This window comes from Vigna unguiculata, chromosome 9, assembly GCF_037176805.1.
Source record: "Vigna unguiculata cultivar grain cowpea cultivar isolate G323 ecotype 2 chromosome 9, ASM3717680v1, whole genome shotgun sequence".
NCBI classification, from domain to species: Eukaryota; Viridiplantae; Streptophyta; class Magnoliopsida; order Fabales; family Fabaceae; genus Vigna; species Vigna unguiculata.
The window spans coordinates 6,434,538-6,506,626 of record NC_140800.1 but is presented as its reverse complement, the minus strand read 5'-3'; the positions used below and the strand labels follow the sequence as shown (position 1 = coordinate 6,506,626).

The 72,089-nt window shown below is 33.3% G+C and overlaps 4 protein-coding genes and 2 pseudogenes across 5 annotated transcripts in view; 3 read left to right on the top strand and 3 right to left on the bottom strand.

The window, feature by feature from the left end:
- Positions 1-12,166, bottom strand: part of LOC114163083 (uncharacterized) — a 19,538-nt gene extending 7,372 nt beyond the window's left edge. For both annotated transcript variants that reach the window (XR_003599360.2, XM_028047160.2), the window contains exons 1-2: positions 10,123-12,166; positions 9,765-9,957 (exon numbers count right to left, since the gene is read on the bottom strand). Coding sequence is in view for 1 of the 2 variants with exons in the window: in XM_028047160.2 (XP_027902961.1) it covers positions 9,765-9,957; positions 10,123-11,657 (1,728 nt within the window). In the remaining variant the exon portion in view is untranslated. The remainder of the gene's footprint in view (positions 1-9,764; positions 9,958-10,122) is intronic.
- Positions 5,526-6,323, top strand: LOC146883481 (secreted RxLR effector protein 161 pseudogene; annotated as a pseudogene).
- Positions 12,167-18,853: 6,687 nt separating the features above from the next.
- LOC146883480 (uncharacterized) lies at positions 18,854-20,112 on the bottom strand (annotated as a pseudogene).
- Positions 20,113-27,028: 6,916 nt separating this feature from the next.
- Positions 27,029-29,448, top strand: LOC114195865 (uncharacterized). The gene is made up of 2 exons (XM_028086284.2): positions 27,029-28,578; positions 29,019-29,448. The coding sequence occupies exons 1-2, from the start codon at positions 27,550-27,552 to the stop codon at positions 29,064-29,066; spliced, it is 1,077 nt and encodes a 358-aa protein (XP_027942085.1). The 5' UTR covers positions 27,029-27,549; the 3' UTR covers positions 29,067-29,448.
- Positions 29,449-44,310: 14,862 nt separating this feature from the next.
- On the bottom strand, positions 44,311-54,980 carry LOC114164026 (uncharacterized). The gene is made up of 11 exons (XM_028048487.2): positions 54,820-54,980; positions 54,577-54,699; positions 54,169-54,289; positions 51,005-51,133; positions 50,719-50,828; positions 50,446-50,629; positions 47,922-48,116; positions 46,399-46,638; positions 46,065-46,266; positions 44,706-44,835; positions 44,311-44,620 (listed from the first exon to the last, which is right to left on the bottom strand). Exons 1-10 carry the CDS (start codon positions 54,837-54,839, stop codon positions 44,732-44,734), a joined length of 1,428 nt encoding a protein of 475 aa, XP_027904288.1. The 5' UTR covers positions 54,840-54,980; the 3' UTR covers positions 44,311-44,620; positions 44,706-44,731.
- Positions 54,981-71,101: 16,121 nt separating this feature from the next.
- On the top strand, positions 71,102-71,828 carry LOC114164160 (uncharacterized). Its single transcript, XM_028048708.2, has one exon. The coding sequence runs from the start codon at positions 71,153-71,155 to the stop codon at positions 71,576-71,578; it is 426 nt and encodes a 141-aa protein (XP_027904509.1). The 5' UTR covers positions 71,102-71,152; the 3' UTR covers positions 71,579-71,828.
- The last annotated feature ends 261 nt before the right edge of the window (positions 71,829-72,089 follow it).

Here is a 72,089-nt window from a genome sequence, read left to right as displayed (position 1 = left end):
TATTCAGATGCTGATTGGGCAGGAACTCCTTCTGATAGAAGATCTACATCTGGGTATTGTGTCTCCATTGGTGGTAACTTGATCTCGTGGAAAAGTAAGAAACAGAGTGTTGTAGCAAGATCTAGTGCAGAAGTAGAATATAGAGCTATGGCCTCAGCTGCCTGTGAACTTGTTTGGCTCAAGCAATTGCTTCAAGAGTTACAATTTGGAGATATTACTCAAATGACACTTGTATGTGACAATCAGGCTGCCCTTCATATTAGCTCTAATCCTGTCTTTCATGAGAGGACTAAACACATTGAGATTGATTGTCATTTCGTTCGGGAAAAGGTTATGTCTGGAGACATCAAGACTGAGTTTGTTAACTCAAGTGATCAGTTAACAGATATTTTTACGAAGTCTTTACGGGGGCCTAGAATTGATTATATTTGTAACAAGCTTGGCACATACGATTTGTATGCTCCAGCTTGAGGGGGAGTGTTAGATATAGTTTGATATTATTAAGATATTGTTAGATATTGATAACCACAATATCAAACAATATCTTCTATTTAATCTTTTTATTTTCAGTTACTCTTTTTACTTGTACCTCTCTCTATTATAAATAGATTACCCTATGTGTGGTTTATACACAAGGGAGATTAATCTCAATCCCTATCTTCTTTATTCTCAACAAAAAAGCTTCTAGCAATACATTTGTCAAACATGAAGACGTTCTTCATCAAACATAATCTTTTAAAGACTACTTGATAGGTCATCCATCAAGTATCAACTTCGTCTGTTTGCATTCACCAAACAAAGCTTTGCCAAAACTTTTTCAAAATTCCCAAAACACAATTCAACCCTCTCTTTTTGTGCTTTAACCTATTTTCCTCATAGGTAAAACTTCAAAGTCTACAAATACTACTTTGTATTCTTTTAGGATTTGAATTTTTTTCATTCTCAATTGCAACAACCAAATCTGCATACACTTCCCCTTCATGCTTCTCCGAATTTTCCATGGCTTGTGCTTCCATTATCAGAAGCTAGACAACTTTTGTTTCTATTAACTTCAACAATATTCTGGATGAAATCATATGCTTATATAAATTGAGATCTCCTTTGATTGTAAACTTTTGATCATAGTGAGAAAAAAGTCATAGCAAGGGTCTTCCAATTAAACTTGATCTCCTCTAAAGTGGCTAACCAAGTCATGCCAAAATAACATCTACTCCTCCTAATTCAAACAGAACAAACTCCTCTAAAAAATTATAATCACCTATTTTCGCATTCAAGTCCTTAGGTCGGCCATGAGTTTATTTTTATACCCATCTTCTAATCTCACCTTACAAGAATTTGATGGATCAATCTTTAACCCCAAATTGTGTAGCAAATCTGATGAAATTGTAGGAGTAATTAATATATCTAGGCAATCATGATGTGTAGGCTAGGAGGTTGAGTGTTGGATAACCTCTAACCTAGCACCTAGCTGCAGCCTTTAGTTTTTCACCTTTTTTGTATCTCCTTCATCATATATATAAATATCAGGAATAGTAGAGGGAATTCAAATCAAGCCCTCAAACATATTTTGTCTGTTTTAATCTCAACTTGGTATCAGAGCGGGTCGATCCCGCTCTGGTTTCCGTCTGGTATGTCCATTGGCACTTGTTGCCATCGTCCGCGGCTGTCCGCCGCTATTCGTCACTGTTAATCACCGTCTGTAGCTGTTCACTGCCATAAAACACTATCCAAAGCTACTCACTGTCACTGTTCACAAAACCGTCGCTGTCTGCCACTGTTCCGCCGCAGTCCGCCACTGTTCGCCGCCGGCCGCCGTCTCCGACCACCTCAGTTTTCGCCGGCGACCACTGGATCTGGAGCGCCTCTCCGAGCGACAGCCAACCCCACCGGTGCCGGAACCAGCCTCCCGTCGACGCGCCGCCACGCGCCGCTTCTCTCTCCGCTGCGAACAGGCGCGTGCAGCCCACGCGCCGCCTTCTGCTGCTCGGAACCTCACGGCGCCACCTCCGTAGCTCTCGCCGGAGTCTTCTGCTGCTGTTCCAACCCTCAAAACTCCGATTCAATGAGGTCCAGACGTCACCCTTGCGGACATCTCCCTCGGTCGTTTAAAAATCTCCACTGGTTTTTGCGTTTCTGCGTTTCTGCTCTCTGTTTTTTGTTCCCTTGATCAGAAATGGCCTCTGGAAGTGTTATTTCATTCTCTGGAAGTCCTTCCATTACTTCCGAGAAGCTAGATGGACAAAATTACCTCTCTTGGTCCGCTGCTGTCGAGATGTGGTTCCTTGGTCAAGGACATCATGACCACCTTGAGAAAGACGGAAGCCATGTGCCTCAAGAAAAAGCCGAACAGTGGAAGCAAGCAGATTTTCAATTGTGTGCCTTGTTGTGGCAATCCGTGGAGCCGAGACTGTTAATGTCTCTTAGGGCATTCAAAACATGTCACTCGTTTTGGAAGAGGACTCAGAATATCTATGCCAACAATATCCAACGCCTATATGATTCGGCGGACAAGTTGGCATCTCTGAAAATGACCAATCATGACATGATCTCCTTCATGAATGAAGCACAATCAGTCGTGGAAGACCTGCGGATGTTTCTCGAAGTCGACGCTTCAGATGAAATGAAGAAGAAGCTGGACAAATACTATATGGTGATGATTCTTCGCGCCATTCATCCAGACTTCAATCACATTAGAGATCAACTGTTGACCTCTCATGAGGTCCCTTCCATGGACACCCTGATCCAGCGTATGATTCGTGTCCCAAAAGTCCCAACACTTGAAATTCAAGAATCTCATGCTCGAGTAGATTCATCTGTTATGGCCGCTACTCGAGGAAGAGGAGGACGTGGACCTAGAGGAGGTGGACGTGGAGGCCGTGGACGTCCTCAATGCACGTATTGCAAGAGGATGGGTCACACTCAAGAAAACTGTTACTCCTTACATGGTTTTCCTTCTAAGACTGCTAATGTCTCTCAGGCTGACACTACTGAGTCCAAATTCACTGAGGACGAGTATCAAGAGTACCTATGTCTCAAGTCCAGCAGCCTGACACAATCATCTCAAGCCCCGAGTACTTCAACAGCTTGCATTTCTCAATCCATTGACAGTCACCATGCATGGGTAATTGATTCCGGTGCTTCTGACCACATCTCTGGTAATACCTCTTTGTTCTCAACCATTTCATTTCAAGACAAACCTCATTTTATAACCCTTGCCAATGGCTCTAAAACTTCCTCAAAGGGAGTCGGTCGAGTCATCCTGTCTCCCTCCCTCACTCTAAAATCTGTCCTTTTTGTCCCTAATTGTCCCTTTAATTTAATTTCCTTAAGCCAGTTAACCAAATTGTTCAACTGTTCAGTAACCTTTGATCACAAATCTTTTGTTATACAGGAGCGTGGTTCGGGGAGACAGATTGGAGAAGGATATGAAGCCGGCGGTTTATATCATTTTGGATCTCGTCCACGAGTGTCATGTGTTACAGCTCCTAGTCCTAAAGTGTTACATGATCGACTTGGTCACCCTCATTTGTCTAAATTAAAAAAAAATGTGTCCTGAACTTAGTGGTCTCCACACCTTAGAATGTGAATCATGTCAACTAGGCAAACATGTTAGATCTGCTTTTCCTAAAAAGTCTCTCTCACAATGTAATTCTAGTTTTTCCATCATTCATTCCGATATTTGGGGACCTAGTCGTATTTCGTCTTTTGGTTTTAAGTATTTTGTTACTTTCATTGATGAATTTTCACGATGTACTTGGGTTTATCTTATGAAAGATCGTTCTGAATTGTTATCCATCTTCACATCTTTTTTACACGAAATCAAGAACCAATTTGGTCGAGTAATCAAAATCTTAAGAAGTGACAATGCCAAAGAGTACTTCTCATCTGCTTTGTCTGCAGTTTTAAGTTCACATGGTATCTTGCATCAGTCCACTTGTCCACACACACCACAGCAAAACGGTATAGCAGAAAGAAAAAATCGACACTTGGTTGAAACTGCTCGCACACTTTTGCTTGGTGCTCATATCCCTGTCCATCATTGGGGAGATGCCCTCTTAACTGCATGTTTTCTTATTAATCGGATGCCTTCCTCCTCTCTCAATCATAAAGTCCCTGTCTCCATCTTGTTTCCAGATAACCCTCTTTTTCACATTCCTCCTCGGGTTTTTGGTTGTGTATGTTTTGTTCACGACCTGTCTCCAGGTCTAGATAAGCTTTCTGCTCGTGCTCTCAAATGTGTCTTCTTGGGCTATTCTCGTCTTCAAAAAGGGTATCGGTGTTACTCTCCTGAAACCAAGAAATACTACATGTCTGCCAATGTCACATTCTTTGAACAAACCCCTTATTTCTCTTCCTCTGTTCAAGACACTCATGTCATACAACAAGTCCTCCCTCTTCTTGTGGTTGAGTCCCCTATCTCAGATGTCTCTGTCAACCCAAGTCCTACTCCACCTACTCCCGAGCCCCTATCCCCACCTACTGATACCTTCCCGAGTCCCGACCTCCCACACAGGACTCTGACGGATAGCCCAATTATCCAAGAATTTGGTGACTGCTCGACTTCAGATCCTTCTCCTTCGTCTCTTGCTCCCACGCCTCCTGATGAAGGTAATTCTGGTTGGCCCATTGCTCTCCGAAAAGGTATTCGTTCCACTCGGAACCCCCATCCTATTTATAATTTTCTTAGTTATCACAGATTGTCGCCTTTCTATTGTTCTTTTTTATCTTCAGTGTCTTCTGTTCCTATTCCCAAAAATGTGAAGGAAGCCCTTGATCATCCTGGATGGCGACAAGCCATGATTGCAGAAATGCAAGCTCTTGAACACAACCACACTTGGGAGCTCATGCCCCTCCCACCGGGCAAGAAGGCAGTTGGTTGTCGATGGGTATATGCAGTTAAGGTTGGCTCTGACGGTCAGGTTGATAGGCTCAAAGCCCGATTAGTTGCCAAAGGGTACACTCAGATTTATGGCCTTGACTATTGTGACACTTTCTCTCCTGTGGCGAAAATGACTGCTATTCGACTCTTCTTTGCAATGGCCGCCATTCGTCATTGGCCACTTCATCAATTGGATATCAAGAATGCTTTCCTTCATGGTGATCTTGAGGAGGAAGTCTACATGGAGCAACCCCCTGGATTTATTGCTCAGGGGGAGTCTGGTATGGTGTGCAAATTGCATCGCTCTTTATACGGCCTCAAACAATCACCACGTGCCTGGTTTGGAAAATTCAGCTCCATTATTCAAAGTTTTGGGTTGAGACGCAGTGAGGCAGATCACTCCGTCTTTTACTCGCATACTTCTCCTGGGAAATGTATCTACCTAATAGTATATGTTGATGATATAGTCATTACAGGAAATGATATTGTTGGCATATCTCAATTAAAGGAGCACTTGTGTAGGCATTTTCAAACCAAGGATTTGGGAAGCCTCAAATACTTCTTGGGCATTGAAGTGGCACAGTCTAAACATGGCATTGTAATCTCTCAAAGGAAGTATGCTCTTGATATCCTGCAAGAAACTGGTATGATTGATTGTAAACCAGTAGAGAGTCCTATGGACCCAAATCAAAAGTTAACAACTGAAGAAGGTGAATTATTCTCTGACCCTGAAAGATACAGGAGGCTGGTTGGAAAACTAATTTACCTCACCATTACAAGGCCAGATCTATCCTTTGCAGTTGGAGTGGTTAGTCAGTTTATGCAGTCTCCATGTGTTGGCCATTGGAATTCTATCATCCGCATTCTAAGGTACCTAAAAAAGGCTCCCGGGCAAGGGTTGTTATATGAAGATCGAGGAAGCTTTCATGTCTCTGGATATTGTGATGCGGATTGGGCAGGATCTCCTATGGACAGACGATCTACTACTGGATACTGTGTATTCCTTGGAGGTAATATTATTTCATGGAAAAGTAAGAAGCAGAGTGTAGTAGCTAGATCGACAGCTGAAGCTGAATATAGAGCCATGGCATCACTAACATGTGAACTTATATGGGTGAAGCAATTTCTTCAAGAACTTAAGTTTTGTGACATCAAGACTATGAAGATGTATTGCGATAATCAAGCTGCTCTCCACATTGCTTCAAATCCAGTGTTTCACGAGAGAACAAAACATATAGAAATAGACTGTCATTTTGTTCGTGAAAAGTTATTGGCAAAGGAAATATGTACTGAGTTTGTGGGATCGAATGACCAACTCGCAGACATGTTGACCAAGTCATTAAGAGGACCTCGAATTGAGTTTATTTGTTCCAAGCTGGGTACATACAATTTGTATGCTCCAGCTTGAGGGGGAGTGTAGGAGTAATTAATATATCTAGGCAATCATGATGTGTAGGCTAGGAGGTTGAGTGTTGGATAACCTCTAACCTAGCACCTAGCTGCAGCCTTTAGTTTTTCACCTTTTTTGTATCTCCTTCATCATATATATAAATATCAGGAATAGTAGAGGGAATTCAAATCAAGCCCTCAAACATATTTTGTCTGTTTTAATCTCAACTGAAATAAAGCTGAGTAGCATATTAAAGATATTAAAGATTCATGGATTCTCTAATTCCTAGTCTTGTATGTCCTGTACTAGGTTTGGCCACTATTAACCCAGAGAAAGATTTCCACTCCCCTGCTATGTTCTTTCACACCCATTGGACGAGTGTGCACTAGGTTTGTTTTACTGATTGTGTGTTCGAGATAAAATTCCTCTTTGACCTTGATAATGGAAACTTGAATTGGATTCTCGAAATGAAGGACCATTGTTGTGTTGTCCTTCATAGCCTCCTCCACATCATAGGCTATTTCCATAGCTCCAATTAAGTTCCCTAGGTCATGTGGTCAAACCTAATTTTGTATATTGTGTCGTAGACCTGTGAAGAAATACACCATCAACCGATATCTCAATGTTTGGTTTAGTTGTGGCACATTGGGATGAAATCTTTCACACTCCTCGTTTGTTTGCCAATCTCTCAAATAATGTCCCACTCTGGCTGTGTTAATGCAAGATCTTCCCAAGAAGGGTTCTGGGATTTTTGTTGCTAGAATTTGAACCAATGGCCAACATTTCCTTAATGTTAATAAAGGCTGGGCATAATTTCTCTGATTCTGTGACGTTTTAAACTTTAAAAAAATTGTCATCCTCACTATCCAACCTTGTGGATCATTCCCTTCAAATGTGGGCAACTCCACCAGTTTAACCCAAGGGCATAGTGGTTCTTCCTCATCCTCATTAAATCCATTCCTGTCAATGTGTCCTCTTCCTTTTTCTCATCACCATTGACAGAATTTTCTCTTCCATCTGATAATTCTTTCTTTTCTAAATTTCAAGAAGCATATACTTAATTTCTCTCCTGTTAGGTATTCTTTCTTTTACCAAAGTCATGTTTGTTCTCAACCCTACAATCTGCTTCCTCTGTTCGTTGGCCCATTTTTTCAAAGCACTCACTCTAGTTTCTATTATGCCACTGAGACCCAGCAGGTCGGACCAAAATTGTTAAGAATCAACTATTTTAAGAGAAAACAAAGAAAAGTAATTACTAGCAGACATTAAGCCGTAAAAAGTACCTTACAACTGTATTCTTAGTCATTGTTTTTAAACCTCCTCTTATAATAAACCTGCAATCCTGTCTTATTATCAACAGACTGTATTTGCTTCTGTCTATGAGCCTCCTAAAAACTATTCTTAGTCAAGTATTCAACTCTCAAAGCTACCTCATACAGATCGTTCTCGAACCAGCAGACTAAATAAATATGCCAAGGGTACTAAACTTTTGCTTTTATCCTAGCACATTACTAACCAGCTCTTTGTCTTTTCAATAAGTTCATGCCCATCATCTTAGAGCCTGAATACCTTTATAATAGTTTAATTAGTACATGCATGTGCAAGTATGCATCATATGCAGATTACTAATCATAAATGCTAAGGCTCATTAAGCTTGAGCACAAATTTTTAGTTTAAATCAAACCTGGTTCCATTCGTAGATTCTAACTGAACAAGCTTGAGCATGTTAGCATTCATCTGAGGTTGCTCTCCTACCTCTAATCAAGCCAAATTGACAGTAAAACTAACCAAATTTGATTCTTAAATTTAAGGGGAACCTACCCTAAAAAGCTAAATGTTAAGGGAAAAATCAAACACTTGAAGACTCCACTAATCGTCTTATTCTACTCATGTGGGAAAGTAGTCCAATTTGTATGGTGCATTTTTCCATGGGAACACATTAACATCAAATCTGAGAAATTACCATGTTAAGCTCCAAACAGACAAATAGGATGGGGCAAATCATCTACTTATTATAATGGTTCCATAGATACCATAGTGTTACAATTTCTCACAGCAGAAGGAACAATCAGTGAAAAATATGTAATGTCAACAGAAAAATTCTAGAGTATTTTCTTTTAACATGATGCCTATGTATCAATAAAGTTCTAGACAATATTTAGCTATTACAAGCTACATCAAATAATATTTTTTCATAATAAGCGAAATTGTGTATATCTTTTTGATTTCTACACATTTCACTAAATATGAACGTTTGAACTTTCGTATCATAGCTTTATGATAATCAAAACTAATGAAAACCTTACATAATTCCATTGTGGTCAATTGGATGAGATGAAAGAAGACAGAGAAGAAAACACATGAATAATAACGCGTTTTCTTCTGTTTGTTAGAAGAGGAAACATTAACTTATAGAAACAAAAGTTCAAAATTTATATTCCATTTTCTCAACAACTCAAATTTCAATGTATCCTCACTTTTATTTCCTCTAAACCAAACAAAGAGGTAATTAATGGTAAGTTTTGTTGACAGAATCTAGGTAGACACCTCCATCATAGAAAGGAGAAGATTTCAATGTCAAGAAATGAGGGATATTAAAAACCTTAGTCTATGTCAAAGATTGCTCTTGGAAAATTCATAATTCATATAATGTCTAAAGCTTACAAACAAAAATACTACAGTAATCAACCGAAACAGATCCTTGGAATACTAAGAAACCTGCACATTCACACAAACAAATACCAATAAAAAATTAAATTCTCTGCTCTTAGTGGTAGGTAAACATTTGATGACATCATGAAATCTAAATAAAAACAAAAAGGGGAGAGCAGCAGAGATAACATACCTATCATGTCCTTCTATCTGAATTTGAATATCAGTTTTACACTATTAGTTACAGTAATGGCAGGGAAGTGAAGTGACACGCATTAGGCAGAAGTGCAGAGGAGTGGAATATGTAAGTGTGCTTTAAGGAGAGAGAAAAAACAACAGAAAATAAGAGGTAGCAAGCAAGCAAAGAGAGATAAGGATTATATACTGGGTGCGGTAGCCAAATAAGGAGAGGAGTAGTTGGTATTAATATTGACTAGGCTGAGTGAAAAAGCTGGTTCTTCCCAAGGCAAGGGGTTCTCTAGATGTTTTTCCTATTTTCTTGGATAGCATTTTCTACCACTAAGGGGTTCTCTAGTTCTTTTTATTATTTCTTCAATTGCAGTATTGTAACAGAGATTTACACCTTTGATACACTTCTAATTCAGTAGCTAGCATCAACATTACTCGAGTTTATTTTAAAATTCCTCCCCAGTAAAACAATATTCATTACTCGGCATGTACGATGATGGATATCAATTCCTTTGCAAATGCAAATAATAAAATTGAAAACGATAACAAATCAAACATATACGGAAATAGCAAGTTTTATTCTTGTTGGACAAAGTAAAGGTTTGGTCAATCAACATTATACATTTATTTGAGGTTCCCAAGAAAGCACACTACCTGTATTTCTCTGAGGAGAAGTCTCTCTATAACATTGAATGAATCCACAATTTCCAATTCAGACAGTCTAGAAATAAGCTGTTGGATGTCAGATTTCATTCTGGCTTGCCTCCATAATCTACCTTGCTCATGTTCAGCAATAGCACGCCTCCTCTTAAACCATGGCATAAAGTTGGGTCCATATAGGAATCGCCTGATGAGAGTATGCAAGCAAATCATGAGAAGATTATATAATTTAATAAGAACCGCAAATTCAGTGTAAGGTCATAAATTCATAATGTACAATACTATATATTACGGAGAGGTTTGAAGCAAACGCTAGTACATGATTGATAAATAGTGCAAACATGAGTATTACCTGTACAAGTCAAGCCAATTAGATCTCATTCGCTTTAAGATAAACTTCCCTGGACCTCTTGCTGATAAACTTGCAAGAAATTCATCAGCATTGAATGGAGGTAGAGAAGGAGGGTCTATATAAGGAGAAGATCCTTCTGATGGTATTGATGTCCTAAAATATGGGCTAAAAGGAGCCAAAAAGTTAGTAGTGAGCTCCAAGAAGTGTCTCCGTAATATCTCATTGTTCACAACAGACATTGACTCCTCAACTCTAGGTGACACCCCAGCATCTATAAGCCTATTCAGGATAGAAGTATCTGGCTTCGTTGTGGCAGAATAGGTACTCCAAATGGCCTCCTTATGTTCTGTCATGAGACAAAGAGGACCATCTCTCCGCAGTCTAACTGCACTCAATAAATTCGAAGGAGAGAACTTATTTAAGGAAAGTTGTTGAATCCCAAGACCTTCTGGTCTGCCAGAAATTCTCCCAGTGGACCTACTCATAAGAGTAAGCCTGTTTGAATTAGGAGGAGGACTTCCAACTGAGACAATGTGCGGGATGTTACGCAGAGCTTTGAGGAAGAAAAGGTTTGTCACCCCTAAAATCATTGATGGGAAAGCTTCACCTTCTTGGATTGAGTTTAAGCGTGCAAAGACCGGATCATGAATGGTAAAGTAAGGCCGGAAATCAACACTGCAAAGTAATGGAGCAAGCAAACTCACAAGACTAGCTACGGCCTCACAACACTGGGGAGGTGTGGGGGCAATGATGAGAATAGGCTCACCAATGAGTAACAACTCCCACAGCAACCAAAGCTGCAATAAAATCCCTCGGAACGAACCAAAAAGATCAGAATCATGAAAAAGACCTTGTGGGACAGGCTGATTATTAGGAACAAAGGGTGTCATAGAAGAAGCACCCTCTTCAAAAAAAACTTCACCTTCCAAAGGCAAACTGTGAGCAGGTGGCAAATTCACTTTAAGTGCTGCATTTCCTATAGGAAGATCCATCACCTTACCAGGAACTGGAACAGGCCATTTAGAAACATATGCAGCAATATGCTCCAAAGCTTTCTTGCCAATGTCAAAAAACAAAGGGCCCACAATTTGCAACAAAGGTCTAAACACACTTGAATAAGGATTATAAGACAAAATGACAACAGACTTCTGCTCCCCGCCTCGCTTTAACCGCTCATCCTGTCTCTGCCTATTGAACACATAACCATACAAGAATTTGGAAGCATTGCTACTATCAGCAACACTCTTTTCATCTAATGACTTCTTAAGAATCCTGCGAATTCGGAAAAAGAAGATACAATCGTGAATGCTGGATCGGTTCTGGTGCTGTGAAACGGAATCAGGAAAGGAACTATAAGCAATTTCAAGCTCCTCATCGTGTGAAAGACAACCCTGTGGATAACACTCTTCCACAAGCTGACCTTGTTCAAGATCAAACCTTATAGCACAAAAGGCAACAACCCATCGTTGCAATGATTCTGAATCAACACTCGGGCTCACTTCTGTTCTCACTAAAAACGAAGGAGACCTACTCATATCTTCCAAAAGATAACACAAAAATTTTACAAACCAACCTCAGTTTTCCGCTACAAAACCAGCATTATCACATTCATTGGTCAACGGGCTTAATTTCTAAGAGAAACCCAAATGAAAAGGTGGAAATCTGAGAATTGGGTTTTATTCTCTAACGCCAAAAGCGCAAGAATTATGCTACACCAAAAACAACCTTGCTTAACTACTTGTTCGTGTTACTCTGGGTAGCAGATTAGGAACCGAAAAGGGCTTCCACAAGATCCAGGATTTAGAAAACGAAACGAAAATGAGATTAATTGATTGATTGATGAAGATCTGGAAAATGGGTACCTGAAAATGTAAAGGGGTGGCTCAAATCCAAATTGAGAAGTTGTATGACAGGTGTAGGAAAAAGGGAAGGGTATTGCAAATGGTTGAAGAAGGGTAATATCACACTTTAGGAATTTAAGAGAAATAGAATTAGTGCGATATTTTGGGAATTTAAGAGAAATAGAATTAGTTGGATTTGCAGTGTGATTCAAACTTTCAATTCCAAATCCAAGGTGCCTAGCTAAAATTTTGCAAAACACTTTTTCCTTACGGGACAAAGTTTAAAATCTAATCATATACTAAGTTTTTAGTCAACAATTTTTTCATAAAATTAATTTGTATTAAACGTATTCCTGAATTGTAATTATAAAATTTTATATTGATTTTAAAATATCAGTTACATTGCGCAATTTGAGGTGAAAAATAGATTCTTCAGAATAAAAATAATATTTTTAAACTTTTATAACATAAAGCGCTTTTCACTTTACATCAAAAATAAATTTCATGATAATATAATTCATAAAAACAAGTAGTAATAAATATAAAATGCTAAGAAACATTAAAAGGAAAGGAAGAATCTTAAGTTAAAAGAAAGAAAAATAGAAAATTCAACGCATACATTGTAAGATCGTAGGAAACAAATAAATATATGAGAAATGAAATTATGTATTATTGAGTTTGTATAAAATGATATATATGAGGAAGGAAATTATGTATCATTCGGTTTGTATTAAATGATATAAGATGTGTGTTATATATACACATAAAATTAATTTCAGAAGTCACAGGTAAATTGTCCTAAAACATGGGTCTATGCTAACATCTCCTCAAATTTAAAATGTTACGACTAAATGCATTAAGAGTTTGTCAAATACAAAACGAAAGCGTAAAACGGAGTGCGGCTTGGTAAATATATTTGCAATTTGTAGAGTCGAAGGAAAACATGGTAACGATATAATGTCAAGTTGAAGATGGTGGCAAGTAAAATGACAATCTGTTTCAATATGTTTGGTTCACTCATAAAAAACAGAGTTGTGAGCAATATGAATAATACTTTTATTGTTAAAATGTAGAGATATAGGATCTTTCAAATAGATACTCATATTTGTAAGTAAGCAATGCAGCCAAATAATCTCACAACTAGTCAAAGTCTGGCACAATACTCAGCTCCTTTGGACGATTGAGATGTAACATCTTGTTTCTTACTTCCATGATATAAGTGAATCACTAAGAGAAATACACCACCTAGTAGTGGATTTCTGATCATTAGGATCACCATTCCAATATGTATCACAATAGGCACATAAGTCTAAAGACAACGTAAAAGAAAGCAAAAGAAATTGAAACTAAGTGCCCCGAAGATATATGAAAATATGAAGAACAACACCCCAATGAATTGTTGTTGGAGCTGAAACAAACTAACTAACAACATGTGCAATGTTTGGACGAGTCACAGTAAGATAAACCAGACTCCCAACAATAATTCTATATAAAGTAGAACCAGTCAAAGTAACATCATCTACTGGGAAATATTGTACACTTGTCTCAAGAGGAGTATCAATAATCTTGTTGTTAATAAGCCGAACACGCTTAAATAGATCAATAATATACTTAGACTAAGACAAAAGATAATTTTTGAAAGAAGAAACAATCTCAATATCTCAAAAGTAACGCAATACACCTAAATCTAGTTAACCTCTAGGTACAACTCATCCTGAGACCTAGCTGACCTCCACGCCATTCAACCGAGAAGGTACATGTGTCATTAATGAGTTTTGATGCAAATAATTATTAATGTAGTTCTATTTTTTAGAGGACAAAAATACTCACAAATATTATAATAATAATATATGTGATATATTAAAATAAAATTTAAAACAATTAAATAATAAAGTAAAGTTAATGAAGTTGTAATGTAATGTAATTAATAAAATTATATTGAAAATATGAATATTGTAACACTATTTTGGTTTAATGGAATATAATACAGTAATATATAAATTAAATTTAGAACTCTATATAATGAAAATGACTAATGCAGTATCATATTAAATAACATAAAAATTATTAAATAATTTTATTATGTAATAAAAATAAAATAGAAAGTTAAACTTTTGTTGACATTAAATTTTATAATTTAATAAAATTATTTTATTATTTTTAACTTTTTTTATGTATGAAAAAAAATTATAAATAATAATTTTATAACATTTGTAAGAATTTTTGTTCTTTAAATATAAAATATTATCACATTAATAATTATTAAAGTTAAAATTTATTTAATACTTTAATTTATTATATTTTTTTATAAAATTTAATGCATATTGATTATTTTTAACTAGTATTTAAGAGTTCTGATCAGTACCATAAATATATCACAAAAGTCACTCTCTTGTTAATAAACTTGTGATTGAAGACAACATTAAGAAATTTGTACTTTCGTTCCGAAGTTTTTTTTCTACAAAACATTAAATGTAGTCGACCATGTAACCCTTCAATCAAGATTCGTTACAATTGTGGTTCTAATTGTTGTGATTCTCAAAGCTACTTCTACATAGTGGAATAATTAACTAGACTTATTAAGATCATGACAAAAAACATGCTTCTTTAAATGAACAAATTTGATTCATAAGTAAAAAAATAACAAAATGTATGCTTTTTAATTGGATATCCAAAGTTATTTGGATTAAAAAAATATTCTTAAAAATATTTTTCTAAGTGGTTCTCAAAATTGTATATAAGAAGCAGTGTGAGGTTGAAGATTTTTACTATTCACTTCTAAAACCTCTTTTTCATTTTGCTCTCTTTTATGTTCTTTTAACCATTCAAGAATTCTTTACCCAAATACTTTCTTTTGATTTCACTGAAACCTTCTTCGATAGATCACATATTCTCCTAACCATTTTTCATTATATTAATAATGCCATTCCTCTTATTAGACTTGAACAGGTTAACTTGGATGTTCATCTTACCTATTCAAATCTTGTTTGATCGTTTTTCCAAAGATTCTAGGTAAAACACCATTAAGAATCTCACAATCCCATATCTTTGCCCTTCCATTTGATTCTAAAATATTAGTCTTTAATAGTCTGTAACAGTACTAGAAAGCCAGAAATAGAGTTCTGCAATAAAATACTGATAAAAACCAACAAATTTGTAATGACTCTGATTTATGGGACAAAAAGTTCAATGCCGATACATTCAAGAAAAAAGGAAACTGTATTCAAAGTGAAATAACAATGTTCAAATTGCAGGGATTGAGCATATAGAGATTGCCCCAACATCCATTCCTACAATTACAAGGCAACAATGAGATTAGGGGAAGTTAATTGTGGCATTCAGAAAGGTACACATAAGGAAGGAGGGCTACAGAGAGAATAATTAGGGTGAGAGAATTTTCCATACCAAATTCGTTATCCTTTCACTATGGAATCACGCCATTTAACATTTTCCTTTCTTGCACGTGTGCTCTTATGTACACCTACCTCTGACACGTAGTCTGTAGGCTCAACAAACTTTTCCTTGCCCTTCGCATTTTGTAATGCGTTTGTTACATTACTCCCCCCTTTGGCATTAACCTTGTCCTCAAGGTTGAACTGAGGATAGGCCTTCTTGAACCCTTCAATCTCTTCTCAAGTGTTATCATCATCACATAATGAATCTATTGAACCAGGACTTCCAAACTGGTTTTGTCGTTTCTTTTAATGACGCGGTTATCCAAAATCCTATATGGCAGCATCACAAGACCACATTCATTTGTCGTGAGTGGCAAGGGAAGGTATGGTTGATAACCCCTTGAAACTTCTTCAACGGGGAGATGTGAAAAATTGGGTATATCTTTGCAGATTCTAGCAATAACAATCTGTAAGCAACTTTCCCAATCTTTTCCAACACCTCAAAAGGGTCAAATATCTGAGACTCAATTTTTGGTTTTTCCTCAAAGCAACAGAACTTTGCCTGTAAGGTTGTAACTTAACCAAAGCTAAATCACCCACCTCCAAATGGGTATCCCTACGTTTCTTATCTGTTTGTAGCTTCATATAGTTTTGAGATTGATTTAATTTCATTTATAGCTTTGTTAACAAAGCATCATGGGCCTTGAGGGACTACTGTAAGTCTGGAGGATCCTTCTCATTATACTCGTACCTGATTAGAGAAGGGGCTAACTTACCATAGACTGCTTGATAAGGAGACATTGAAATGCTGTGATGAAAAGCTGAATTATACCAATATTGGGCCCATGGTAACAAATTAGACCAATCTTTAGGATGGTCAAAAACAAAACACCTCAAGTACATTTCCAGAGTTTTGTTTAAATTTTTGGTTTGACCATCAGATTAGGGGTGATAAGCCGAAGTCATAGCCAAAGAGGTGCCTAACGACTTAAACAATTGTTTCCAAAAGTTGCTGATAAAGACTCTATCTCTATCAGAGACTATGATTTTGGGAAAGCCATATAACTTAACAATATTTTGTATAAAAGTTGTTGCCACGCTTTGACTGTTAAATCCATATTTTAAGGGGATAAAGTGGGCAAATTTAGATAATTTGTCTATTACCATCATGATGTTAGAATATCCGTGAGAGAGGTGTAAGCAAGTGATGAAGTCCATTGCAATATCCTCCCAAATAAGGTTCAAAATTGGCAGTGGCTGTAGAAGGCCAGCAGGTAAAGATTGTGAGACTTTAGCTTATTGGCAAATGACACATTGATGTGATTCTCATTGCACAAGGGCTGACTTAGGATCTTTAGGGTTAGAACCAATTATGACCACGAGATATTTTTGTGGGCAGAATTGGGTATTCTTTTTGAAAATTGGGTGAAGAAGAAAGGAATAAGGGGTGAATCTAAAAGTGGAAGGAAAGAATCACTCTTTCCAAAGGAGGCAACAAACAAAGGAGGCAAAATCCTTTGATACAGCCAAGGGTTCTTGAATCACTCAAGAACTAGGAGAATCACTCTCATTATTAAATAAAAAATTGAATTTCTGAACAAAACTTAACTTGATTTCATTGATAAGAAATGGTTCAGCTTATATAGGACCTTTAACCATTAGGATTACAAAAGACCATTAATTGTCATTATATTCCACTAGTGCTAATAATAAACCAATCAAGCTAATAATTGTCCATTACCTAATGCCTGATTATAACTGAAATTGGGGCAGCCAAAAAGTCATCTAAAAGTATTCAGCAAGGTCCTCTTAGTTTTCTAAAGGTTGGTTCTTAAGATGTCAAATGGCCCTTATTTAAATAAAAGAAATTGCATTAATCTGGCGCATTAGTCCTCTTCCATTTGGGCCATGATGCAATTTACAACTTTTGTCTTTTCTCCTTCAAACTTGGGCTTGTACTCAAATAATATTGACAACACTTGCTGCAGAGCTTCTTTTGCTTTCCTCACTTTAGACCTTGTCATAGGTCCTCCAAGTTCTTCAAGTGGATCCTTGTCCTTGCTCATTGTCACATCTCCATCACACATTCTTGAATAACTTTTCGGATATCCTCTTTCATTTTGGGCCAATAAAACTGAGCACTAATTCTCTTCAAGATTCTTGTAATTCCAGCATGGCCTCCCACTTTTGAAGTATGAAAATCTGTCAGGATCATTTGGAGTAATTTCTCATCCCTTGGCAACATAATTCTCCCTTTCCAAGTAATCATATCGTGTTGGACAACATAGTCCCCACTTTTCCCTGCATTCTTAATACAATCTTGATAAATTTTGCTCAATATTGCATAAGTTTTTGTAGCAGCCGCTACTGATTGAAACCAAGTATGTGAAGGTGCAGACCAAGCCATTGCTAAACTTTGGGACAAGGCATCAACAGGGATGTTTTCCTTTAAAGGAGAATATTGAATTTTGAAGTCATACCCTAAGAATTTGGGTAACCACTGTTGTTGCTTAGGGGTCTGAAGTGTTTGTTCTAAAAGTTCTTTCAAACTTTTTTGGTTCGTTTTAATAAAAAAACTGATGGCCCAACAAGTAATGCCTGAATTTGGACAAGGTCTCCGTGATTGCATAAAATTCTCTAGTATAGATAAATTGTTTTTTGCATTCTTGGAGATAGCTTCTTAGAAAAATAAGCAATGGGGTGCTTATTTTGACTTAAGACAACACCAATACCATACCCTGAAGCATCGATTTCCAAAACAAAAGGTGTAGCAAAATTCGGAATTGTTAACATTGGTGTTGTGGTAAGAGTTATTTTCAATGCCTCAAATGCTTGATCTGCTGTTGAAGACCATTTAAAAGAGTCTTTCTTTAGGAGATTGCTGAGAGGGGCAACTATCTGAGCATAACCCTTTACAAAACGTCGGTAATATCCTATAAGGACCAAAAAGCCACGCAGTTGTTTCAAGGTTTTTGGCTTCAACCAATTAATGACTGCTGTCAGCTTGTTCGTGTCCATTGCCACTCCATCTCCTGATAAAGTGTGACCCAAATAACCAATCTGTTGTACGCCAAATGTACATTTGGAAAATTTGGCAAAGAGTTGGTTCTTTTGAAGAATCTTGAGCACGACTTCAAGATGGTAAAGGTGATCCTTCCAATTAGTGTTATACACTAATATATCATCAACAAACACCAGGACAAACCTCCTTAATATGCCACTGAAAATTTGATTCATTAAGTCTTGGAAAGTTGCATGCGCATTAGATAAACCAAAGGGCATGACCAACCATTTGTATAGCCCTTGATGAGTTCGAAAAGCCATTTTGAAACGATCATCCAGATTTAGCAAAATTTGGTAATAGCCCGAGCATAGATCCAATTTCGAAAAATAGCGAGCTCCATACAATTCATTAATGAGTTCATCGACTATAGGAATAGGAAAGCTATCCTTGATAGTGATGGCATTGAGAGCTCTAAAATCATTACATACACGTCAGGTGCCATCTTTCTTTTTGACCAAAATAATTGGAGAGGAAAATGGACTAGAGCTTGGCTGAATTAGACCCTCCAAAAGCATGCCTTGCACCAATTTTTCAATTTCCTCTTTTTGACTATGAGGGTATCTATAGGGATTCACTTTCACATGATTAGAACCTTCTAGTAGAGGAATGGAATGAACATGGGAACGAGGTGGGGGTAATCCACTAGAAAGAGCAAAAAATGAGTTGTATGTGTGTAATAAAAGAGCAAATTTGGGCTCCATGTCCTCTATCAGCGGTAACAGAGACACTAATTTCATATCCTCATGTATCACTTGCATGCTATAAATTTCAGCAATAGCATTAGTATGCACCATGCACTAGATGTGATGCAGTTGAGCTGAATTTGCCACCATATCTCTATCACCTTGAAATGTGATATATTTCCCGTCATGTAAGAATTTAATTTGGAGTGACTCATAATCTGCAAGATGAGGGCCCATTGTTTTAAGCCAACTTGCACCAAGGATGAGATCAACACATGAAATGGGAAGTAAAATGACTGGTAATGTAAAAACATGCCTTTGTGTCTGGAGAGTGAAATTTTGTATTAACCCTTCTAATTCCATATAATGACCATTTTCGACCATCACCTTGAACATGGGTGCTAGCTCAATTGGAAGTTTCAAACATTTGGCAACTCAAGGTTGTAAGAAATTGTCAGAACTACTGCCATCAATCAACAATGTAATTGGTAGTGTGCCCACATGTGCTATAAATTTAATAATACCCATTCGTAAGCCCCCTTTCAAAGCATTAAGAGACAAATGATGATCCTCGCTCTTTGCTAATTCACTCCTATACCTTGGGCATCAATATTTCCCACCGAATCAGAATCCTCTTCACTCAATTGTAATACATATAACTGTCGGTTGGAGCAATTGTGGCTGAAAGAGAACTTCTCATCACAAAAATAACACAAACCCTTTTCTCAATGCAATTGCATTTCAGTTGGACTTATGCGTCTCACATTGGCACTTTTGTGTGGTGGTCTTGGGGGGTTGGGCAATAATGGAGGTAAGGTGGGTTTTGCCATAGGCACTGTGAGTTTTGGAGTTATTTTGGTTGTTGCAGCATTTGAAGAGCTACTAATAAAAAATGGAGGATATTTGCTTGAATACGAAAGAGGAGCTTTCGAAGGTGGCATATACTTTTCTTCATTTAACCTGGCTAAGGCCACTACTCGAAGTAAACTGGGAGGAGATAAAGCCATGACATCTCTCTTAATATTAACATTTAAACCACTAAGAAAACAGTTCAAGATAGCTTCATCAGAGAGGCCTACAGAACGATTTGCTAATGACATAAATTTTAAGTGGTAATCAGAAACTGACCCATTCTGTTTTAGCTTAAACAGTAGCCATAGGGCTATCAAAGGGAGAAGGATCAAATTGGGATTCTAAGGCGCGAGTGAGAGCTGGCCACGTTTGCACGACATTCATCTTCTGCGGCATTTGGAACCACGACACTACCTCCTTTTCGAAATGCATAGAGACTATTTCAACACGTTCCCCATCAAGTGTATGGTGATAATTAAAGAATTTATCAGCTTTGAAAATCCAATCCAAAATGGATGAAGAACCATCATAATGGGGAAAACCTAGAGAAATATCTCTGCTCGCAACAACCATCGTTAATGGAGACACTTGGACCGGTGAACTTGAGTGCGAAGAACTTCCATGTGTGTTCGAAGAATTCAACAGTAATTGTTGTAAAACCACTTTAATCTCTTCCATAGATTTTTCTTGCGCCTGATTTCTAATGTCCATTGTTTTTTGGAGATTGTCAAGCGTCATGTTCAAACGACAAATGTCTTCAGCGTGATTGTGAATCTCGGTCTGCACATCTTTCATTCGGGTGTTCTCCGCCATGGAAGTCAATGAAAGCACCAATGTAACAGTGCTAGAAAACCAGAAACAGAGTTCTCCGATAAAACAGTGATAAAAACCAACAAATCTGTAATGGCTCTGATTTATGGGGGGGAAATTTCAATGCCAATACATTTTGAAAAAAAGGAAACAGTATTCAAAGTGAAATAACAATGTTCAAATTGCAGGGGTTGAGCATATAGAGATTGCTCCAACATCCATTCCTGCAATTACAGGGCAACAATGAGATTAGGGGAAGTTAATTGTGGCATTCAGAAAGGTACACAGAGGGAAGAAGGGCTACAGAGAGAATAATCAGGGAGAGAGAATTTTCCATACCAAATTCATTATCCTTCCACTATGAAATCACGCCATTAGCATTTTCCTTTCTTTCACGTGTGCTTCTACGTACACCTCCCTCTGACACGTGGTCTGTAGCTCAACAAACTTTTCCTTGCCCTTCACATTTTCTAATGCATAGTCTCTATTCTTTTTCATATTTATTAAGTTCCATGGTGTGTACCTTTATACTACTTTGAAACTTATCATGAAGTGTGTTCTAAGCTTCTTTGGAACTTGTGGCATTCATTATTATTGAAATTATGTATTCATCCGTGCTTGTTGTAAATAGTATAATTTATTATGCTTATTTTCCTTCAATTCATTCTTTTGACCAATTATTAGTGTAAATGTATTTATTGGATGTATAATGTCATATTCAATAATTTCCCTTAAATCTTGGAAGTAAAATGATATCTTCTTTTAATATTTCAATAATCATAATTTTTTCCGATCATGTAATAGAATAAACGAAGGAGAATTCATATTAACAATGATTTAAGAAAATTTGTTAGAAATAGTCTAACAAGAATTTTTTTAGTAGTTTGATATTATATTTATGATTACTAAATGACCGAACATAATTCTAACATATTAGAATTTTAGAAAAAATAGAAAATGTTATTTGTTTTTTCATGTGAGTTTAGAAGATAAGTTTAATAGGGTTTGTGTAATTGTAGTAAATATAGGTTGCTGAACGTAATTTAGGTCAATTTGACCCAACAATTTAATCTGACCCACATGCATTAGGATAGAGAAAAAATCCACATAAAAAAAGTTCATAGAGTGAAAAATAGAAATAAAAGCTCCATGGATAGGTTTGTGTGGGTCAATCTCAGGTCAAGATAAAGAGCGTTAGGTCAGACTCAAGATGAATTAGCCTTGAGCATTTGTCCAAGGTTGCCTTGACTTGACCATTGATCCTTTCGATCCGAGTTGTCTTGGTTTAACCTTTGGTATGAGTCAACTTAGCTTAACTTTTGACTTAAATTGACTCAACTCGACTTTTATCTAACCCTAATTGAGTCAAACCAACTCAATTCATCTTCTAACCTAGCTAAATTCATCTAAACTTTTGACCAAGATCCAAGTCGAGTCCACCTCAAACCGAATAAAGTCAAATTCACCTCATACTAAATAAGTCAAGTCCACCTTTAACCAAGTCATGTTAGGTCTAAAGTAGTCAAGTAAGTAATATAACAATTTTGAAATATTCTTTTTAGAATTTGAAAAAAAAAAACTTTCTAAACACAATCATATAAAAAAAAATCATTTTTTACAAACTACGAAAAGCCTCTATTATGAAATCTAGAATACGAAGACAATTTTATTGCCATTAAAACAAATCCAAATACCAAACTACCCATTCATACTTTCTTTGCATCCATGGCTAGCCAAATTCAAATCACCACCATCCAACTTCGTTGGAATACGCTTTGAACCTCGATCGAGAAAAACAATAGCAAAAAAAAGAAAATGCAACGGAAACTTTCAAATAAATGCCAACTTTCAAATAAATGCCAAATAATAAAATAGGTATTTTAAAACTTATTGGGGGTGTAATTGGAAATTATAGGTGGTCCAGGACGTAAAAGCTAGAGTTTTCAAGAACTCCAAAGCTGTTTCGTGGTAGGTCATTGTTTCTTGCACCCACAATTACTAAATGCACCCCCAGAGAGAGAGAGACTTAAACACTCTTCACAACCACTACCACCATCGTTACTATCGTGATCACTGCTTCCATCGTCACCATTATTGCAAAGGAAGAAGAAGAGAGGAAACTCTGCATAAAAATAAAAAGAGAGAAAATCCGAAGAAAAACTCATTTTGAACAATTCTTTTTTGAAGATATTTCATATATTTCTAGAAGTTTAATGAAAAACTTCCAGAACATATTTTATGTAGCGGTATTTCAGAAAATTTATTCCATAGGACATTATATGTGTTTCAGAAAATTTATTCTGGAAATCTCATTCCTTAACATCAATCCATTTGAAAATTGTATTTCGGAAATCATGTTTCAGATTTTTTTTTTCCAGAAATTCTGTTTCAGAAATCTTATTCTGAAAATTTTGTTTGGGAAAACTTTTTCTAGAAAGTTTCGGAAACATATGTTTCGGAAGTCACTTTTACGGATACTAAAAGTGATTATTTTGAAAATTTGATCGGTGCGCGAAGAAATTGACTGAGTGCAGGAACTAAAAGCCGTAGGCATTGCTATAGAGAACAAACACTAATAAGACTTGAGTCCAATCACATAAGTTATTGACAATATTTTTAATATAAGGATAATGAATTTATAGATCTTTACTTTTATATAATATTTTATTTTTTCATTTCTATTTAATGTGGAACTTAAACTCACACTTATATTCTTAAAATATATATATATATATATATATATATATATATATATATAATTATTCATCGATAATTATATTAATTGTGTTCTGGTTTGAACGGGAAAAAAGAATGAAGATGAGCAAATTCTGATATTGCATGAATGAAAAAATGGAGTTATAGGTGTTGTGGTAAAGCCCTTAGATGTGGAAAGTTTGCAGAATGTGGTGGGTAAGTTGATGTAATGCCCTAAAGAGTAGATGTGTAGTGTCTTTTCTATGGCCCACACTCCATATAGCTTGGTCCTCTGCAGATATATCATAGATGCTTATGCTTTGTTGGGAATCATAATCCAAAGATACTTTGGATGTGGAGAAAAAGGCATTAGCTAGTTACCACCCATCTAATTCAACGAACAATTAATAAAATAAATACCCTAACACAGAATTGTGCAGGAGGTTCAATCACACAACAATTGGTATTCAATTCTATGTCAATCTAACCATAATTATTACAATACCACTAAAAATCTTAGCGAAAGCGTCGTGGTAAAGAAAAAGACCCCATCATCAAGGGCTTGGTCGGCAAAAAGATGGGCAACTACAAAACATGTATATGATGAGGGAATCAATCAACCATGTGTGACACTCTCAATACATACATATACATATCAACTACGTACTTTTCTAGGTCTTATAGTTGGTGCTAATTAAAATCACTTTTAATACGCCACAACATATCAATTTGAAAGTCCCATCAATATTTTTGAACAATTAAATCACTTAAAATTCACCTTTTAAAGTTTTTAGTTTATTAATTATGGTTTAATTTAGTTAAAATAGTTAGGAATCCAAACTTAAGTTTAAATCCTACATTGATTAAAGATAAGAAAGTTAAACACAGATAATGATGGTAAGTTATAAATTTATTGTCAAAATTAAGTGTTATGCATTTATACTTTAAATATTTACTATCAATGTCTATACTTTTGCAAATATTTACAAAAATGTCACCAGTGACATCTTTAAATTACTTGCAAAACTATAGATGTAGGTTCTTTAAAGAACCAAAACCTATATTATTATATGTTTTAGTTCTTTATAGAATCGAAGCATATACCGGTATAGGCTTCAATTATTTTAGAATTGAAGCCTATAGTTGTGTGAAAATTTTCAAAAATGCTACCAAGCTGTGAAAGATTTCGGTTTTTTTGAAATCGAAGCATATTAGGCGATTTTGAAAGTATTTTTTACACTGGGCTCAAGTTAACATCAAAAGTTTAGATCCTTTGTAGATCATACTTACACTCTTGTGTCAAACTAGTGAGTTATACGTATAGATGATCCCTACATCTAGTGGAAATTAGACAAGAAATTAAGTGATGGTTAAACATCCATGGTGTATCTTTACAACTAAGTTGGATATACTAGTGGTGGTTGATGAAGCTCGAGATGTTTTACTCAACTGCATGTTCCCAATACAAAAGTTTAACTAGTGAGAGACATCAAATACATTTCTTACCTTTCCAATATATTATTTTTAAGTAAAGACATCATGTCAAGTGATCATATTTTATTCACACATTTATAGTTTTATTGTACATTGAAAACATTTTCCATATATTTCATTTTCAAATTTTAACTCGTTTTCTTTAAGTAGCAATAAATTTGGATCAATGTATATATTTACTTTCATTTTATGTTTTCGGCTAATATGATATTTGCTCATTGTTTTGGTTATAACTCTTAACCAATTAAAGTTTAAAAACTCACAACAAATTAATTTAGAATAAAAACCAATAGGTAGAAACATGTAAACAATTTTTACGAACATAACTAAAATGATCAAATTAACGCCTTAAAGGGTTAATCCATATGAATCAAGAACAAGTGGCACTACAAGAAAATATTTAAATAACAACCAATTTTAGAGACAAAATAATTGGTAACTATAGTGACTAATTTAGATACTTTATAAACTAAAAATCATTGGTCTCTAAAATAATCACTATTATGAATAAAAAATTATAATTAGTGACCAATTAATTATATGTGGTTCATGCATAATATTAGCTACCAAAATTTTAGCTTCCAAAATTTTGGCTATCAAAGGAATTAATGTCTAAATTGGTTATATACTATAAATTGGTTTTATCTCTAGTTGATGTAAGACTTCCAACACATATCCCTCACATTGAAACATATACATATTGAGCGTAAGACTAAACATTAATGGATAGTTTAATAATAGTCCGATAGCGGATGGAACAATAGACAATAGATAACAAATTTCTTTGGTATAGGTTTTAACCCATAACTTCAATACCATGTTAAGAGGTGAATTTTAAGTTTAATTTGCTAGAGTTGGGTGATGAAAAGGAGGATGAGGAAGGGGAGGAGAAAGATGATAAGGATGAGGAGAAGGAGTCAGAGGCGACGATGATAGCAAGGCATGAGAAGAATGAGATGAAGAAGAATAAAATGAAAAGAATAGGAAGAAGAAGATTCAATCGTGATGTTTACCGATGATTTTACCGACAACCAAACATGTCGATAATTATCAACAAATATTTACATACCTATTTGCGACAATCAATAATTATTGACGGATTTCACAATCTTTAATAAAATTTATCGACGAATTTTTTGTCATCAATCATCTATCGGTAAATATAAATTATAGGTAAACCAACTGATTTTGTTTATTGATATCCATTTTTATAGAAATCAAATATTTCTACTTTGTCATTAAAGACATAAATCAAAATTAGATATGGAGACCGTTGAACAATTTAAAGTAAACATTTTAGTTCACTAATTACTTTAAGAGTTCAATAAAATAATCTCCAATAATGTTTTATGAAATATATTTTTAACCATTCTTTAACAATAGATCACATCCATATATTAATTGTTGATACATATACCACTTTATTTTTATAATTGACCTAGTTCATACATCATCACCTAAGTGTCATAAGAAAGTTTAAAAAATGATATTCAAACTTGAACGAAAGACTCACAACTAGAAGTTAAAAAGCATGAACTTCTGCATATTATGCATTTTAACATGTAGCAGTTAGCATAGAAGAGATATTCCAAAAAGCTTGGGTCGGTAAGAAAGGAAATTGTGATGAAAGAAAAAAGAGAAAGAAATGATGACAGAGAAAGGATAAGCACGCATGGGAAAGAAGAGAATCAACAACAAAATTCCAAAGAGGAATAGATATACATAGAGATACAGTTGCAGGCATCACAGACTATATAGACTCATGGCCCTTCTCTTTTTACTGAAAGCGACGTCCCTCACAAACCCAGTCAAACTGCAACCCGTTAAGTTAAGACCACGCATATCAAATTATTGCACTTTCTTAACAATTCCAAAACATTAATTATTCACTTCTCAAAAATCTCTTTCACAATTCAAAACCCTACACATTCTCTTTCCACCCTTTTCAAAAGGAAAAAACACCTCAATAACTTATATAATATTGAATCTCCCATGATAAAAGAAAGAAAAAAGGTTGGTGCAAAACATATTATATCTAAAATAGAGCCTGAGAATTGTGTGAATGTTCCCATAAAAAGTGGTGGCATGTGAAACACTATTGTGTGGGACAAAGCATGAAAATGTAGTGATGCAATGTGGTAGAGTATATAGCAAAGGTGATTGGAGAGGGTGAAGTGAAGTGGGGCTATAGTGAGTGATGTGATGAAGGTGGAGCTGAGTTAGTTGCCTTTAGTTCCCTGTCAACTCGCACATGACCACCACGTGAAGTGCTACAACTTTCAACTTCTTCCATCCACTCATTTCTTCCATTGCATATATCATCATCCTAAACACCTTATTAGCTTTTCATCAAAAACCAAACATTATTAAAACTAGGTTCTTTCTCTTCTCCCTCTTCTTTACCCTTCTCTCTGATGTGTTACTGTTTTTGCTGTCTTTCTCAAACTGCAGCACTACCCTCATGAATTCCCGGTTGTACAATCACAATATCTTCATCTTCACCCTCACAACATACACATACATGTTAATTAATTAGCTCCTCCAAAAGGGTTGTAGGGTTACTACTCCAAGAGTGAGGGAGAGAGTACTGCACTATGCAATCTCAAACTTCGGATACGTTTCCCTCTCACTGTGAAAACGAACCAATTTCCTGCTATGACCCAGCATTTTACTACACCAGACCCTTTTCCATTGACTCTGAAAGCAACCCAACGTCCAAACAAGAAAACAACCCTCACCTTCCTCCTTTGTCCTTTTTCCACTTTCCTTCTCCTCCTCCCTTTGAAGACTCTCAAATTTTCCTCGAACAACACCACGATTTCCTCCTTCAGTTTCACCATAAACCCCCCGAGCCTGAACCAGTTAATCTTGCCGCGGAGACTTCTGTTAAGAAGAATACTCAAACCCCCAGAAAAAGGCCTGCCAAGAGAGACAGACACAGCAAGATCAGCACCGCGAGAGGACTCAGGGATAGGAGAATGAGACTTTCCCTTGATGTTGCAAAGAGGTTTTTCGGTTTGCAAGATATGCTAGGCTTTGACAAAGCTAGCAAGACCGTGGAGTGGTTACTGAACCAAGCAAAAGCTGAAATCCATCGTCTGGCGAAGGAGAAAAAGAAGCAGAAGAAGAGTGTTCACCGCAGCTGCAGCAGTGCTGGTTCGGAATGTGAAGAAGGTGTGTCTAGTCTTGATGAGGTTGCAGTGAGTAGAGATGAAAAAGAAGCAGAAGAGAGAGTGGACAAAGCGATGAAGAGAAGGGTTAAGCATTCTAGGAAGATCAGTGCTTTCCACCCTCTTGCAAGGGAGTGCAGAGAAAGGGCAAGAGAGAGGGCAAGAGAGAGGACAAGACAAAAGATGAGAAGTCGTGGCCTGGCTGAAGAATCAAAGCCATGTAGAGAGGAAGCAAATCAAAATCTGATCCAATTGGGTTCTTGGAAACCCTCAGAAACTGCAGAAGAATTTGGTAGCAAGAGCCATAGTGTTCATCCTTCCTTGGACGTGATCACTGAGGGTAAAGAACATGGCTACTACTACACAAAGGAGCATGATGATGATGATTCTTTGGTTATCTTGAGCAAATGGAGCCCCTCCTTGATCTTCAATAACTATGGATTCTCTCACGACGTAAGTCCCAATTGGTGTTTAGATAACTTCCTTCCACAATTACTTAGTACATAATTTTCATACACTGCTACAAGAAAACGAACAAGTAATGCTTGAATCTGAGTATATAAACATTAACAAAGATGATTTAAACTAAATGGGTGTTTAGATCAAGTCCAACACTCACAATTTTCTCCAAAATCACGTCAAAAAAGAAACAAAAACACACAGAACCAGATACTTATTGCTTCCACGTCCACGTTTTAGAGTCAAATTGGAACATGCTATGAGTTATATATGTAGTTTGGGAAATAGACACAATTAAGGCAAGGAATGACCAGATTCAACATTTTAACGAAAAACCATCTCCAAAACTTCGTTTTGCTTACTCAAACTATTTTACATGAGCAAGTGCATGGTCAAAATAACATGGTGCTGACTAGTCAACGGTGTTTTTGCAGCACCAATTTGCAGAATTTCAGTCCTTGGGAAAGCCATGGGAGACCTAGAACAATCACATCTCATATATCTGATGTGCCGACGGAAGCCTGCTATGTATTTCTTTACTTTCTCTTTCAGAATTTAACGGAGTAAGGTACCCTCAACAACATCTATGATGAATCTGAAGAAAACAAATTATATAAAACGGTTGTATTTTGATCTCTATAACACGTTTCCTTTTCCATGTTTCTGCTCTGATCGTATCTACCTACTTGTTCAGTGTCATGGTACAGATTCAATAGTTCGTATAACGGCCTTATGCATGTTTCTAGTTAAGAAAAATGACCAATGTCTCAGTGTTTACTGTAACCTGGTTCAATGCATTGATTTTACCACCTTAAACATCATGTTTCAAATGCATTTACATGGTTTTTTGTCCTTTTTTGTGATGTATTGGCATATTTTCAGAAATTTAAAATAAGTCCAATAAGAATAGGATAATATTGGGTCACTTCTCAGATGTGGGTAGCATCCCGAGTGTCTTCTAGTATGTGATATTAATCTTTATAGATGTGACTGAATAGACACTTGGGTGATCCACATTCCCTTTAATGCAAAGATTAAAATTGACTTTGTCATTTGAATATATTCAACATATACAGTATTATCAACTCAGTAGAAAAATATTGAGGAATATAATGATGAAACTAAACATGGACAAATAAATAAATTATTTGAATATATATATATATATATATATATATATATATATATTAATGACACTTTAACATATTTCTTTTAATACCTAGGGCTTGAAATAATGTTGGACTAAAACTTAAGGCTTATATACTATGATATCCCTCGTATTTATTGAAGGAGTTTGTACTTTAAAATAGAATAATTATAACAGTCCATTAAAAAATTGTTAGAATGTATGAGCACCGAATTATATTTCATACCTTGAGAAAATGTAGATAAGATAAATGACAATGTAACATGAATAATACAGAGATAAAAATAAAATAAAATAGGTGCCTAATATTTTTTTTGTGATATATGGGTGTGAATGTATCATTATGTATTTTATGATAATTCTCATTAAAAGTGGGTTTATCTAATTTATCTTAAATGAAAATAGTACTAAGAGAACTCTATAAAACACCATTGATTCAATTACTTTATATATTTTTTTATGAAAATTTTTTAACTCCATTTTACTTCATAAAATTTAGCTTGTTATCATTTAAAGTGCATGCATATGTCAAATTATTAATAAAAACATAATACATTCATATCTTGCTTTGAAGGGACTGTCATCTGAATTTTTTTTTTTTTTTTTTTTTTGGAAAACTGTGTGTGTTGTTTAACTTGAAGACCGAAAGAGCTAAAACAACACAGTGACATGCATTTAGTTAGCTAATCCTTGCACTTATATTCTTAATAGTGTATGTCTTGGTTCTTGAATTAATTACTGAAGCTAATATGTTCTCTTGTTGTACTAATTCACAGATTGCAATTAAGTGAAATTAAAATGCATTTCTCAACTGTTTGATGCAACTTTTCAGCCACATATCTCCATTCACCTATTAAGAAGAAAAAAAATCTTATTAAGAGTAATTAAAAATAAGCAATCTTTAACATTATAGTGATGTGCTCACAAGTATTGTGGGCTAATTAAAAATAGGTTTAGGAAAGATAGTTTACTTATTGGTTAAAAAAATTTAGTGATAAAATTAGAAGGCTTGCAAGTCCTAGTTGCATAATGAAGCATAATTAACAAAGACTTGTATATAGTGCCAAATGAACCACATATGAAGACTTGTTGTTAGCATATTAGTTAAAATATTCAATAGTTGTAGAAAAAAAAAAAACATATTTTTCTTTGACTTAAAATAATTACTTAATTGTAGTGTGTAGTGCTTTTCAAATCTAGTTCCATGACTTGTTTTGTTTATTGTTTAACTTTGTATGGCTAAATTTATTGATGCAACCATTAAGTAGTTAATATGATGAGTTTTTCTTGAGATATTGGAATTCAAATTTATATGAATTGAGTTCAAAGTCCTAGTATTGTATCTCTTCAATAAATTCTTCTTGAAAGAACCATCACTTCGTTCCTTCAGATCTCAGTGAAGTGTTGTCATTTATTCAAAACATAAGTTTGACGTTTTATAAGGCATAAAACACTCGTAATAAGGTTTTGCTTTTGAAGAAAACTAGGTAATGTTACTTGTTTCACCATTCTTAAATGAAAGGTGAAAATTTACCACAATAACTTCCATCAACTTTTGATGTTCACCATTATTTAATTGTGTGAACTATCGAAGTAAAACACTTTTTTTTTAACTGAAAAAACAGCTTTGCAAACTCTTACAAACAATACATTCTATTGTGTGTTGTCTTGTTTTGAAACAACATTGTATCCTTTTAGATATGCTCTGGAATTGATTTACACACATAATTTAGAGGAAACAGGGAAAGTTGTGACAATTAATTTACCATACATTAAAACAGAATTTGAGAACTGTTTGATAAGGAGAATTTCCTTTTTCTCTGTTTTCTGTAATGCAGTTATTAGGTATACCTATTCTCTTAGGTTGTTGTGACAGCAGTTTTCTCTTTTCTTTTTTCTGTTTTCTTTACTGTTAAGTGTGGATGACTACTACAAGTTTAGCTTCTTTTTTTGGAGTCATTAGTTTTCTTTAATCAGATCCTCAAATCAAGAAAAGAAAATTAAAAAAAAAAAAAATACTAGTAATGTTACAATGTTAATATTTTTGCAGAGTAAAGGTAAGTTGTAATAATTTCAGGTAACTATAATGGCTATTCCTTTTTTTTTATTTGATGTGTTTTCTTTTATCAGCACTATCTGTAATGAATGGTACAAGAAGCAAGCTTTGAAAAAAACAACAACTTGGTATTACCAAAGCAAGTAACATTTATTTTACCATAATGTTTACATATATTTTAATTCTTTTGTCCAGATAACCCAATCCATCACAAGGAAATGCAGTTTTTTCATTTTGTTATAGTTCAATCCTTGATTTCTGTTCAATTTATACTCAAGAAAAAAATTAGATGAGGTCAACATTTCATATTTTAATAAAAGATATATTTTGAAATGTTTTTAATTTTCCTTTGAAAATGTTTAGGTTCTAATAACAAACGATTTTAAAGTATTATTGCTTTGATTTATTCAAATAAAATAAGATAAATATTGATAATTAACAATTCTGATGCCTTTTCTCTTTAAGTTTATTGATTTTTGAATTAGAATGAAAATTATGTCATGCATGGGAACAACTTGCTAGTTGAAATAAAATTCATCGGCAAATTTCGTCTTTTTTTATGCATTGGCAGAATTTCATTTTCCATGTTAACCACTTATTAACAAACAGGGAAAAGCAATATTTTTTTATTCGATCAATTGAACGTGATTTTTCTTTTCAAGAAAAATATTTGTTGGAAGAAAAACATATTATTCATTCGTGATACACTTCTTTTTAAAAACATCATTTATAGCTATTAATCAATCAGTTGAAGCAAATAAATCACTTAACCAAGTAATAACGATTTGTAAAATATTAAGTACGTTTTATTGGCAACTATTGATCAATGATATAGAATAATCACTCAACAAGTAATATTTTATTTCAATTAAAATATCTCTGTATATTAAGTAAAATCTCATACTACTTACATTTAAATTAAGTTTAAAGACATTCACAATTAGAATGTTTTTACATACTTAGTAAATATATATATATATATATATATATATATATATATATATATATATATATGTATATGTATTTTAAGATACAATATTCCTTTCGACTGTAAAAGGTATGTCCTTTATTAAGTTATATAAACATGTAAACAATATCAGAGGCATGTCTTTATTAAGTTATATATAAACATGTAAACAAAGTATGCATAAAATATTGCTTTAAAATAAAACATATAACGTGTAAAAAAAGTTAGTTTTCCTTTTAACCTAAATATTTATATATGCATTTTTCTTTTGCGCATTGTAAAAGGATTTGTTTTCAATAATATCTGGTAATATTAATTTCTTTGAATTCTATGTATGTGTTCATATAAAAGTTCTTATTGACTAAATAAAATCTATAGTGTATTAAAGAAAAAAATATTCAATTTTTCATTGAATAAATGATAATGCATATTATACCTTTTTAAATATAAGTAAAATCTATTTTTCTCCAGATAAAGAAAAGTAAACAAAAACAATAAGATTAACTTATTACACATATCTAATTTATTAAAAATGTAGTTTTTATAATTATTAAAATCACTATGTTAACATAATTATATATACATAGATAGACACAGGCAGTACAGTAGGATTGCACGTACTGTAAAACTTGGAAAAACGCGATAACAAGATCAAATAATGCATCTTAAAAGATAGTACTTTGCTGTGTTTTTCCATTTATTTTTTAACAGAAAATTCATTTTGATATATGTGAAGCTCCGTACAATCCCCTATGAAACGATGAAGCTCCGAACAGATAAAATCAAGAACATTGTTATTAGCACAGACTTTTTAGTGCAAACATCACATGATGCAGCTAAAGTTGTGTTTTTTAATATACCATTGAAAGTGGTCTTAATATTTTCCATTTCACAATATATATAGCCGATAAAAGAGAATTTTTTGAAAAGAATGATAATAAATGTGTTGAATATTAAATAGTACCAGCAGAAGATGGAAGTGGCACCAGCTTATTGGTCTCCAGTTCAGAATTATCTCTCCCACTTTTAACTTTTCACGTTAAAGGAAAACTCATTACAAAATCTACAGAAAAAAAAGAAGAAAATAAGATCAATAGAAAAAGGAGATAAAAAAAAAACAATGTACTTACTATGATCATATTCAGTGACTCTTCTAGCTGAAGTGATTTAAGGAGAAACATAATTCAGAAATTTAAGCAGCTAGCGGAACAACCATGTATCTGTTGGGATGAAGGAAAAAAAAAAGTATCATCGGAAGGAACAGAAATGTTAGATTCCCTCTGCACAAAACGCCAACCGCACTTTCTTTCTACTAGTAGAAACATAGGAATCAAAGTAGTTTCAACAATTATTTGAGTCTGATATTCACAAAAAAGGAAAAAAAAAATCATTAGTTCAGTTTGACAACGTCAATTTTCTGTTATTCTTTACCCAAATTCTCAGGCTCTTTGTCGCCGCCACAACAACACAATATGAGCTTCAGAAAAACCTTCAGAGCCTTTTCATTGAAGATAATTATGTGATGGTGTTGTTGCAGAAGAAAAAGGAGAGGGGAGAAAAACAAAGTCTTGAGGATTCAGAAACAAAACGAAAAGTTTCAAAGCAAAATCTGACTGGTCAAAGAACACATTTATGAGGGTATAGATAGATAGATCCAAAAGAGTTTTTTTTTTTTTCACCTACGGAATGCCCTACACCACATAGTAACATACTGTACCCTTCATAAATGCGTAGATCCATACCCTAATAAGGGAATGCAGTGATATGATCAGAATCAGATAGTGATGTATACATAGAGAGAGTATTTATTATTGGTTGTTTTATGCAGCAGAAAATATTTGGCAACTATTGAAGGAGAAGAACAATTCCAGAAACAGCAACAACCCCCAACTGCTCTCTGCAACATTGGTATGTACACTGTTTTCAGGTACTTTCCCCAATCTGTGAGACCATTAAAACATGTCGTGTCGTACAACACTTTCAGTCTACAAATCTGGATCACATCCTAAAGATGAAGCAACCCCATTTTCAGGCTTTTCACAAGCTTTCATTGGTAACAAATTTGTGCAGAAAAGCGTGTACGCATAACCAGATTCTTGATTGTGCAGATCTGAGAAGCCCTAGGGTGGTGGTGGTGCAAAGAGAGGGAACAGTGAATGAGAAACCCTAATGGGGAGGGACAATGCCAAAGCGTGCTTCGTTTCTCATTCATTGATTCAATGTTCGTACATGGTTAGGTGCGAGTGATGATAATAAAAAGCAACAACCACCACTCGCGTCCTTTGTGTTTTTCTTCTCTTCTCAAACATGGACTACAAATGGAAAGAAAAATCAAATTACATTTAAAAATATCAGTATTTTTTATTTTACTTTTCATTCATTTTCAAATTTTATTTTTTTATTTACTATGAAAGAAAGAAGTTGTGGGTGTTAAGTTGTTCCTAGGCTGAAAGAAATATGATTAGGGCAAGAAAATAATTACTCTGCGAATAGTACTACGGTCATCTTTTTGGTGCAGCTAATCTTACCCTACTATACTTCTCTAACTTTTTCTATATGTCCTTTTACCATCATATAACGGTAATAATAACAAGAGTTTTCGTCAAATTAATAAGATGACTTCACGTGGTGAATCACGTAATCACCAAAATAATTTCATATAACATTATGAAGATAGATAAATTTATTGTTTAGATTAAAGGTGGTGGTAATTTTTTTATATGTGGATTGAGTGTATGTTTTATTAGTTGTCTCTTTTTTGGTAATTATTTTTTGAAAGATTTATAAATAATATCAGAGTCGATAGTTTATTGTTGGTAATCGGTATAGACGAGTTTGTGTATTGAATGTTCTTTTAGCAAAGGATCACATAAGTGTGTTTCGTTAAGATGACAATAGTCTAAGAAGGGATCAATTGTTAACTTGAGGTGAAAGTACCAATGTGAAGTAACTCACACTTGAAAAAAAGATTGTTAAAAATTTAAATATAAGTCTAAGTCTCGCATTAAATAAAAATGATAAAATTTAACATATATAACTATAAAACCCATAAACCAAGTGTCTTAGTGTTGTCTCTCTGTGTCATCTAAAGACCTATCAATCTAGTGATTGTGATTGTGGTTGTATAACTGATTTTTGAGAAAAAAACCGGTTTTTTCTTTTTTTGGTTTCATTACTTTTAGGTTATTTTATTGTAATTAAATTAAAAATGAAAAAAATTTTAAACTTAAAATATGAGTTAGTTTTTGAGATGGAAAGTGGATAAGAGAAGGTTAATTAGAAAAAAAAATAATGTGGGGATTTTTTTATGGGGGTGACAGAATGTAAGTGAACACAAATGATAGGTGGGAAAATGATTCTCAGAAAGTATATGATTTGGAGTTTTGGGTAAAGGAAATGTATATCATGATTGAAAAAAATAGGCACTGGAATTTTCAAAAAGCAAAAAGGGGAAGGTCAGAATAAAAGGGACAACAACTTCAACTCAATAAAGAAGGAAGATGTGACAATAAAATTTGTTTTTAGTACAATAAAAAAATCATAATGATTGAATTTGTTTATGACCAACCATGTTTCTCTATATTATGTGATCTTTTTTATCTAAATAGATTAAAAAACACTATTCATCTCAATTTTATGTAACACTTGTTAAAACATTTTCTTTACTTATCTTTGACAATATTATCTCTTTTATATTTCAATTTCTTATTTTCTTGTGTTTCTGTACACTGAAAAAAAAATGTGCAAGCTTTTGTATAAATATAATTTATCTAAAATTTACTAACTATATGCTTTTTTAAACTTATATAAGGTTTTCGATGAAAAAGCATTAAAATAAATATATAATAATTCAAATAAATCAAATGAAATTACTTCTGGATTTTTTTTTATTATTTAAGATTGCAATCAAACATGATTTTTTTTTTAATATAAACGCGTTAAAGTGATGTTAAATATCAAAGACAAAGAAATCTACAACAGATTCATATATTATGACATTTTTGAATTTTTATTTTAAAATTTTTATTTTTTCATTGAATTGATTGAATTTGAAATTTGATGTATATTTGATGAGTTATTAAATTTGAAATTTTCTAAAAAGACGGAAAACACGTTTTTTTATGAGTTTAAACTATCATTAGGTCAGAATTTGTGTTCATTTGAGAGAGAGGATTTGAAGAAAAGGGAGTCCATGAGTTTGGGTGGATTTAATAATGAATTATGTTTTTTTTTTTAATTTAGAGGTGATTGTGAGTAGATTTGGAAGTGATTTTTGTGAAAGTTTGTGAGATCATTTGATTTACTTAATAGATTAAAAAATATGTTTTAATAGAAGTATTGGTGAGATTATCATTTTGCCCTTTATGTAATAAGTACCATAAATTGATATTTGTATGAGTAATTTTTTTTTGTTTAATTTTTTTTAACCAATAAAATTGAAAACAAAAAATTAACAAAGAGAAAACAACATTCAGCCATCAAGCAACCACCAACATGATCCATTGTAACATAAAGTTCATGTACTAGGGATTGGATATGCACATGCGGGATTGAATCCTCTCCCTTTAAAGCACACAGATCCATTCCATGTCATGTGGAATCAGATCTCTCACTTTCACGCCCATATAGATTTGTTCCATTTTAGGTGGGATCATATCTGTCACTTTTACGCCCATACAGATCTGTTCCATTTGAGGTGGGATCAGATTCAACTCTTTAACCACAAAGGGTAAAATTGTATCTCATCAATGGATTAGCTCAAATGACCTCCCAATATGCAAGATTGAAAAACTGATAAATCACGCTAATCGCTGCATTCTCTTGCTTTTAATTCTCCTCAAATGAACATCATAATTACTATGTAATCTGTCTTTACATTTTCGTTCAATCTTAAACGGACACAACATTAGTATGATTGGTATAACTATTTACAGGAAAATAAACTACATGAAAACATCAAATTTTCAAACAATAGCACAACCGAAGTTATTATAATCAACCCACTTAACTCTATTGTGATAGAAAAGTTAATTTTTCTTTTTTTAAATTTAATTTGTATTATGCATATGTCGATTAAATTGATGTTCATTATAACAATAAAGTTGGTTTAACCAAAGTTGATATTAACTTTTTAATAAGTAAAAGTATTTGTATTGGTTTAACCAATTTCAAATTGAAGCTAGTTGTTTTTAACTTTTTAATTAAAAAAATTGTTAGTGTTTGATTAATTAACACTAACTATGAGACCAATTTTTTAGCTCTAAAATTGTTTTGGGTCTGGCCTTTTCGTGGGTCTAAGACCAGCTCATCAGGGGATCCCAATACCCTTTTACAGCCCTTAATCCTTTCATTCTGTCTCATTTTCCAGAAATCAGCTACTCTCTCTCCCTCTCTTTTCTTCACCAAAGTGCTCTTCTAGGGTTTTGAGCAAGCTTTCTCTACGGGCTAGTTACGAGTTCCTTCCAAGTAAGTAATCCTCTCTGCCTCTATTTCTCTTCGTCTTTTAGCTCACAAGTATTGGTTTCACCTAAATCTATGCCAAAGTCTCATTTTCGTTTCTCCCCTATACTTATGTTTTCAGCTTCCTAAGCTGCTTTGGTTACTGGTGCTCTTCTACTAAACATCCTATTGTAGCTTTCAACCCAAAAAGGTAAGGGAAGTTAGGTTTTTGCATGTTTTAATTTACTTTGCATGCTTTTGGTTTGTTTCACGTTATTGATGGTTGAATGATAATGATGATTGTGTGAAAATGTCTGGTTTGAGTTTTTGGGTGTTGTCTTGGCTTGTGTTTCTGCCCTGCACGCGTGAACAGTTGCGAGAACTAATATTCTCGTCCAAGCGAGCTCGTTTCGCCTAGGTGAGAATAGCAAAAGCTCTCCCTGGTTCTGCTCGAGCATCTCACTTAGGCGGAGAGCCTTTGTTTTGGGCGACAAATCATCTCGCTCAGGCGAGAGTGTCTCGCCTAAGCGAGAACTCGTGGAGAACCTGTGTGTTTTCTGCTTGAATCGTAGCCTAGGCGAGGGACTTTCGTTTTGGGTAAAGAGTGATCTCGCCCAAGCAAGAGCTCACAGAGTGCCATTGTTAACGTGCTCGCTCAGGAGAGATAGCCTAGCTTAACCGAGACAGTCCTTGTCGCTTGGGCGAAGGCTTCTAGCCTAAGCGAGAACAATGCATGTTTGTGTTTTGCTTTCCCGATTAAATTGTGGCTGGTTATTTATCTTGAAAATGCATGAAGTAGGTGAATATGCATGTGTTATTTGGTTTGTAAGAACTGAAATTAGTATGCTTGGAATGAATTAAGGCATGTAATTGTTGGTTCGTGGTGTTTTGGCATGAGAATTGGATGTTTGAGATAAAAGTGGTGGTTATTGCATGAGGAACATGAATTTGGTGTGAGATAGACATAATTCCATGAGTTCTGTGGGGAGATCTCATGGTGGTATGTAGTGTATATAATTAAGGTAAGGATTCAAGTAAGGATCACATCCAAAAGCTCTAAAGGATCAATTAGTCTCACGTAGAGCAAACTGATCCAAGTGGTGAGAGTAACGGGAGGCCCTAGTCTTTGGCAGGATAATGACCTTAGATGGTTGAAAGCTAACCTTGTGTGTGGTAGGGTGAAACCCATTGACAATGGCTCTGTAGAGCAGAAGAGGCCACCACAAGTGCAAGCGTCTAGTGAATTCGATCTTATTATATATATCCGGATAATTGAGTCATAGTGTCCTGTTTGTTTGCTATCACATGTTGAATGCCTATTTGATGAATTGTCTAATACTGCTTGCTTCATGCCATGTTAAAAATTCTTTTTCACTAGCTTACCCTTTCATTTATGTCTATTCCTTGCTTTATTTTCTCTTTTGCGATGATCACCTTATTGGTGAGAGTAAATGGAGGAATTCCTGGAGATAGATATGATGGTGGTGATGCTACTGCCTAGTTTTTGGATATGCTAGTTGTGGCTCTTATGCCCAAGGCCCTGGTGCCTTTGTAATTCCTTGTTTGGGAAGTCTTTTGTAGAACTGTTAAACTTCTAGATTATGTTTTATTCATGAAATCTTTGGTGTGCCTTAATATTTTTGAAGTACATTTATGGATGATTGTAATGGATAATTAGTAGATTTATTCTATTTAAATAAGATGTCACACTAACCAAAGTAAATATTAAAAATAAATAGTTAACATTAATATATTTATTTTCAAATTATTTGTATTTATTTAAGTTAAATCGATTATATTACATTAATTTTATTTATTTTTTTACATTAATTTTTTTTTCTTATTTGTTTAAGTTAATATTAATTAAGTTGATACTAATATAATATATTTCTATATTTCTTTGAGTTGGTGTTAGCTAAACAATTTGTCTGTTTTCATAACAATAAATAATAATTATATATTATGCTTAATTAATGATCACAGGTCTCTATTTACAATTTTCACTTTAATTTTTTTTATTGTCTCCTTCATTTATATTCATCTTCTTTATTTATATTTATATCCTTTATCTACACTTATTCATTCACAATCATTCATCTATAATCACTTCCTTCTTCAACGGTGATTTTTTTTTTTATCTCAACCCTTTTCTCCATAAATTTCTTTCAATTCAAAGCTAAATTTTTTGTCCATTTTTTTTTTTTGTGTTTTACGTTTTTTGTAGATAGAGGCGTTGTACGATAATTTTTTTAATTACTATCGTTAACATCACCTACAGCGACACAAATTAGATTAATATTAAAAATAAATTTTGATGACATTAAATTCAATAAATTTTAAAATAAAGTACATGTTAAAAAAAATCAAGCTAATATTCAAACAAAGAGAGGTGAGTTGGTTAAAATTGGAAATTTTCAATGCTTTAAACACATTTTACGCCGACTTTTATGAATCATTTGACAAGATTGGAGTTGAATGCATTACTAATAACCTGAACAATCACAAAGAGAAAAATTAAAAGTAAGAAAAACACAAGGCATTCAAAAATTTATACTGATTTGATTCTAACAAATCACTTGTCGATAATATTTACTAACGATAAAAAATTTAAGTAATCAGTGACAATTTAAATTTGTTGATAATTATTTGTTAATAAATATTTATCGATAATTATTGATGAGTAGAATTTCTTTGGTTGTATATTATTTTCCTGTAATATTGCTCGACACTAAATTACTTTAATTAAAAATTTATTTAAAAATTAATGATAAATTAATATTTATTTAGCTAATACTGCTCAAGTTGGTCTTTCAAAGTAATGTTAATGAATTACCGTTTTAGAATCTGATACATGTCACGAGAATCTAACGCCATTAATTAATAAACTTTGATTTTTGGGATTTTAACTTATACTAAATATGCATTTTCTTTGTATTGATAGTAATGATAGATATTATTTACATGATTATGTTGAAAAGTAGGGGTTAGTAAGTTGATATTTTCGTGTTCCACAAATATCCAATTTTCATGTTCCACAAGTATCGAATCCTAATCATTAGTGAACTTATTCATAAACTTTATATATGTATCAGAGAAAAATTGAATAAAGAGAAATCAAATACCCAAAAGAAATTTCATCAGATAGATTTTTTTAGTACACCAAAAATGTTTCATCCCGATTCTTTTCATTCTACACAACCATTTTGTAATGAAAGAATGTATTAGAAGACACTCATTTTCAATGCATACAAGAATTGGCATTGGTTTTCCTTATGATATATCAATTTAGTTTAATTAATTCATGTTATCGTCGTTTTTCTTAATGGGATATACTTATCTGGAACGTTTTCGATACAAAGACTATATTACACTCGTCTCTCGTCTTAGTCGGCATCGGCTCTGATACCACTTGTTAGGTTTATAGAAGAGTTTTACTGTACTAGGAAGAATAAATACTAATGAGACCTGAGTCCAACCACAAAAGCATTGACATCACTCTCAACCTAAAACTAAGACAATAAATTTATGGGTCTTTATCCTTCTATAGTGTCTTACTTTCTCATTTCTAACTAATGTGAAACTTAGACTCACACTTGAATTTCTATCTATCATAGCTTGAAATTAAAAGGATAAAAGTAGATAAAAACTGAGAAACATTTGTTTTGTGCTAACTTGTATGCGCAGAGTAGCTTTGAATGTGTTTCCCCAACATTCCAAGTTTATTATTACTGATGAAATAAGTAGGTACGTTGTAGGTACTCATCATGACAACACATGCATAGTGTTTAACCAACACTGTTTTATTTTACTACTAACTATATATGCAGAAGACATGGCACTGATAATTGAACACAACTTTTGTCAGAAAGTGAGTTGAAAGTGGATTTTACGATCATGATTTGTGAGTGGTTAGGCGTCATTGTCATGCATTGAAAGACGCTCTCGATCGATCGTACCTTAGTATAGATAGAGCTTAAGCAAAGCACCATTTTTAATTTATTTATGATCTTATAGTTTCAACTTGCGTGTGCACCACCAACCTAGCTTTGCAGTAACAGAGTTGAGTGTTAAACAGTAAAACTATTAACACCACTACCTTCTCTCTCTCTCTCTCTCTATATATATATATATATATATATATATTTATACACTTTCTTGGAACAAGTTATAAGTAAACTTATAGATGTGTGAAAAGGTGAATATAAGGCTAGGATGCAGTATCTATAATGGAAATGATAATTCACCTTTGAAGGAATCCATAAGTAGACATATGTAGGTTGTATCAGTAGAACTGTACAATAATGTGAAACAAACAATTAACTATTTAAAGAGAAGGAGATAATTTGATCGAAAATGATTTTTTAATAATTAAATTTTGACAATTATTTTTTACAATAAGCTAATATATTTTAAGTGGTTTTCATTTTTTTATTTTTTTCATATTTCAAAATTACGTAGAAGATACCATCCTAAATTTTAAAAGAAAGTTGTCAAAGTATCACGGTCCTAATTTAATTGTTTATCAAACAAATTCACAATATTTTTATAACTTTTTTACAAACGGTTAAGAGATCACAGTGTGTAAATCGTAATTGCCAATGAACATTTTTATGTTGATTTACTTCAGATTTAAGTTATGCCTAATTCCTTTTTATAAATTATAAAGAGTTATAATAATTAATCTTGAAATATTTCAAGTATTTTTTTCTAATACTTGTGGTTTTTAAAGAATACATAAAATGACTTATATTATTCGACGATAAAATATTTTTTTAGACTAAGTATACAAATTTCTCAAGGTTTTTTGTTATTTTCCTTTGAAATTAAGCATCAATTACACAATTTTTTCCAGGATAATAAGCATTTTCAAGTCATATAACGTTACTCTAAAAAAAGAATATTAAATACATGTTAAGTCACAAACGAGTCTAATGATCATAAGACAATTCTTAATCTTATAGTTTTGTCAATGATACCAATGTTTGGATAATAAAAACAATCAATACAACTTTGGTTCATCTAATATAAGGAACATATTACTGTGAAACATGTGTTAAATAAAAGCTAAAACATGTGTTAAATAAAAGCTAAAGATGATAAAAATGTTTCTTTTACAAAGAATCATATTCAAGATCAATATGTTAATATTTTAATTTTTTTTAATTTAAATGAGTATGAATACTATAATATCCGTACCGGTCTCATTAACATGCAAGTATAAAAAATACTCATACCCGTTATCCACGAATATTCATTTTCTACCAATTACGAATTTTATTCATGAATACGAATTTTTGACATCCCTATTCACTACTATGAATAAACTTCACATCACTAGACATATCTATGAAGTTTGATGAATACAAGACATAACTAGCAAAGCTTCAACAATGTTATCCTAAAATAGAGCCTTCAGGTAAATAATTGATTGGAAAAGATTGCTCAAGAAGACAAGACAAAGAATATAAATAAGTAAAAAGTATAGAAGAAAGTCTTGCATATAAAAGATAACTTGAAGAGAGACAAATTAGTAATTCTTATAATAGCCTGTTATTCAATTCCCACATTTTGTAAATAAGACTTGTATGCTCACAACAAAAACCTTATAAATTGAAACCCATATGAGCTTGTAGAAATCAATCTTTGAATGAGAATCAATTTGAGCTTTTGTGTTTTTTTGGTGAGTATTGCTTGCTTTGTAGACTTCTCTTAAGCGAGTTTGGCTAAACTAGTATGAGTTTGTTGTGTGTTGTTGATTTTGTTTGCCTACTAAATACTTTAGTCAGGTTGCTTGCGCAAAAAGTTCAGAACTCTATTCACCCTTATAGAGCCAATTGTTCCAACAATTCTTTTCAAAGTATAATCTTTCTTGATTTTAAACATTTTTTTTTTTTGGCACAACACAAAAGAAAAGGGGAAACATCAACACTTGGGACAATTCTAAGAAGAAATTTCTCACCTACAGACAACAAAAGGCTTTTTTACTTAACTTGTCTAAAAAAGGAATATTTACCTCAACGAACATAATCATATGAAAAATCATCAAGGAACTAATGGGAAACAAATTAGTTTTGGTCAGCCACCACATTATAGTGAAATATAACATTTATCCAAAAGTTAAAAAAAAAATGCAGTGTATATGTGTATTGCATCGATTACTGCATTGGTGAAGTATTTGAATTGGACCACTTGTCCCTCACAAAGAGATTGTAGCACAAATTCATAAGTACAATAAAGCATTAGATTTTACTTTCCCAGAAACACCAAATTCAATTTCTAGTAAAAAAAAAAATGTAACGGAGTTTTCCACTGTTAAGGCCACTGGAAATGAAACTGAATAATAGCATTATTGCTATGATATCAGTGTATATAACTGCTGCCAGTTGTTGAATACATTACACGCCAACAAAAATTATATTTTGTGCACCTGAAATAGAAGATTGATGAATAAAATTCTAGGCTTTAGGATACATTATTTTGCAGAAAAGCATGATTGCAGTACGAGTCCTAACCTTACTGTTCAAAGAGAAACTTCTCATCAACCTTCCTCCCAGTCCACATCTTCATCTTCATCGACATCTGCTGGAGCAACATCAGCTTGAACATTCAAATCATTAACCTTGTAATTTTCATTTCCAGTACCTGTTTGAAAGCCACCCAAATAAACAGGAGTGAAACAAATAAAAAAGAAACATAAAAAGGAGGCAGTCAATCTGCAATATGTGTGATCAAAGAAATAATACACAAGGTACAACAGCCATCATCAACATTTTAAGACTTGCCTGTAGAATATATGACTTCCTGGCTTGGAGATGAAGAGGAAAGGGAAGAGCACATTATATGTATAATTCAATCCATTATATTACTTTGCTTGAGGTAAGTATTTCAAAGATGATGAAAAGCCAAATTTGGTTTTGAAAATTATAAAAATATCAATTTTAAAGGTTCAACGTATTAATCCAAACTACTAAAGACACCGCTACAACTGTTCTTCCACCTTTAGGAACTACCAACAAGGATTGCATTACATAATCCAACTGTTTTGACCATAGCCATCATTGCCAACACACTATGCCAATGTTGCAACTGGCATAGAAACATTTAATTTCATATTCGTGTATTCAAAAAATTGACTCTTTTAACATATTCAGTTTTCCAAACCACTAGAATCAGCAGTGGAGGGGTTTGGATAGTGTGCACGAGGTCATATGTTCAAATTTCAGTATAATCATCATATTTAAAAATAAAATCCAATTTTCCATTTAATTATTCACGAGTGTAAGCCATAAAATTTATCCTCATTTGGATTAGCAAAGTCTCATGTCAAAAAGTAAAAAAGCAAATTCTTCTAAATTTTCTGATTCCCATCCTTAAAAGTATTTTAACAATTTGGATACCCCAGTAAAACAAAGCCACAGCAAATTACAGAAATGCATTTCCTAGCTCCTATTATTCAGGTTCATCCAACACCAACCAGATGAATGTGGTTCAAAGTTCAAAGCAGGAAAAGTCTGCTAACCACCTGATTCTAAGCAAACTAATTAACTTGCTATTAATTATTGGTTGACGCTGAGAACATAGATTGTAACATTGATGGAGTAACCTAAAAATCTTAAATTGACAAAAAGGACAAGGGCGTAAAATCTAAAGATGAATATAAGGTGATAACAATCCATATTAAGATTAAAAAGAAAGTTTCAATCAATTGAATCAAATTTTCAATCAGTATTACCATAAAAATCTAAATGAAAAAGCGTACGGAAAACACAATGAAAAAAAAATCTTTTCCTTTTACTGAACATCTAGATTAGTAAAGGCACATATAAACACTGTTCGAGATGTGCTAAAATGACCTTGAAAAGACAAATTACCTGCAACTGGAGCTTGCTCCCAGTCTGTACCATCATCATCATCATCTTCCTCATGTTTTGATTTGATTCCAACTTGGCGAACAGAAGCACGGCTAGAAGGATCATTTTCAGTAAATGTATCTGACGAGTCTTGTTTTTTAGAAGCTTCCATTTCATGTTGCTGTTTAAGCAGAGCAGCATAATAAGCCTTGATATACTCATCCTACAAAGAGAAGAAAAACCAGCACATAAGTGAATAAAAGTTTCAGAACCTTCAAATGGAAGGAGCAAGGAACTGAAGTGAAATAACAAGATAAAAGAAAAATAAAACAATAGCTTCTCAAATAGTACATGCCTGTATATTTTTTTTATCATCATGATCAACCGTTGATTTCTTGTCATCCGAGTACTGTGCTGATGTGGAAGTTGAAGTCCCATCCATTTTTATTTCCTCCTTCACCTCTCCTCGTTGTTCCTTTGTAAGAACCATCCCTGATTTTATCATCCATGGTGGCAAAACCTTTAGAGATGAACTTTCAGTTTCGGACTTAACATCATGTCTATTGCCTTCAGTCCCATTGAAGTCGACCACAACCTGTATAAATCCAGCACACCTTACATTTATTCATGTATCACTTATATTGAGACAAGGGAAAAGAAGTGTTAATTAAACTGCTGATAATTATATACTTCACAAGAGTAATGCTACATATACAAATGTACACCCACAAAATCTAATGGATGGATCTGTTTGTACGACATTAGATTAACCTATGAATGTCAGATCCCATTTTTTCTACACATCTTTATGCAATAAAAACCTGCCTATACTGGGGTTTGTTACTAATCTTTACTTAATCGGTCCCAAAGCCCAGATAAAACTTAAGAGGGATGTTAAGCAATTGAGAGATATGTAAAACTTCATTAAATTTCAGTGACATGGATCAATGAGATGATAATGTTAGTATCAATTTTTTATATATATCTGGTTTAATCAATTTAACAAAGAAATCACAGGTTGAACCAGTGACCATTAACCGAGTACCACAACTGAGTTGATCTATGATCTGAGTCTAATAACATTGCATGGAGGTCAATTTAATGTGGCTATTGCAAGATTAATTACTGGATGGAGATCAATTTCAAGTTATTCTATACTTTTGGTGGAAATTTAGTAACATGGAGAAAAAAGAATCCAAGTGCAGAGGCTGAATTTTGGGTTATGGAACAAGGGTTTTGGGAATTGCTTTGGCGAAAATTATATTAGCCTGTCGTACAACAAAGTATGAAATGACTATGGTGCAGTAGTATATACTAAATTACAGTTAGCATTATTGCCAATCTGGTTCAAGACGAGGGAATGAAACACAATGAAATCGTTTGTCACTTCATCAAGGAGAACTGATGACTACATCATAAAAGGTCTTTAGATGGAAAACATGTTCAAAGGTTGCCAACAGAGAAATGTCAAGACATTAGTAACAAGTTGGGAATTATAGACATCCATGCAACATCTTGGAGGGATGTGATATAAAACACAAAATAAATAATTATGTAACTTTTGTATATTACTTTTATTACTAGGACACTCACTTGTAGGAAAGATATATTTCCTATTTGATTTCTTAGCAAGTTAGTATAAATGTAGTATCCACATACCTCAACTAAACAGAATTTTTTCAGAAATTTCGATCTTTCAAATATAGATGAAAGCCAAAATATAGAAAAGGGAGGAAAATCATAATTATGTGGAGGATAAGATAAGAAAAGCAAGACAAAAATAATTAAATAAAAACAAGAATCGGAATAATTAGCAAGGTTAACTGCCTAGTTCTTTGCATTGAAGAAATGATGATCCTTAAAACAGGAAACTCTTACCTTAGTATCCCCACTGTAAGGCATTGGTGCTCCATTATATCCCAGCTGAGACATTTTAGAATCACCAGCCATATCTCCGTTGGCTGCACGCCCCATAGCACTAGCTCGAGCTTCCCATGCTATGAGACTACCAAATTCTGGAACTGGCAAATCTTTCACCCTGCTGAGTTGGTCCATTAAAGGCTTGAGTTGTATCTGCAACCAATTTCAATTTTATTTTAGCTTTTTTTGACAAAATAACAGAGTATAATCCATTGATTATCAATTACATGTATTTTGAACCAATATAACTAAGGAGAAGAAAGAATGGAGTTTGACATGCACTACACAAGTTTCTTAGTCATTATAGTCATTGTTAGCAGTAGTCCGACTGGGCTGGAGCTAGTACCAGCTAGTACTGAACTAGTTTTTACTTATTAGTATAAATTGTACTGAGCTTGCCCCAGCTGTTCTATCTTGTCGGTAGTCAGAAGTTATGGTAGCTGTCAATAGACACATGTCATTAACAGTTTCAGTTGCTTGCTCGGCACTCAGAATAGCTATAAGTTTTCTGATATAACAAATTCAAAATCAAAACAGTTAATGAAATCATACTTTTCTCTCAGAAATTCACTTTTGCACTTTTCTCTAAAATACTAACATTGTTTTCCATCAAAAACCCTAAAATTTTAACAATGATCAAACGTTAAAACAAAAAAAAAATTGCAGACCAGAAACACCAATAAATAAAGGCTAGCACAGTGCATTGTCTAGCAAAAATTAAATCCATTCAAATGAGATTTGAGACACCCGAAATATATCTAGATGAAATTCATGAAATAAAAGGTATTTTACAAGTCTTGTATATGTCTAGGATATCTAGATGAAATCCATAAAATATAAGGTATTTTTCAAGTCCTGTACGAAAGAGAGCAGATCAAGTCATAATACTTCTCAATTTTTAAATGGATTCATAGGACTATTGGTCATCAACTTTTCCAACAAAAAGAAAAAATGACAGTTTAAGAACCTGAAAATAAGGATTCAGGTGTTGGACTTATTATCATTACCATGCCATTACACATTCTATTATACTGTGGTTTATTTCAACTATTACTAACCCAAGAACCATGCATATCTTACTTTAATATCAAAAGAAACAAAGAGATGAAGCTATCAGACACCCTTCTATTCCAACTATTACTAACTCAAGAACCATGCACATCTTACTTTAATATCAAAAGAAACAAAGAGATGAAGCTATGAGACACCCTTCTATTCCATTCCTTTTGTTAGAGATTCCACATTGCCTAGAGACAATGCTATCAGACACCCTTCTATTCCCACGGTTGGAGCTAGACATAGCACCAAATTATAATATATTATTGGATGTAAACTTCACCTTACCAAACTAGTTTTATAATGTTAAATTAGACTTAAAATCCACTTTCTAAGACTTCTACAATTTGAGGGTTTGCTCGCAGGCTTGCAATTATATGGGGTGGGCTACACCTAGTGGCCAAAAGGTCTTGTGCCTGCCTAGCCTACATTGACTAGTGTCTTCAAGGGCACAAGCCCTACTCATTACACTAGGAACATTATCCCATTTGGATAATTAGCAATTATAGCCATTTGGAGTGAGAACATTGTCTCATTTGGAGTCAAGTATAGCCATAGGTTCCACAATAGGATGATTAGCGAACATCATATAGTATTAGTAGTAAGTAGGTTCGAGTGTGGGTCATGCAATAAGGCTAAGTGGAATAATGTTTAAGTAGTACATGCTTTTTAAATGGAACCTCCAAATTGATAGGTCAATGACTTTTTAGGTCCATTAATGACATGTTTAGAACACCACATGTTGGCTTATACATTGGAATTGCATTGATAGGGTATCATAGTTCACTGTTATGTATGGGTCCAAGACTCATGAGCCATTGCGTGCCCAAAATAATGTCCGTTCCCTGGATGGTGAGTAAGATTTGTGGACAAAAGAACTCAATGGAAAAAACTTGGCCTTGGATGGTGAGTAAGACTTGTGGACAAACATGAGAATACAGCCATTGCCAACAATGACGCAAACGGCATTGATTAGATGAGGTAGGAAGCCAAGGAACTTTACAGCATAGGTTTGCACAAAAATTGTGGGTTTTACCATCATCAATAAGGATGGTACTCTTGTGTGGTTAACTGAGCCATAAACACAGCATTTTAGGGCAAGGGAGACTAGAAAGTGCATTGTTGCTAATGTGACTGTAGGTATAGCATAGAGGTCCTAAGGAATTTAAAAGGTGAAATGGAGTTGTTGCCAGGATTGTGTTGGGAACAAGCCAACAGATAATTGAACAGATAAAACAAGAATATATTAACCTCACAGCAATTTTTAATCATAAATCAATGCCTTTACACTGTGAGGCCTAATGATACAAAATTAATCAGTTCTAGTAAATGGTTGTGAAAACCATAATAATCAATCTTAAAACAAAAGGATTCATAATAGGAAGCCCAAAATAGAAGAAATGACATTGTAAAATCATAAAAGAACCTCCATCTTTTGAAGCATGTCTTTTAACTTTTCATGTCGCCGTCTTCTTGCGTTATCATCTCCATCAGCCCCTTCTTGAACAACAAACTTGTCACTTTCTACCTCAAGTTTTCCATTACAACTTTCACAATGGAAGTCGTCATCTTCAAAAGATACTAACCGCAATGCATCCAAAGCATTGTATCTAAACAATTCAAATCCCCAAGTATTATGGAAACATGAAACAATTATTGATATTGAAATAAATATGGAGTTATAATGGATTACTTAAACCTTTTTCCACACTTTGTACAGATATATTCTTCAATTGTGTTCTTGTTGTCCAATTCATCTTTCAGCAGCTTCTTCATGCGATGGATTCTGTACCTAACCACATCATATATCTGCAACAAAATTCAACATAAAAATTTCTACACATGCGGGAGCCATAATTTAATTGATAACTGACTCAAAAATAGTGACAAGAAAGCACACAAAATAAAACAAAAACCACATGAATCATGGAAGAGCAACATTTGTAGAAATATATATGGATGGGATAAACTGGGAAGAGACAAACCTGGGCATAATCTAGACAACAGTAAGAGTGTGTGTGTAACTTGACTTTCTCTTCTCCCTCTTTTCCAGTTAGTTGAGCATCAACTGTAGCAGCTGTAGCAGCACTATACAATTTGGCTCCTTTTGCTGTCTGGAAAACGAGATAATATATATCATAAGAAGAAAATACGGGCACCACTATTTGCATCATTAACAGGTAACATCCTAACACTCCAAACATAATAACGAAAACTAATAAAACTCAGACAAGCACGAACAAAATAAAAACACTGCCAAGTGATCCAAGATATAATACTAATCAATGTGAGACTTACGCACTCCCTCCCTAGTACCCAAGCCCCCCTATCAAAATAGAAAACTAGAATCCTATACTTAAAATGTGGGAGTGAAGTTCCATCCTTGCATTGCGTTTGAAGTCCTATCAAAAACACTGGCAAGTGATCCAAGTAAAGAGTTTAAATTAGTAACCGAAGAATCATAAGGTGACAAATGTTCCTTATTTTCAAGCCTATCAAAGACTGGCTGGGATGTTAAACTATCTCACTATTAGTCAACCAAATATTTCATTAGCTCTAAGTGTTGAGTCAATTCCCAACCTATCTTTGTAATAGTTACTGCAATGTTGTGGTTTGAATGTTGAGATAGTCTATGAGAACAAGGCCATCCTGATATGAGCATATACAAATGTATATTGATGACTTGATGTGAAGCCTACCCATGCATGTAAGAGGGGTCACTAATGAGAAGTGGTTCTCCCTTGCTGGTTCCCCTGGCTTTCAATGTACTTCTCTTCCTTTTCTCTATCTGAGTATCCCTATCTTCCTCATGAAACCCATAGCAGATAGGATTAAGGCTAAGGTTCCAGGTAGAAGGCATATTAGCTATTTATTGCAGACACGGTAGCTTTGGTCAAGTTTGTGATACGCAGCATGTTCACTTGTAGCTATAGCGTCAATAGCTGGCCCTTATCCCTCATCAAAGCCAAAAATAGATGCATGAAGAATTTCATATGGTTTGGCAACTCGAATTCTAAGAAATTGGTTCCGGTTGCCTGGTCTCAAGTTCGTAAGCCATATGTGGATGGTGGATTAGAAATTAGATCTACAAGACAATTGAATGATGCTTCCATGTTGAAGTTGGGTTTGGGAGTTAGTCTCTGGACAATCAATGGACTTAATCAGAGCCAGGGTCTTCAAAACGGGGCAAATCATTGAGAACCATATTAGATCCTCTATATGGGTTGGTTTGAAGAACATTATGGCAATAGTCCAGGAGAACTATGCTAGGTATATTGACACAGGAGATAAGATTAACTTTTGGACAGACACTTGGCTTGCGAAGCCCCTGATTCAAGTGATATATTCCCCGATTTTTTTAATTGTATGCTGGAAGCATTAATCAAGGACTTCAGACATAATGGAGATTGGGTTATTCCTCTTAGTCTTATACAAAAGTGTCCTTCTTTAGCTGTTGAGCTTTCTTTTAAACATCCTTCCACTTCTATTGTAGAGGATGCTAAAAGATGGAGTTTCACTAGCACTGGTAACTTGAGTATTAAGGAAGTGTTTCTATTTCTTCCTCCTCCCCTCCTTCCAAAGCTTTTCTATTCTGGAGATTGTACTACAAAAAAATTCCTAAGAATGAGAATCCTAGATTAAGAGGGTGCACAAACGTCTCTATTTGTTGCTTTTGTTGTAATGAGGCTGAAACCTCACCACACGTTTTTTAATTGACAGTTGCTTCATCTTCTACAATTGGTTCACTAGCAAAATTCAACAACACCTGAATTTTCAACAGCTACTACTATGCTATGCACCAGGTTGTGGGGGGGAAAACAAGAGAGTTTTGATGACCGCTTGTGCTTATATTATTGCTGAGAAATGGGAATCAGAAACAGTATTAGGTTTGACAGGAAGGCTCTGGTCCCCGTTTGTCAAAAACCATATTCAAGTCTTGTAAAACTGGTTGGTACTAATTGTGCAAGTCACATGAAGTCTTCAATAGAGGAATTCAACACTCATTCTTCGCTGAAATTAAATGTAACAACAAGAGCAAGATCATTCGAGTTGAATGGAAACTGTGTGAGAGAAGCATACAATTGGAGCTTGTGGACAAGGTCATTAATGAGTATGATGCAGAAGAAGTAAACAAAATCTTAGAAATTGCATTGTTATGCACTCAGGCATCAATTGCAACAAGGCCAACCATGTCTGAAGCAAGAGCAAGAGCTTAGTGGAGCACCTGTGAAGAACTATGCCTGTGTTTGTTTAAATAAATATGATAAATAGGGAAGGCAGCTCTGCTGGTGCATGTAATGCCACTGTCTCCATTTTTGTTCTATCAACTCAATGATTATGAAATTTTAATCACTTTGAACCAATAAATTACTAGAATTAATCAGATTAAGTTTTGGATAACTTTTCATTATGTATACATTTTGAAAAGATTATGTAAACAGTAGTTATATAAATATATGTGTGTGTGTGTGTGTACATATATACATATATACATATATACATATATATATATACATATATATATATATATGTATATATATATATATATGTATATGAATAACTTTTCATTTCAAGAGCAGTTTATCAATTTTATTGTCAATGTGTAGTGCTATATATATTTTCAAGTTTCCTATCATACAAGTGTCAGTTTAATATGTGTGTGTATGCATGTATACATGAAAAACAATTAACATTTGGCTACTGTGTTTCCATTAGATGGAATCTCATCTCTTGTTGTCAGATTGAGAACGGAGGCAAAATGATGTTGCCTCACGGGAAGATTTAATCAAGCGAGATCATTACATCCTTTTGGGAACTCTAATGAACAGATGTTTTCACCAAGTCACTCAAGAGGCCTTCGGGTACATACAACAAATATGAACTAGCTTGGGGGGAGTACTAAAATATCCTCTGTTTCCTTATCTTTTGTACAAGTAAACAGTGTTTGACTTTGTTTCCTTGAAGCTGGCATATATAAAAGCAAACAAAGTCAAATAACTAGGTTCATTCCCTATAATGAAGAAATTTTGATTACACATTGGTCATCATAATTAACAAGGATGAGAGTCAACATCTGCATATGCTTACAAGAGAGTGTCATTCAGGGAAGTAACACCAATGAACTGCACAGACAGAACCCAATAGTTACCTCTCTTCTATATTCTCTAGTAATGATCTTCTCTTCTTCGAAGAACCGAAGAGTTCGGCGAAGTTGTTTTGTGTGTAATTTGAGATCTTTTGCCAAATCTTCTTCTCTGACCCATTGTCGCCTGAACAGAATTAGCAAAAGATCAATAATGAAACCACAGAATCAAGGAAATGCATCCAAAATTCTTTCAAAATCACACTTCAATATAGTACACAAACAGCCCCGTTGATCTACACTATCATATTAAGAAGCAATATACTTGCAACAATACTTTCACGCCCCACATTTTCAAATAAGTATTCCTTCAAATTTCACTTCAATCCCATATTCATTTTCATTCGGTATTCTGTCATAACTTATTCCACAATCAAAAGCTGAATATCATGAATATTTTCAGTGAGATCAAACCTTGTGAGGGCATCGAGAATCACCACAGCGATACCTCTGTTATCGCTCCTTCCCGATTTGACTTGATTCTCTCCTTTACTTGTTAGATCATCATAAAAAGCCCTTGCAGCTAGTTTAACCAACCTACACCAAAATCAAAAGTAACTAATTAAATAGATCAATTCTTCCGTGTTTGTTTTTTAATTGACAAAGAACACAGTTGTTCTAGAATCTTCGATTGAATTAGAAGAAAAACCCGCGTACTTGTTGTAGTGATCAACCATCGAAGCGATCTGAGAATAAATTTTAAGTTGCTCCGATAGTTCGAGCGTTCAAATCGGAAAGGAATGATAAGTGATGTGTGTGTGCGCTATTATCCAATGATGTTCATCGCAGCTCACAACTCTCTCCCATCATTCTAAATAAAAGGCAATTCCAAATACAATAGGCCGTTATATATATGGTAGGGCTTTCCCAAAGAAGAGTAAAATATTCAATTACTCTCCTTGATATTTCTTTTTAAATATCAAAATCAGATTATCTTTCTTTATCTTTCAAACTTTATATAATATGTTTTCAGCAGATACTGGTACAGATTATTTATTTATTTTATGGTAACAATTAAAATATATATAATTTAACAAATGTTATCTTCAATTTTTTTTTCATAATTTTTCTGCCAAATATCGAAAAATGTTTTCTAGTAAAGAAGAATTATAATTAAGATTAATTTTGTGATGATTTTTCATTAAATTTGTGCAATTAATATAATTTCACGACTTTTTTATTTAAATTCAAATTTTCAAAAAAAAAAGACAAATTTCATAGAAAATTGTAAATTTTAACCAGAAGAAGTGTAAGTAAACTATAAAATCATGAAATGAGACTTATAAAATACTACATATATAAATTGAGATTTTTATTACTTTTGTGATTTTTAATAGTTTTAACTTGTAATAAATGAAATTAATTGTTAATATTTTCCTTCATATGAATGAGATAGATAACATTTTTCGATCCGATGTTATAAGTATAATAAATTTATTTTAAATATAATTGAAGAATAAAATACTGTGTTTGTACTACAGATATGTGCACTAGTGTATCATCATGGAGGTTGAGGGAGTGAAAATTAATTGCAAATTTGTAAGATATAAAATATTTATAAGTTTCTCAATTTGAGAGTAATTACATAAAATAATAATTTAATAATATTTAATCATTGTAAAGAATATTAAAAAGAGTATAAGTGATTATTTTTTTATTCTTCTCAAATATTAGAATAAGAAAGTACAATTATTTTGAACTTATACTTTTTTATGTAAATTGACACATTTGTCTTGGAGTTATATATAAACATATTCTATTCTTAATTATGAGAGATTTTGCATTCTTTTAACACTAAAGTTTGTTATTTTCTTAATTATATTTCACATGGGTCTTATAATCATATAAGGAGTTAGATGAATCAACTTAAGAATCCTATTTATTTTATTAAATTTATTAAACAAAAAGAGAAAATAATTAATTAGAAAAATATCAATTATGATGGAAAGAAAATGAGGAGATGATAAATAAAAATTGAACTTTAGACTCTAAGTTGCATGAGAATTTTTTGACTTTCCTTTTTTTTTTTACGGCTCCACATGGAAAATTATATAAATATTTATCGATCACTATTTATAATTTAAAATATTACCTTAACTCATCGAGTGAATCCTAATTTGATAAATTGGTTTTTATAAACAAAAATAGTATTGTTCTAAATTTTTTTAAGGAATAGAAAATTATTAAGGAAAATTCAACTTGAGAGCAACTTTGATTTTTAGGGTTCACATTTGTTGAGTAGATCTAAACTCATTAACTACATATACTCTCATCTAATAAAATTGAATTTAATGAGTAAATTATCAAAAACTTTAGATGTTTTTTCTTATTTTCCTTTATGCATAATTTCTCTAATAAAAATTTATCAAATTTGTATCATATTCGCTAAATGAAATATATTCCAATGAGTAAATATGACAAAAAAAAGTTTTACTCTCTATTATAGATTTGTTGAGTGAAATAAATTTATTGTGTTCTCATAAGAACTTAAATGGTTTTTGTATGCTGAAATGTTTCCCCCCAAAAAAAAAAGTTGTCCTCAAAATTTGGATCTCATACCAATATCAATCAAACATACACGAATATTGAGCTTTCTTATCCTCTTCTTCATTCCATGTAGATCCTCTTCTTCATTCCATGTAGATTCGTTAATGGAGTGTTTTAAAATTGTGATTGAAAATTTGGATAGACTCTAATTTGAAAGTGAGATTGGACTTTAAATGTATATCACTTCATTCAATTGCATGGAATGGATCAAATATTAAAACATAGATAATAAGATCCAAGTCTACACAATTTTCAATAAGTAAGCCTAAGTTTTGATGGTAAGAAATAATACCAAGTTTTGATAAATCTAATGAGTTTGTCAAGTGTGAGTCTGAAACATCCCTAAAGAATATTACTTGATTAAATAATTAAATAAAAAAAGAAGAAGTTCAAACGTCACAATATTATTATTCCCAACGTGGGAAAATATAAAATGTTTTAACAACGCGCCAAAAATTTATAAAATAGTAGTAATAAAACATTACAATTTCCAAAATTCATTAACCATAAATGAAAGCATAATAAAAAAATCCCTAGCTCTAATCCCAAGCTAGCCCTCACTCCGTCGTCTGCGCATCCACAACATCACATGTATCATCATCTGCTCTCGTGTAACACATCGCCAATCACAAACAGAAAGGGTAGGCTGATAAAATTAGAAATAACATATACATTAACAAAATATATAAATAGGACACTCATTTTATTCATTATACTTAGTTCTTGGCCAAGACCTTAACCCCATAGGCTTTTCAACCTTAACATCACACATATAGTTAGCCTCAGATTCAGGATTCATGATGCTCACACGAACCTACCCGCTCGTGGTCCTACCTCTACGAACCTCCCCGCTCGTAGTCCTACTCTACAAACCTCCCCGCTCGTAATCTTGCTCTACAGGCCTACCCGCCCGTAGTCCAACACATGTGATCCACCAGCTACGTACCTCCCCGCACGCGGCATCTCTCAAGTGTGAGCACGAAAGATACGAACCTACCTCGCTCGTATCCCCACACAAGACTAACTGGATATGAACCTCCCTGCTCATATCATCACATGTTCACCACCATCCATGAACTTACTCACTCATGGCACAACATCTCCTGATCCAAGTATAACATCATTGTGTAAAACAACACACAAACAAGTCATTGACAACAGCGTTATCGCCTAGCGCAGCCTAAGCGTCGCCAGGCAAAATCTGCCTAAATCGCCTGGTGGAACATCTCTACCGCCAGGCGCCAGGTCAGTTTAGAGTCTCTGTTTGAAGGTCTTCCGCCTGGCGGACCACACCTTGCCACCAAGCGTCACGCGGGACAGGGACTTCCCTAGGGTCCTATCTCCTGGTGCACCTACTCAAGCCGCCAGGCGCCATACAGTGGCGAAACCTGCTGGTTTTTTGGCACTCACCAGATTGTCCTTTAATCTAGTTGCTTCCAAAATCGAAATGGCATACTCTCGTATCAGAACCTAGTTCTAATTTCCTATCCATCACAACGGGATCTAATTCCTTATAATTCAAATTCATCGTTCAACCATCTCAAACTAGGTGTTTCACCCACAACACTTTAGATACACCATTACTAAACAACTTAGAACCGAACAAGTCTTGCTCAGTCCCTGTACCATGTTCAACTCATTACAATCCTAGACTTAACCAATTAGTTATGCATCTTTTCCACATTCCATTACTATGCCTAATATCACACTCTCTACTCATAAACACCTTTATAATCCTTCAATAGTATATACTTGTTTCCCATGTTTATACCACTAATTCCAGCTGCCCAACTATCCACATTGAATCACCATTGACCACACTCCATGACCTCTATACTAATCCGAAATCATAGTTTATGATTCAGCACTAAAATCAGTTATTTCTTGTTTCCTTCTTATCTAACTTTCCCATTCACTCTTTTATTTATAGGCGAAAAAGTCCCCAATCCCCACATATCGATATATGAATTCTCAACCCCTTACTATTTTGTGCTCTATCTCTTTCCTTCTTATCACTTAACTAATTAAACCATCATGACATATTTCCACACTCATTACCAACCCACTCTTAGCATAACATACCCTCCAACTCCTTCCCTAGCCTTAATCACCATAACTTCCTGGCACCAATTCTTCCTATCTCATTGACCAATTTTTTTTTTGTCCCAATTCACTCCAACCAGCCTCTTTCGCAACCATCCAGTCAAAACACACAATTGCCCTTGTTCCAAGCGTCGCCTGACGGCTAGCAAGGTGCCGTCAGGCGGTGCATCAATAACTGGCACAAGCCAGATTTCCACACTTGCCCAGAAATCTTTACTCCCATGTTTTGACCCACAAGGAAATTACACCAAGCCACACCAATTCACTTAAAATTTTCCAAGGTCACACAGTGCAATATCATCCCTTTCGCGTATTATAATTATTAGAATAATTAACATCAATGTATCACTCCTTCCCTTCCAAGAACCCAAACCTATAATAAGGATTTATCATACAAGATTATTGACTATGTATCACCACATACATAATTATCACAAAGTACATAGTAGTAATTCACCCAAACAATGCACGCAACACAATTCCAGAAGTCACACTGACTCCCGCACGAGAAATCCCAAAACAAACAAGAAAACGCGAACAGTGTTGCGCCGCCTGGTAGATATTCATTGCCGCCAGGCGGTTCATGCCAAAACCAAGAACACAGTCAAAATCTGTTATGCTGCCTGGCGGCTCGGGCCTTACCGTCGGGCGGTTTCTGGGCAGAAACCTCAAAAAACAGCGTGAATACACAGGAATTTCATGCAATTATCTCAAGCAAGGTCCAATACAAACTGAGCGAATTTAAAACATAAATAAACAACTCCCCTTACCTAGATTCCTTGCTTCAAATTCGAGATTGAGGTGTGTATCTAACCCAATGACTCTCCCTAGCTTTGTTTCTCCTCCAACAATGGCTTCACTTCCAATCCTCTTTGCAACCCGTACCAATTCACTAGAACTCCTCTGCCCAATGGTTCACACGCAGTTCCAGACCTCACTCTCTCCAATTTCTCCCTCTCTCAATCTTAATGCTCTCTTAATTACCCATTTAATTTACTAGAACGAATTTTACTTAAAAATGTGGCTTAATGGTTATTCATTAACCATTACTTTGTATCATCCCTTGACAGCTAGGGTTATTTTGTCTCTTCAATTCCATGCCAAAAATAAAAGTAGGCAAAAACAAAGTTTAGTTTTTTTCTTAGCAAGGTTTAAACCCACAATCCATCAATCACAAAGCAAGTGCTCAACCAATTCAACCAATCATGTTTCGTGATAATTCTTGTAATTTTAGGATGACATTATCATGACTCACATTGAAATATATCAATAAAATAATGCACAGTTAAATAACATACAATTGGCACACATAGGACTCGAACCCAAGTCCTTTCACAGAATTAAGTTCTCTTAACCATTTAAGCTAGTACTATTCCATGTCATAGTACTCCGCATTAAATGTCTTAAAGACTCCTCTTACCCACATTTATTAAATAATTATTTAATTTTCTCGGGTCTTACACAGTCAACCTAATATTACTTCTAATTCAAACAGACATGGTGTGTCTTTCGTTAAATGTCTTATGAAAAACTAATAGACGTCCAAAGATTTAACGACAAGTAAATAAAGGCACAATAAGTCTCATGAGGTATCATTACAAGACTCATGGCTAAACAATTGAAGCACTAGACGATCAAGATCTAAGTAGATGACTCCAATATCACAATATATGCTCACGAGGATGGTCTGTAAGTTATAGGACTAAACTCACAAACATCAAAGAAGATCCTAACACATGCACAACCTACTCCCTGAGTGATGTGTATTCATTTCAATGCAGTCAAAATGGTCAACATTAGTTAGATAAAATGTGTCCTTGTATTCAATAAAACGAGTATAATAATGAAGTGTCAGCCAAAGTCAAACATATATTTTAAAAAGGTAACACCAAAGATAACTCACAAGGTCGAAATGATTTTTTTTACACCTATAAATATAAGCTCTCCATGCACATAAAGAAACATTCACCAAAAAACCATTTATATGCATAAGCTCTTATTCTTTCACTCTTTAAAGCTTCTAGTAGGGGTGTCAAAATGGGTCAGGCTTGACAAGCCCGCTTGCTAGCCTGTCCAAAAAAAACATGGGTTGGATTACGTGTTTGGACTCGCTAGCCTAAAGAAGCCCGACCTGCTAGCCTGCGGGCCACAAGACAGACCAACCCACAAAAACCAGCAACCTGTTTCAACTCTCATAATTCACCTTTCCTCATTCGTTCGTAGTTCAGCCACAACATAAACAACCACATGTGACACAAAGAGAACGAAAACTACCGCACCCATCTCCATCTTCTTCTATGCGTGACGCCCCAACAACACCACCTTCACCAACGGTTGTACCATCTTCACCTCGTTGTTAATGTTAGAGTCGAATATGATCGCCAGTGTTACTCAACTTTTCCAAGGCGCATTGTTGGCCAGGAGCTTCACCAGTGTTGCCACCAATCCTTCTCCATTATTGTTCAATCTTCCTTCCCCACTTTAAATGGGTTTTTTTCTGGTTGTGGGTGTTTGAGATGAAGGAGAAGACAATAATGGGTGATGGTTGTTGGAATGTTGGGAGAGAGTTGGGGTTTTTGGTTTTGCAAATTGTGAATTGGGGTTTTTTATTTTGCACATGATTATGCGAATTGCGAATTGAGGTTTGTGATTCTGCGAATTGGGTTTTCTGATTTTGCAAATAATTTTTGTGAATTGAGGTTATTGATTTTTTGAGAATTGGGGTTTCTAATTCATTAGGGATGATTGCAAATTGGGTTTTTGATTTTTGGTTGCAACCTATCTCATCTCTAATGAATGATTTCATTGATTATGTTTTTGTAGCATATCCTTCTTGCAAGTTCACAAAATGCATGTGTAAAATAAAACTAAAAATAAAAAGGAAGAGGTCGACCAACCAACCAACTCATCCATTGACGGTTTGGCTCAAGCCGACCCAATTTTGACGACTCAGAAACAGGTCAAGCTTAAATGGGCCAAATTGACCTGTTTTGACATCCCTAACTTTTAGTGAATTAGAAATATCATTTGTTATACTAGGAAAAAAAAATTCTCTACTTGCACTTTTCATATGATTTATTTTCATTTTTTACATCATTTTTTTTTCAATGGTAATAAATTGGATTCATTGTACACATTTGCTTAATTTTTTATTTTCATCTTATCTCAATATTGTTCATTGTTTTTGTCATAATATTCTATATAAAAATTATTTTTGACTTGTTTTTGTTACATTGGATCATAAATTTCTAAGGTTTCAACATGAACATATGTTTTGTTGGATTTGGAGTTATCTTTTATTTCTTACAATTTTTAGAATTTTAAAAGATTTGCTAAAATTTTGTAAAGGCACTCATGCACAATAGACTTTTCATGTATTAGCTTAAACTTTTGTAATTGGGATTATGGACATACTTAAAGCCCACATTTACTTCAATTTCCAAAGCTTAGATATCGTCAAAATGTGCTTTAAACAAAAAGATAAATATAATTTACTAAATTTCAGAGTTTTAGTTTTTCTCCTTTTCTTTCATTTTTGTTTATCTTTTCCACTCGTCCTTTGTTTTGCTTTTATTTTCTTCAACAACGAAGAACTAAATCTTTAAGGGTCAACTCGTATAATTAAGATTAAACAAGTCAAATTTAATTTTGCACAAATCCTTCTTCACTTCGGGTTTATTCTTTTCTTCTGAAATTTTGATTTTTCTATTTGTGATATCAAATTACATTTCCAATTTTAGAATTCAAATTTGGAATAAATTATCTTAATTTAATGACTAAATATGAATTGGACTAAATGATACTTTGATCCAATTTGTATAATTAGTTTAGTTTATTAATTGAATCGATTAATTGTTCAAACTTGGATCTAAATATTTGGAACAATGTGTAAGAGGATTCTTTGGATATTGAATCTATTGATTTTCTTTTCATTTATTCTTCTTTTATTTTATTTTTATTTTTTTTGTAATTTGTGTTTCATAATTTCAATTCTTAAATCCCCAATTTAATTTGTACAAAAAGAATACTGAAAATTGAAAGTAATTGATACGTGTCATCTGAGAATAGACCTAAGTTATGCTCTATATTGTAAAATTTAAAGAAACTTAGTTTGTTTGATTTCGAATACAACATTGAAAAACACTTTCATTGTATATCCTTCATGTTTGTATGAAGTTATATTATAAACAAACAGTTATTATATTTCATATCTATTTGATTGAGTGTGAAGTCTTATAAAAACAACTTTATTGTTGTATAAATTGGTTAGACATTATGTACTTGTTAACTTAGAGGAAGTTCGATTAATAACCTGAAAGACTTTGTGTACACATCTGAGTCAAAAGTGGTAATGAAAAATATTTGTAAACATTTGACTATTTAGTGGAACCCTTTGCAATTTGGATTACAAAACTGGATGTAACACAGGTTAGGGATCAACAAGTATAAAATTCAAAGTGTTCATTGTCTCTTTGTATTACTCATATAGTGCTTCTCTTAATCAATTGTAAAAATATTTTATAAAACAATTGTGAATGTTTTTCATGAAAACTTTAAATGACCCTTCAAGACTTTAATAGTACAATCTGAAAAAATCTTTAGTGCAATGTTTTAGCTATATTCAAATCTCTCCTTTTTAATATTAACATTTTATTTCATCAAGAATGTGTTTTAGCTCGACTATTTTTTCAAATGCTACACAATTAAATATGTGTTTTTTCTGGACAATAGACAACTAAGACGTTCTTAAAAGTTTTTCAAAAAAGAAGAAGATCAATTTAACCAATTAACTTGTATCATAACAAATTAAAATTGTAGTGATTTTTCACTAAAACTTTTTTTCTCTTCAAATAATTTACTACCAACTTATCATAATTGATTATTTGTAACATAATTAGCTTTAAACCAAGTTTTGAAAAATCTATAAATTCAACCTCTCACTAACATGCTAAAAACTTTTGAACAAGTTTTAAATACAAAATTTGAGTTATTTATTCATCTAAGCAATTTTGAACTTGTTTCAAGAGTGCGTTAAGAATTCATTCACCGCTATTATTTTTTTTCAAAGATTTAAAAAGGGTTATGTGTTAAAGTTGTGAAAACACTAGAGAATGCTTCTACTATAAAACTCGGGTAATATCTTTTCATTCTTTTTCTTTTTGAATTTGTGGGTTAATCCCATTTTGTTTTCTCTTAGTTTTCAAGGGATAAATTGATTCTCTTGACGTGGTTTCAAGAGATATGTGTTACATCCTCTTTGTGTGATCAAAGGGTTAAACTATATTCTATTGATTGTATTCAAGAGTTGATTTGTTATCTTCCTATCTTGTATTTGATTCACATGTGAGCGTGCTTGTAACAACTTGTAAAGATATTGAAAATTGGTTATTCAAAAGGTTGAACAACTAATACTATATGTAGGATCAGTTTGCTCTAAATCGATATTAAATTCTCCTATAATCTTTCTTCTTCCTTCTTAGTCTTTACACATTTATCTTATTGTTTGTAAATACATTGTGTGATCTTTATCAATATTGATTTCAACACAATTGAACCTAAGTGTCTAACACAAGAATAAAAGTGGAACCACACAACATGGTCAATGTTATAAGTTTTTGTGGAAAGAGCTAAAGTATTTGTATTATTCATTATGTGAAGTCACCCAATGAGTTTTAAACTATTCTCTCTCTTCTTCTTTTTTCATTTTCCACGTGGATCAACTTTAAATTCTAGTTTTACATTTATCTTTTAAGCTATTAAACTTAGTGTTCAACTTTCATTTTCTATACCAAGGTTGGTTTTCAAGGAAGAACATTCTAAGACAATAGACATCGTTTTTAAAATTCAACCCTACTTAGTTAAATATTTTATTTCCCTCTTTGGTTTTTTATAAGTTTAAGATAATAAAGATGAAGAAGAGACAAGAGTATAATATCCTTCTATGACAAAATGAAATGTGGTTAGATAAGATTTCAACCAAGATATAAATTTTGGTGGTCTCTATCAACATCCAATTTCGTTCAAGTAAATAAGATTTATTAATAAAAAAAGGTTTTTAATTTATTTGAGAAAACCAAAATTTAAAAAGAAAATGAAAAATAAATAACTTAAAAACTAAAAATTATTAAAAATTAAACATTACTCTTAGCACCTCCCAATTTTTTGTTTGCACCCCCTGTCACTATCAGATTGAGTTTGACCCAACCTCCCTTATTACTACCTCGCAAGCCCCTCAATATGGGTCATCTATGATGCACCGATACTTCAACTTGGATCACGTATCCGTATCTGACACGTATTTGTATCCGATACTTTAGGATACTTTATCGATACTTATGAGTGAAGTATCTAATTTACAAAGTCGTAGTACAATACAAGAAAATCTTTGAATAATGATTAATTTTAGTAACAAAAATAATTAGTCACTATATAGTGATTAATTTAAGTATCAATTTAAAAACTAAAAATTATTGGCAACTAAAATAATTCCAAAAAATTATAATTAGTCTCTAAATTGATAATTAAAATCATTTTTATTATGAATTGATTTCTAAATTGGTCCTTAACATTAGTTACCAAGATTTTGACTACCAAAATAATTGATTTCTAAATTGGTCACTAACATTAGCTACCAAGGTTTTGACTACCAAAATAATTAGTCTATAAATTGGTCTCTAACATATTTTTGGTTACTAAAATTGGTCATTATTTAAGAGTTTTTCTACAATGGTACTTTTATGATGGCAATAATTTATATTTTTTATGTTGATAACTTTAGTACATATAATTTTAATTTGGATTAACACAATAACAATAATATATTTATTATGTTTTTAAGAATTATTGTACCCATTTTTCAATATTCATATATCTCATATCATATCCTATTATTTTCAAAATAAACGTATTGACGTATCGGATACGTGTCGTATACGATAAATGTATCGTATTCGTGCATCATAGTGGGTCATCAATCCAAAACCAATTCACTCTTTGCATTCCAAAGTTCACTCCTCACACACCCATTACATGAGCCATTAACCCAAGACCAAATCACTCATTGCATACCTTGTTCTTTGTTCAAACTCCCTATTTAATGGGTTGCTAGTCCAAAATCCAGTTTTTTACATTCACACCCCTATATTTTTATTCACACATTTGTCTATACCACTTAAAATCTTCTCCACCCTCACGTTGTCACTTGTTTCACCTCTTCTCTCTTTCCTAACAAATTCTTCAAACCCCAACATATACAAGAACCCACGCTACTCAAACCCATACTCACCATCTTCATTCTTCTTCATCCTCTCAAAAAAAATCCACATTTCCATCTTCTTCCAAATTTTCACTTCCCATATTACACTTTTGCTCCGCACCATGATTTTTAACTCAGGGGCACACACTCACTCCTCTATCTCTCTAACCACACGAACCTCCATCATCTTCCTCATCCTCTCCAATCTCCACACCCATGGCTACCATTTCCATTAGCTTCATCATCACCACGCCACACTTAACCCCATTATCACCTTCATCTTTTCCACCTACACATCACTCGCACAATACTTCCCCACCCTCAACATCTTCATAAAACCCCCATCTCCATCTCCAAAACCTCACATCTGCCATCAGTGGTGAACCTACGTGTACACGAGAGTGAGCAAGCACAACCCCTGATTTTGTTAAAATTATTAGTAAGTATATGAATAAAATTTATTTTACCCCCTTAATCTTATATATTTGTCCTCTCTTAGCATATTGATCCACTGACTTAGGGTCTTAAATTCGTAATTGATTGTCATCTCCATTCACCATACACTTCACCCCTGGAGGATCCTCCTTGCATTTCTTCATCACTCACACAAACAAACACACTTTCTTTCCCCTTTTTTTCCTTTCCAATTCTCAATTCCATTGAAGCAGAAGAATAAAAAGAGGAGAAGAAGATGAAGAAAATTTCTACAATCTAATGAATTTGGTTTTAATTTAGATAGTTGTTACATTTAAAAAAAATTGGAATTGAATTGAATCAAAGAGACACATATGTATAGACTAAATTGAATACAATATGATATGTGACATTATTCTGTTTAACAATGGCACATGACACTACTCTTCTATGTAGATTTGACAGTGTCACATACCACATCACAAGATTTGACACGTGAATAACAAAAAACTTTGAAAAAAAAAACTAAAAAACTAAGAATTGCCACATAATATATTTTTAACCCGTTTGTAAGATATTAATAGAGAATACCTAGTTGAGTCAATTATTTAAAAAAATAATACTTTATTGAAAAAAAATAAAAACCTAATTAGAAATTTTCAACCAAAATAAAGAGAAAATGAATAATTAAATCCTAAATATATAATTATAACTTTAATCATTTAGATGAATAAACATTTCCATCAAAAGCCACTCCGAAGTGGCCTCATTGAAAACATCACCATGCATGGTTCCACGCCATTTAGAACTTAAAGACTAAATTATAAGGTGGGATGTTGATGGTTGTAAATGTGTCACACGAGTTAGTGGGGCCACTCCAAATGAGAAACGCACAAACATTGTACAACTTGATTCTGCCTTCAATGCTATGCATCAGAATCACCCACTTCACCCCCAAGTGCCCAATTCCCATTACAAAATTATAATATGAATTAAGTTTTTACACTATCATTAATAATTATAATTTATTCTAGAATAAATAGTTAACATTATTAGCAGTAAATATAATAATGAAACTAGAATAAATATACAATTTTCTTCACGATTTTACAATAATTTCACATCTTCTTTAATTTTAAAATGTACACTCATTTCTCTTATGAAGATCTTGATAAAACGACAATACAACTTTTCTAATTTTTAAAAAACATTTATTTTTATTATATTTGTAATAAAATGACGTTCCTTTTCTTAACTTTTTAATAGAGTAACACTTGTCTCTATACTTTATTTTAACAATAATTTATCAATTAAAACTCATTGAAAATAGTGAAAATTACAAAATGAAGTTTTAAGATATAAAAGTTGTTCTTTGAAAATAAATTCTTCTTCATACTTTTTATATAAAATATCATTAATAATTTTTTAAATAGAAAAACATCACTTTATTAAAATATAAAAAGATAAGTAGGGTTTAAAAAATGGGTTTTTAATTAAAACTATAACTCATTGTAATTTCTCTAAATATAAGTTAAATATCCAACATGGAGCGCAATGCGGCTAGACACAGACACCACCAACGTTGACTCAACCACTTGTTTTCCCATTACACTTGCAGTGGTTGGGATCACGACACGTGTAAAACATAATGATACGATCTTTTACTTTGGTGACCAAATTCGACACGTTCTTGATCACATTATATATTTTTTTTTCTTAATCATCACCACATTCCAGTTTTTTTTAGGAAGAATTTATGTTCTTCCCCACTCCTAAACATAACTTTGGTGACCTAATTTTAAATTTTAAATTATTCCCTTTAAATTTTCAATTGTACACCTCAATGCAGTTTAAAACTCAATTTCCAAATTCCAATATTTCACAAATACGCATCCATTTGAAGTATAATCAAAATAGATCTTTCTTAATCTCTGTATAATACGTTTATCGTCTTATTCATATACGATTAAGTGTATTTTTAATCAAATATTTATTGAATAGGTTCTTAGGTTATCAAAATGTTTTCTTTTAAAAAAATATCAGCTCAACTAAAGTTGTAAAGGATCTTATCATTATACAATTTTTGAAATCGTTTTCAATGATAGTTGTTGTAATATTGTTATTGGTAGAAAATTTTTATTGAGAGATGAAAATGTATATATTAGAATCGATTTGAAATATTATTAATTCGAGGTGAAAACATAACATTTCTGTGGTGTTTCTAAATACAAGTTGTGTTTATTTTATATAATGAAGTACATTTATATTATATTATATATATATATATATATATATATATATATATATATATAAAACATTAATTTTCACTACATAATTAGGGATGGTAAAACAGGGTAGTCCGACCCATTTTGGTCTGATTTGTCCTTAACCCGTCAAAAATGTGTTGGGTCGGGTTGACTCATCAAACAAAAACGGATCAATAATAATAATTCGTCCTGGACAAGATAGGCTAACAGGCCCCAGACCGGACTGGGCCATCATTTTTTTTAATTTGTTTTCAAACTTTATATATTTTTTTAAATTTGTTTATATATACATGTAAATTAATATTAAAAGCATATTTAATCATATAAAAAAATTTAAAATTTTAATTGATTAGTAATGTTTTTAATTAGATAAATTAAAATAATGATTATTTACATGATATATTATCCTATTATAACTAATAATTGGAACTTAATTTATAAGTGCTAATGATTTAAACTATAATACTATTATATATTTACACAATTTTAAAAAATACAATATAAAAAAATTATTTTTTATTTCTATTTTTAATTTAAAAAAATATGGGTTGACTGACCGAAACGAACTGATCGTATTTTAGTTCGTCAAATTATCGGATTGAATAGTTCAAATAAGAACAAATTTACGGGTTGAAGTCTATATTCCAACCCATTTCTTTTAACATAAACTAACAAATTGGTTCGTGAAAGCTAATCCGTTTTGTCATCTATGTGAAATATATTATCTCTACTACATTTAATGTCTATAATTTAAAAGCTTTATGTATAGTAAACAAAATAATTAAATATTATCCAAATACTTACATATAATAGAGACAAAAATATAGTAGGTACATATTGCTAAGCATATTTCATGATATTTGTTCAAACATTCATTTATCTAAATTATCATGATTCCAGCCCCACCAAATTTAATAATTTATTTTCTTTTAGTAAAAATAGCATTAATTAAATTCACAAAATAATACATGAGAAATTCGTTATCTTAAAAGTAATACTAAATAGTCTTGTAAAAGAATTCTAGATTAAGTTATTGCCCTAATAACTCTGAACATATACTACAATTTCATAATTCCATTCTTAAATTGTTTCTTCTGATTGAGCAGGTTAATTTTCAAGATTATATAAAATTTTAGATGGTATGATACTTCACAAAAATTTCAACTTATCATGAGTGAATGTAAATTTTCTATATGTATGCTATTTGAATATAGAGACTTCTATACAATACATTGCACCTTTTTTTATAAACTTTTATATAATACGATAAATAATTTGTAAATATAACTAATTAAAAATTAAGACATAAAAAGAAAATTTAAAAAAACAAAACTAAATATTTAATAAAAAAAAGTTGGAAACATGAATACAAAAAGAAAAAAAAAAACAAGAATTAAAGTTAAAATTAAAGGAAAAAAGCTAAAGTCAAAGGAAACTAAAACAAAATAATAATCTAATAACTCCTTAATATGTAAAACAAATTCTGAAAAATGTTATAACTACTTTTCCTTAATGTGGATAAATAATTATTTAGTTGATATTATTTCCCCTTTTTCACGTCTAAGCATTTCATACAAAGAATGAAATCCGACAACTTAATTAGATAAAATTAATGATAATGAAAATAAAGCAAATCAAAATCAAATAAATAACAACAAAAATCTTGTTATTTAACTATCTTAAAGTAGTACAAAGTTTATGATATACAATCAAAGAGGCACAGAGGAAGAAATTAAACGTGTGCAATTATCCTTCTCCACAAATGATAAACATTTTTCAGACAACTTTCCTAAAAATTCCATTGGAAAACATAACCTTCATAATTTTTTTATAAATGATACCAGTCATTAAATTTCAGTATCCTACTTAACCTGGTAATGCATCTCCATAAGACAAATTTTAACCTTATCAAATACGTAATTAATAGATGCAAAGATATCACACACCCACGTGTACTCACCGTAATTTTTCTAAACATTATAAGATTTAAATTTTATGATCTTATGCAGATTGATTAGTTATAAAAATTATTTAGTAAATAATAAATATAATGTGTGATTGTTTTAGTAAAATTTAACTACATTACAAGTCTCAGAAAAATATTTGACCAACAAGACAATCATTTGAAGATTAATTTCAGAACTAAACCCATATTTAATCTGAATTTAATTTAAAGACAATTATATAGCTTAAAAAAATAATCTGTAGACTAAAATAAACAATTATTATTATTATGATAAAAAAAACTGTTAAATTAAAAAACTTTATCATATAAGATTAAATATTTGACCGGCTTTATTTATATTCAAAGGAAGCGGAGACTCCGGGAGCTTATAAATACCCCAAAACATTTTCACATTTCTCCACGAAACTGAAACTCTTGTTATTCTCTTCCTTTTCGGCAATGGACTCGACGAAGCAACAAGCGCAGAAGTTTCTGGTGACGGTGACGGCGGTGCTGGCGGTGCTCGCGAAGCGAGCAAGCCGGCTGCCGCGGAAGCTGAAGGCGGCGGCGCCGCCGAAGGATGAGTGGAGGATCGAACTGCGATCACCGAAGAAGCTTCTGAGCAACATAGGCGGCAAAACGCTGCCGTTTCTGCCGAAGAAGAGCAAGAAGAAGCGCGGCGAGAAGGATTGGGGGAACGGCGGGGTGTGGCAGAAGACGATTCTGATGGGGGACAAGTGCGAGCCGTTGGATTTCTCGGGCGTAATCTATTACGATAGTAACGGGAAACAGGTGAACGAGATGCCTTTAAGGTCGCCACGCTCAAGTCCCGTGCCCGGGTATTACTTCATCCGCCACCGGGAACACCGCGACCACCACCCCTGAACTCTCTCTCCGCCGCCGTGTGCATGTTCGGTCGCCGCCGTTTGCTTTTTGATGTGGGATCGAAAAATTGTATAGAACATCTGAAAGTTAGAGATTTGGATGTTTATTGTTTAGATAAATAATCTAGTCTCTTTTAAACTATGTTTTAGATTTAAGTTTCTTCTCTTTGCCATGAAAAAGGTGGGTGAATGAAATTTTCACAACTCTTTTCTTTGTTATTAATGATAATGATCTTGGTTAGTCTTTGTTACTTCTTATGAAAATAATTAATATCAACTGTTTATTATGAAAAAAAATAATTAATATCATTAATAAGTATTTTGAATGCCGAAAATATTTTCCCTTTAAAGTTATCTCATTTCTAAAGTATTACTTGGTTGAGGAAACAAAACAAGTCCATCAACTAGTTGCAGTGTTGCTTGTTTAATCTTTTTTGATATAAAAATTTAGATTTTTAATTTATAAAAAAATTATTATTATTTTGGAAAGATTGAAAAAGTTTGAGGTTTTT

What these genes read in the sequence shown, in the direction of transcription:
- LOC114195865 (XM_028086284.2), top strand. Translation starts at nt 27,550, where the DNA reads ATGCAATCTCAAACTTCGGATACGTTTCCCTCTCACTGTGAAAACGAA. An exon ending in ACTATGGATTCTCTCACGAC is followed by an intron (nt 28,579 to 29,018) that starts GTAAGTCCCAAT and finishes GTGTTTTTGCAG; the next exon opens with CACCAATTTGCAGAATTTCA.
- LOC114164026 (XM_028048487.2), bottom strand. Translation starts at nt 54,839, where the DNA reads ATGGTTGATCACTACAACAA. An exon ending in ATTCTCGATGCCCTCACAAG is followed by an intron (nt 54,290 to 54,576) that starts GTTTGATCTCAC and finishes AATTCTGTTCAG; the next exon opens with GCGACAATGGGTCAGAGAAG. An exon ending in ATGATAAAAAAAATATACAG is followed by an intron (nt 46,267 to 46,398) that starts GCATGTACTATT and finishes TTCTCTTTGTAG; the next exon opens with GATGAGTATATCAAGGCTTA.
- LOC114164160 (XM_028048708.2), top strand. Translation starts at nt 71,153, where the DNA reads ATGGACTCGACGAAGCAACAAGCGCAGAAGTTTCTGGTGACGGTGACG.